The sequence below is a fragment of the Somniosus microcephalus genome, chromosome 8 (assembly GCF_052327205.1).
Source record: "Somniosus microcephalus isolate GS21.2 chromosome 8, FLI_Smic_1.0, whole genome shotgun sequence".
In the NCBI taxonomy this organism is placed as follows: Eukaryota; Metazoa; Chordata; class Chondrichthyes; order Squaliformes; family Somniosidae; genus Somniosus; species Somniosus microcephalus.
The window spans coordinates 68,913,044-68,982,669 of NC_140994.1; the positions used below are offsets into that span (position 1 = coordinate 68,913,044).

At 48.3% G+C, this 69,626-nt stretch overlaps 1 protein-coding gene and 1 pseudogene across 3 annotated transcripts; both read left to right on the top strand.

Moving 5' to 3' along the window:
- The first annotated feature begins 5,319 nt into the window (after positions 1-5,319).
- On the top strand, positions 5,320-54,367 carry LOC147113610 (interferon-induced protein with tetratricopeptide repeats 5-like). Of its 3 annotated transcripts, XR_015079242.1 has the most exons (3): positions 5,329-5,988; positions 44,292-44,437; positions 52,290-54,367. XR_015079242.1 is itself a non-coding variant. In XM_085994845.1 (2 exons), exons 1-2 carry the CDS (start codon positions 5,876-5,878, stop codon positions 14,790-14,792), a joined length of 1,566 nt encoding a protein of 521 aa, XP_085850971.1. In that variant the 5' UTR covers positions 5,366-5,875; the 3' UTR covers positions 14,793-15,675. The 3 variants fall into 3 exon arrangements, 1 of the variants encoding a protein (XP_085850971.1); XR_015079241.1 differs by lacking the exons at positions 44,292-44,437; positions 52,290-54,367 and adding an exon at positions 16,678-17,177 and having other exon boundaries at positions 5,320-5,988; XM_085994845.1 differs by lacking the exons at positions 44,292-44,437; positions 52,290-54,367 and adding an exon at positions 13,340-15,675 and having other exon boundaries at positions 5,366-5,988.
- Positions 54,368-56,530: 2,163 nt separating this feature from the next.
- On the top strand, positions 56,531-60,612 carry LOC147113611 (interferon-induced protein with tetratricopeptide repeats 5-like; annotated as a pseudogene).
- Positions 60,613-69,626: the final 9,014 nt, after the last annotated feature.

The window sequence follows — 69,626 nt, forward strand, 5'->3', positions numbered from 1 at the left end:
TCACATTGAATGTGTTAGATCTGTGATTCTGAGAGTATGATGTTTTTCAATAACCACACGGATGCTGTAACTTAACAATAAACAGGTATTTACTGGAGGAGGGTAGTCTCAAGACTGTGGGTACAGAGGCATGCGCAAGGCTTATATACAGGTGTGGTCACTGCCGGTACTACAGTATACAGGAGCTGTAAAAGTAGTTCTGTCTTAAAGGTACATACACTACAATTCCTCCCCTTTTAGATTAGTAGTACCCCTAATATTCAAATAACAATTAACACTTTAACATGTACATTAGACAACAATAGTCCATTTATAGATTCAGTCTTTGGGGCGGCTTCCTGACCCTTACAGGATAGCGCCTTTCCTGAGGTTCTCATTCTTGGTGCAGAGGCGATTCTGGCCCCTTTTCATCGGGTAGTTCATCGGTTTCCACTGCTACTGGTTCTGAGGTAGATGCTACCGATATGTCAGGTACATCCCCAGGTACTCAAGACATGGGGTTGACTCGTTCCTGTGATGCTAAGATCTGATCAACGTGGCGGCTCACAATGTTCTCCCCGACATCCACTGTGTACATTAATGGCCCCTGCCTTGTGCATATCGTTCCGGGTTGCCATTTCTCTGTTCGGTAGTCACGGGCCAAGACTGGTTGTCCTACATTGAAGCTCCTTGTCGGCTTCTCATTGATGTGCTGGAATTGTTTGTCATCAACATTTCTTCGCACATTTGCTCTGAGCAAGTCCAAACGAGATCTCAACCTTCGGTTAAAGAACATCATGGCCGGGGTCTGGTTGGTAACTGCATGTGTCGCGTTTCGGTAGGCTAATAAGAAATTGTCCACCTTATGCTATAGTGGAATTTCATCGTCGCACATGGCCTTTATCGCCTTCTTAAAGGTTTGTACGAACCTCTCAGCCAATCCATTTGTGGCTGGATGATATGGGACGGATGTGTAATGCCTTACCCCATACCTTCTCATAAATTTCCGAAACTCTTCGGACACAAACTGTGGTCCATTATCAGAGCAAATCTGCTCTGGCAAACCGTTTCTGGCAAACATGGTCCGTAGGACTGCAATCGTTTTCTCTATAGTGGTTGAGGACATTTTTATCACCTCAGGCCACTTCGAATGAGCATCCACTGCTATTAAGAACATTGAGTCCATGAATGGACCAGCAAAATCAATATGCACCTGTTGCCATGGAGAGGAGGGCCACTCCCATGAGTGTAGAGGGGCATGTGGTGGTGCATTTTGGACCTTCTGGCATCCTGAGCAGCTCTTAGTTAGGTCTTCGATTTGTTGATCGATTCCCGGCCACCACACATAAGCCCTAGCAAGGCTTTTCATTTTCACTCACCCCAGATGAACTTCATGTAGCTCATTTAGCACTCTCTCCCTTAACATGGGTGGAATCACCACTCTGGATCCACACATCACTGTCCCCTGGCATACTGACAGCTGTTCTCTTCTGGATGAGAATGCTGGCAACAGTGAGTCGCCATGTGTTGGCCATCCCCTCACCGTCAAATCATATACCCGAGACAGTGTCGGATCATTGCGGGTCTCCTTCTCTATATCCGCGTTCGTTACTGGCAATCGTTCAATTATTGATGAATAAAATATCTCGATAGGGTCCACTGCTGGTGCTTCCTCCACAGTAGGCAGTGGCAGGCGCGATAGCTCATCAGCGTTCCCATGTTGTTTCGTGCCTTTATATTCTATTTCATATTGATTCGCCCCTAGAAACAGGGACCATCTTTGTAACCGTTGTGCAGTCATCACTGGAACGCCCTTCTTATGATTAAAGATGGAGACAAGTGGTTGGTGGTCAGTCAGCAAGGTGAACTTCTGCCCATGGAGATAGTGGTTGAATTTTTTTACTCCCCATACTAGGCTGAGGGCCTCCCTGTCAATCTGGGCATAGTTGCGCTCGGCTGAGGTTAGTGACCGAGACGCAAAGGCTACTGGCCTCTCCAACCCGTCTGGGAATTTGTGCGACAGCACAGCTCCAATACCATAGGTTGATGCATCACATGCCAAACGAATTGGTAGTGCTGGGTTGAAATGGCCAACACCTCTTTTGCTTTGATCAATTATTTACACTTCTGGAAAGCTCATCTACGTTCATCATTCCACTTCCATGGTACCCCTGTTTGCAGTAGGGTGTTCAGTGGGTGTAATACCGTGGACAAATTTGGTAAGAACTTGTGGTAGTAGTTTACCAGCCCAAGGAACGACCTCAGTTGTGACACATTTTCCGGTGCTGGAGCCTTGACTACTGCCTCAATCTTTTCAGGGGACTTATGTAACCCCTCTTCATCGATGACATGGCCACAATACGAGATCTGTTTCTGGAAAAACTCGCACTTGTGGTGATTAGCTCGTAGCCCATACTCCTTTAATCTGGTGAGCACCTTCTCCAAGTTGGCGAGGTGATCACTGTCATTTTCGCCCGTGACCAGGATGTCGTCCAAATAACACTGGGTCCCTGGAATCCTTTGCAGGACTTGATCCATTGCCCTTTGCCAGATAGCCGGAGCCGAGGCTACCCCGAACACCAGCCGATTGTATTGATAGAGACCTTTATGAGTGTTAATCGTAAGGTATTGTTTCGACGCTTCTTCTACCTCCATTTGCAAGTACGCCTGGGCTAGATCAATTTTGGTGAAGCGCTTACCTCCAGATAGCGAGGCGAAAACATCCTCAATTCGTGGAAGCGGATATTGTACTGTGTGAAGGAGTGGGTTCACTGTCACCTTAAAATCCCCACAGATGCGGACCTTCTTTGGTTCCCCAGGCGTATTACTCAACGACCTCTTCATTACAGGAACGATGGGTGTAGCCCATTCCCTCCAGTCCACTTTGGACAGTACTCCTGAACGTTCCAACCCTTTCAGCTCTGCTTCGACAGCTGGTCTGATCGCATAAGGCACTGGTCTGGCCTTAAGAAACTTTGGGCTTGCATTTTCCTCTATTTTAATCGTTGCTGTTATGCCTTTTAGTGTTCCGAGTCCCTCCTGGAACACTTCTTTTGCATCAGTTAGCATTTTTGACAGTCATCCAGGTGTGACGTCGTCATCCTTTCTGGCCTCAACCTTCCGTGCGTGTATGGAATGCCAATCTAAATGTACCTTCCGGATCCATTCATGTCCTAGCAGTGGTGGTCCTCCATCTGGCAATACATATATATCCATTTTAGGTATTTCCTGGCCTTTATATATCACTTTCACCCTTATTTTTCCTTTGGGGTAGACTTTTTGCCCTGTATACGTCTTCAAGACAATCTCTGTAGCTTTCAAGGGTTTATGTGAAAATAGCCGTTTGTAGTCCCTTTGGTTTATGACTGTTAGGGCTGATCCTGTGTCCAATTCCATTTTCACTTGAACTCCGTCGATCTTGAGTGTAACACAGATAGTCTGGTGATCCTCCATTTCGGTTACCTTATGTAGTTTCAGACAACCCAGCTCCTTGCTTCCGGAGTCTGTGTCACTTTTCTGTTCGTCTGAACCACTGTCCATCACCTGGTGTACCTTTTTGTACTTCTCCTGTGGAGATTTCTTACTGTTGGTTTTCTTCCCAGACCTGCAGACTCTTGCTATGTGTCCTGCTTTTCCACACTGTCTGCACACTTGGTCCTTGAACCAACAATCCTTCTGGTCATGTGTTGTTCTGCCGCAGCTATAGCACTTCCCTGTTCCATAGGACATTTTATTGGTGCCATATTCTTGTGGTCTCCGTTGTATCTCTGCAGCGCCCCTTGCGGCTGCTTCGTGTGATACTGCCATACTGAAAGCCTTGTCCAGCGTAAGATCCTTTTCTGATAGAAGCCGTTTCTGGGTTCCTTCACTTTGTAGCCCACACACAAACTTGTCCCTTAACGTATCTGCTAGTCCCGCTCCAAACTGGCAGTGTTTCGATAGCTTGCGCAGTTCCGTTAGGTACTCAGCATTGCTTTCGTCTTTGTGTTGGTTCCTTTTATGGAACTTAAATCATTCTGCTATCAGCAGTGGTGTGGGGTTTAAGTGGTCCTGTAGGACTTCTACTATGCTTTCGAAATTCTAGTTCACCGGCTTCTCTGGGGTTATTAGATTTCGCAGTAACCCATAAGTTTTTCACCCATGGAATTTAACAAAACCAGTGCTTTCCTAGCATTTGGCACTTCATTCGCCCTGCAGTACACCTCAATACGTTCCACATATGTCGCCCAATCTTCGACTTCATTGTCGAACATAGAGATACTGCCACTCTTCGGCATCCCTGGGTGTGATTTAACTATCAAAAATGGCGTCTCCCGCGCTTCCCCTTCTTCTCTGCTGGCACAAAATGGCATCTCCCGCGCTTTCCTTCCTTCCCGCGCTCGCCCGTCTTCTCCGCTGCGGCTTCTAAAAATGGCATCTCCCGCGCTCTTCCTTCTTCTCCACGGCTCAATGGTGTCTCCCGCACTCTCCCTTCTTCTCTCCGCGGACACTGTTCAGCCCTTGAGCCCTGGCTGTGCTCTGCGCGTTCTTTTTTTTTTGTTCTCTCGACGCCGCTCGGTCCTGAACCCGGCTGTTGCTTTACCCTCTCTCTCTCCGGTTTGTTTATTTATTTTTTTTTCTCGACGCCGCTCGGTTTTCAACCCCCGGCAGCGTCCTGTGCGCTTCACCCTCTATCTTACCCCGTCGACGCTGCTCGGCTTTCTCTCCGCCGTCAGTCGTCTCCAGCCGCCGCTGTCCGGGAAGGGTCTGCGCTGGACCTGTCGTCAGTCTCTTGCTGATCGTCGTGGCTGGGGAACCAAGCCCGGCTCTCCACAGCCTCCCCTGCGATGATCACTCTCTGCCGGACGACTGGGCGGTTGCTCGTGGTCGACGCCCGTGTTTCTGGCCTCGACTTTCTTCCACCGCCCTCCCGGAGCGAATCCTCGAAGGGAAATGCAGAGTTGCAGGTAGATTCGAATCGACACTCCTCGCCACTGTTAGATCCGTGATTCTGAGAGTATGATGTTTTTCAATAACCACACGGATGCTGTAACTTAACAATGAACAGGTATTTACTGGAGGAGGGTATTCTCAAGACTGGGGGTACAGAGGCATGCGCAAGGCTTATATACAGGTGTGGTCACTGCCGGTACTACAGTATACAGGAGCTGTAAAAGTAGTTCTGTCTTAAAGGTACATACACTACAGAATGGGTACATGGTAATCCCCCACTGTCTCTGCCATCTGGCCCCAGACAGCCTACATCACCCTCTATGGGGCTTCCAGCCCTCAGTTTCCAACTATCTTCCTGTTCCGGCTACGACTTCACCAAGGATATATCCAAGAAGCTAGGAGCCCTTCCAGGCACTGACACCAATGTTCCCATTAAACTGTATGGTCGTGCAGCGGTCTGGAGGTCACATGCAGGCATCTCACCGGCTTTTAAATGGAAAGAAACGCGCATTAAAGAGGCCGCACACCTAAAATAAAAATTAGAGGGAACATTGACTGACATCCTCAACGCTGCCAATGCTTCAGCCATTCATCCAGCAAAGTAACTGGATGCAGCCTTACAAGGGTGAGAGAAATATGGAGCAAGTTATCCGGGAAATGCCATTGAAGCAAATAATATAAGAGGGTTCAACAGACAACTGGAGGTGACTGAGGGAGATGGTGAACAGGCAGAGTTGAGATCAACCTAATGCACTGGACCCTTTGGGCCAAGTGGTCTTTTTCCGTTGCTAAACTGGCCTCTGTTTATAATAGGCTCTGTGGAGTTCTGTGACAGCACACAATGTTACTGTGCTGGCAGCACTATTTCTTTGAAAAAACTTTGGTTCTCCGTTTCATTTCCTAGGTTTAGTTTCTATTTACATTCAGACAATGATTTATAGCACTAAATAACTGGACAGTATAAATGAGCAGGAAAAACAACACACCAAACACTCTTCTTGATCAACTCACCATTGGAAGTACAGTTGAAGCTGAAAAAGGAATTCAACACATTTTCCATCCGATCAGCATTATGAGGTAAAGATCATTGGAATTCCTCCTGTATTTAAATTTACATGTAGACTATTGATCAACGTGCTTGTTTTCACAAATAAAGTAGTACACAGTTGAAATGCATAGGCCTGAGATTATTTGTTCACAATGAGACATTCAGATAAGGGTATACTGCTGCACCAAGACTGGTGATATTCAGAAAACATGAGGCAAAAGGCAGATCTGTTTATAAAATTATATCAGGTAATAGTTAGTATCCACTCCGGCTTTGTTGAAAGTACAAAGTTAAACTTGAATTTTATACTGTTGTGGAAAGGCGTATTCTGTAAGAGCCCTCAGGCTATCTGCAGAGTTTGAAGAAAGAAAGTTTTACTTTGTGTTCCATGGGAATCTAGAAGGAATCTACTAATGTAAAATAGTGATTTTCAGCACTTTCATATATCCAAACTAAAGCAATCTGAACTATAAAGCAAAGGGAGAGTACAGCGTGAACTGGAATGGGGGATGAACCTAGCATGAAATGCAGGAGGAGAGTGCCAGCTTAAAGTGATAAGGGAAGGAAAAGTGCTTACTTAAATTGAGAATGGGGGGTGCGGGGGAGAACAGTGCTCACATGACTGGGGGAAAAGGACAGGTGTACCAGTTTGAACTGAGCAGCAAAGTGAGGAAAGCCACCATGAACTGGGGCAGGGGTAAGAATAACAGCTTGGATTGAGGGGGGAAGGGAGACGAGTGCCAACATGAACAAGAGGCAGGTCGAGTAGAGTGCAAAAATGAGCTGGGATAGCTGGGAGATGAAGTGTATCAACGTGAAGTGGAAGATGAACACAACGCCAGAGTTAGAGGTATGCAGAATTCTCGGTGGGTTTTACGGCTGAAGGAGGTTATGGAGATAGGGAGGGGTGAGGCCGTGAAGAGAATTGAACACCAGGATGAGAATTTTAAATTTGTGATATTGGTGGACCGGGCCCCAATGTAGGTCAGCGAACACAAGGATGGGTGAGCAGGACTTGGTGCAGCTAGCAGATTTTTAGATGAAATGAAGTTTATGAAGGGTAGAGGATGGGAAGCTGGCCAGGAAAGGATTGGAGTAGTCAAGACTGGTGGTGAAAAAAGCATGGATAAGGTTTCAGCAGCAGCTGGGCTGAGGCAGCGGTGAATCAGGCGGTGTTACAGAGGTGGATGTAGACGGTGTTTGCGATGGAGAGGATATATGCTCAGAAGCTCAGCACACAGCAAGTTCCCAAAAATAGCAACGAGATGAAAGACCACCCAATCTGTTTTTGGTGGTGTTGCTTGAGGGAAGAATGTTGGGAAGTACAACTCCCTGCCTTTCTTCAAATAGTGCGATAGAATCTTTAACATCCACCTGAACCACTGGAACAGGCAGATGCTGCCTTGGTTTAACACCTCACCTGGAGGTTGGCATGGTGGAAGGTTTTCAGCAGGATAAGAGTCAGTTCATGAAACATGGTCTTTCAGAATCCTGAGGATACCTTTGTGATGGGCCTTCTTTTCTGCTCTAAGGATAGGTTCTCCTTCTGCATGTTGGAATGGGGAATGATCTGGCTCACAGTCAGCAGGGTCCCTGTGGAGGACCAGGTTGGTGATCCTGTTCAGCAGAGAGTTACTTGGACTGCCAATATGAGAGGGAGAGCGTTTAAAATTAGCACTGGCCTTTTTAGTGAGGGGACTCCCATTTCAGAATGGAATACAAGAATGAGGTGGAGGTGTAATGGGTGAACCAAAAGTCAGACTGAGTACTTCAATCAATGATCCTGTTCATATCATTGGGGCTGGGGGTGGTTGAGGTGTTGCTGTGCATTGGCTGAGAAGATTAAATGGCCAGGAGCTGGTACATTGTAAGATTATCCCGGATTAATGGATTTTTTTAGAATACTTGTTTTAATATCTTATAATCATCAGTATTTTTAATCATCAGTAATGCATTCATAATCATGTGTAAGAATTAAATGTAGAATTTTGTAATCATCAATTGTATGCAATGATAACCTAAATTATATATGACCTGTAACCCTTTTACTTATAATTAAAAATCTGTGAGTGAGCTGTAACCAAACAGTCTGGGGTGAGAAAAAGGATTGCTCTGGTCAAATAGGAAGCTGTGGGTGAAAGTTGGATATTCGCCTACAGTATGGATATGACAGAGTACAACTAGTCTGGGAAACAAGGTCAGGTGTAGCTGCCACTGTGTGGAAAAGTTGTGATGTCTGCAGTTAATTAAAAACATAGACCTTTCACAGGAAAGATGCCATATCTCTACACTATGGAGACATTTGCTTTTGTATTACCATAACCACCACAGATATAAGTCTTGATGGTCAAAAACAGATGATGTAAGGGTGTCGTAAGAGCAGAACCTGCGTAGATAAAAGTGCTGTGGACGTGGCATCTTTATGATTGGAGATTGGGTTTTGGCTGTAAGCCAGTGATTGGTTCAGGAGGACTTCATAGGTTTTGAAACAGAGTAAGGGTATAGTAAGGGAATCTTAACAGCCACAATGGGTAGAAGATTTCAGAACGAGTAGAAGATTTCAGGAAGAATCAAGGAGACACCCAGGAGACGAAGAGAGATGAGAGACAAGAGACACAGGGTGCAGCTTACTCATGGTGCGGCTTCTACCTGCTCGGAGCAGCAGGGAGCAGCGAGGAGCAGCCCGGCTTAAAAACCGGCGGCAGTTGCGAGGCCCGACCACTCGGAGCAGCAGGGAGCAGCGAGGAGGAGCCCGGCTTAAAAACCGGCGGCAGTTGCGAGGCCCGACCACTCGGAGCAGCAGGGAGCAGCGAGGAGGAGCCCGGCTTAAAAACCAGCGGCAGTTGCGAGGCACACCAAATCAACAGCAGAGGAGACAGGTAAAAAGTCATCAGAGTGTGACGTCACCAGGGAGCAGGTAAGTGATTGGTTGGTGAGTATTTCTCTCTTTTCAATACAAGCTTGACTTCTGTGGTGTTAAATTTCTAGGGTCTCTGGTGTAGTGGGGACAGTTGGTAAATAAAGCACCCTAGAGTATACCTGTAACTGGGGTATTGAATAAATTTTTTAATTAATTAAAGGAGTAAGTCATGGCAGGAGAGTTCAGACCCGTGTTCTGCTCCTCTTGCTCCATGTGGGAAATCAGGGACGCTGCCAGTGTCCCTGACGACCATGTGTGTGGGAAATGCATCCAGCTGCAGCTACTTGTAGACCGCATTGCGGCGCTCGAGCTGCGGGTGGATGAATTTTGGAGCATGCACGATGCTGAGAGGGTCGTGGATAGCACGTTTAGCGAGTTGATCACGCCTCCGGGTAGGGCTGCACAGGGGGTGACCATCAGATGGAGCAACAGAGGCAGGCAGGAAGTGCAGGGAACCCCTGCGGACATCCCCCTTTCAAACAAGTATACCAAGTTGGATACTGTTGAGGGGGATGACTCACCAGGGGAAGGCAGCAGCAGCCAGCTTCCTGGCACCAGGGACGCTTCTGCTGCTCAGAAAGGGAGGAAAAAGAGTGGGAGAGCAATAGTGGTAGGGGATTCTATCGTAAGGGGAACAGATAGGCGTTTCTGTGGCCGCAAACGTGACTCCAGGATGGTTTGTTGCCTCCCTGGGGCCAGGGTCTGGGATGTCACTGAGCGGCTACAGGGCATTCTTAAGGGGGAGGGTGAGCAGGCAGAGGTCGTGGTCCACATTGGGACCAACGACATAGGAAGGAAGGGGGATGAGGTCCTGCATCAAGAATTTAGGGAGCTAGGTAACAGATTAAAGAGCAGGACCTCGAAGGTTGTAATCTCTGGGTTACTCCCAGTGCCACGTGCTAGTAAGTATAGGAATGGGAGGATAGAGCAGATGAATGCGTGGCTAAAGAGTTGGTGTAGGGGGGAGGGTTTTACTTTCCTGGATCACTGGGCCTGCTTCTGGGAAAGGTGGGACTTGTACAAGTCGGACGGGTTGCACCTGAACCAGAGCGGGACAAATATCCTTGCGGGGAGGTTTGCTAGCACTGTTGGGGGGGGTTTAAACTAACTTGGCAGGGGGATGGGATACAGAGGGGAGCTGAAATAGGGGGTGATGTGCTGCCAATTATAGAGAAAAAAACAAGTCAGCTTGGTAGACAGGGCAAATATATAAGGGCAAGGCTGGATGGCATCTATTTTAATGCAAGGAGTCTTGCAAATAAGGTGGATGAACTGAAGGTGTTGATAAACACATGGGAGTATGATATTGTTGCTATCACGGAGACATGGTTGAGGGAGGGGCAAGACTGGCAGCTCAATATTCCGGGGTACAGAATCTTCAGGCGAGACAGAGGGGGAGGTATAAGAGGAGGGGGTGTCGCAATATTAATTAAGGAGTCAATTACTGCAGTAAGGAGGGATGATATATTAGCAGGTTCCTCTAATGAGGCCATATGGGTGGAGCTTAAAAACAAAAAGGGGGCAAGCACTTTGCTGGGAGTGTACTATAGGCCTCCAAACATTCAGGGGGAGATAGAGGAACAGATATGTAGGCAAATCTCAGAGAAATGTGCAAATAATAGGGTAATAATAATGGGGGATTTCAACTTCCCCAATATTAACTGGGATAGTCAGAGTATGAAAGGCTCAGAGGGTGTAGAATTCTTAAAGTGCATCCAGGAGAGCTTTTTGAGCCAGCATGTAGAAAGTCCTACAAGAGAGGGGGCAGTACTGGACCTAATTCTAGGGAATGTGGCCGGCCAAGTGGAAAAAGTGCTAGTAGGTGAGCACTTTGGTGATAGTGACCATAATATGGTAAGATTTAAGGTGGTCATGGAAAAGGACAGGGATGGGCCGGAAATAAAGGTTCTAAATTGGGGGAAGGCCGATTTTAATAGGATAAGGCAGGATCTGGCCAAAATGGACTGGGATCAGCTACTTGTAGGAAAATCCGCATCGGAGCAATGGGAGGCTTTCAGAAGGGAGATTGAGATCATACAATGGCAACATGTTCCCGTAAAGGTCAAGAGTGGTTCCAAAAACCACAGGGAACCTTGGATGTCAGGGGATATACGAGAATGGATTAGGAAAAAAAGGAGGGCTTTTGGTAGATACAAAAGGCTAAAGACGGAGGAAGCCCTAGAGGAGTACAAAAAGTGCAGGGGGATACTTAAAAAAGAAATTAGGAGATCAAGGAGGGGCCATGTAATAACACTGGTGAGCAAAATAAAGGAAAATCCTAAGATGTTTTATAAGTATATTAAGGGTAAGAGGATAACCAGGGAAAAAATAGGGCCCATTAGGGACAAAAGTGGCAATCTGTGTGTGGAGCCGAAAGATGTAGGAGGGGTTCTAAATGAATTTTTTGCATCTGTCTTCACTATGGAGGAGGACGATGTAGACATAGAAATAGGGCGGGGGGACTGCAATATGCTCGAACATATTAACATCGAGAGGGAGGAGGTATTGGCGGTTTTAGCTGGCCAAAAAATGGATAAATCCCCAGGCCCGGATGAAATGTATCCCAGGCTGCTGTGTGAGGCAAAGGAAGAGATTGCGGGGGCTCTAACACATATATTCAGGACCTCTCTGGCCACAGGGGATGTGCCAGAGGACTGGAGAACCGCTAATGTAGTACCATTATTCAAGAAGGGTAGTAGGGAAAAACCGGGGAACTACAGGCCAGTGAGCCTAACATCAGTGGTAGGAAAATTATTGGAAAAAATTCTGAGGGACAAAATTTGTCTCCACTTGGAGAGGCAAGGATTAATCAGGGATAGTCAACATGGCTTTGTCAAGGGAAGATCATGTCTGACTAATTTGATTGAATTTTTTGAGGGGGTGACTAGGTGTGTGGATGAGGGTAACGCAGTGGATGTGGTATACATGGATTTCAGTAAGGCCTTCGATAAAGTCCCGCACAGGAGACTGGTCAAGAAGGTAAGAGCCCATGGAATCCAGGGTGCCTTGGCACATTGGATACAAAACTGGTTTAGTGGCAGAAGGCAGAGGGTGATGGTCGAAGGTTGTTTTTGTGACTGGAAGCCTGTGGCCAGTGGGGTACCACAGGGATCGGTGCTGGGTCCCTTGCTGTTTGTGGTCTACATTAATGACTTGGATATGAATGTAAAAGGTATGATCAGTAAGTTCGCGGATGATACAAAAATTGGTAGGGTGGTGAATAGCGAGGAGGGTAGCCTCAGGCTGCAGGACGATATAGATGGGTTGGTCAAATGGGCGGAACAGTGGCAAATGGAATTTAACCCGGAAAAGTGCGAGGTGATGCACTTTGGGGGGACTAACAAGGCAAGGGAATACACAATGAATGGAAAGACCCTAGGCAAGACGGAGGGTCAGAGGGATCTGGGTGTGCAAGTACACAGATCCCTGAAGGTGGCGGAACAGGTGGATAAGGTGGTAAAAAAGGTATATGGGATACTTGCCTTCATTAGCCGAGGCATTGAATATAAGAGCAAGGAGATTATGATGGAGCTGTATAAAACACTGGTTAGGCCACAGCTGGAATACTGTGTGCAGTTCTGGTCGCCACACTACAGGAAGGATGTGATCGCGTTAGAGAGGGTGCAGAGGAGGTTCACCAGGATGTTACCAGGGCTGGAGCGCTTCAGCTATGAAGAGAGACTGGGCAGATTGGGTTTGTTTTCCTTGGAGCAAAGGAGGCTGAGGGGGGACATGATTGAGGTGTACAAAATTATGAGGGGCATAGATAGGATGGATGCTGAGGAGCTTTTTCCCTTAGTAGAGGGGTCAATAACTAGGGGGCATAGATTCAAGGTAAAGGGCGGGAGGTTTAGAGGGGATTTGAGAAAGAACTTTTTCACCCAGAGGGTGGTTGGAGTCTGGAACTCACTGCCTGAAAGGGTTGTGGAGGCAGAAACCCTCACAACATTTAAGAAGCATTTGGATGAGCACTTGAAATGCCATAGCATACAAGGCTACGGACCAAATGCTGGAATATGGGATTAGATTAGACAGGGCTTGATGGCCGGTGCGGACACGATGGGCCGAAGGGCCTCTATCCGTGCTGTATTACTCTATGACTCTATGACTATAACGGGGTAATATAAGTCTCAATTATTTTCTTTAAACTGCAGCTCGAATACTGTAATATATTAAGTTTAGCTTGTGCTGAATAAAGTTAAATCACTGTCCCCAATACGGGTCAACCTCGAACCATTTGGAACCAGGGTCTCTCTGGGATCTAATAAAGTACAGCAAAGATTTAGCAGCCACACCCTTTGCTTTTGCAGTGGTTTTTGCAGAGGTCATCATTGTGTGAACAGAGTTTTCATGGTCAATGGGTCCAGGAGTCAGGAGAAGGCCTTAGTTAAAGAATCCGGAGGGGAGGGCAAGTCTCAGCTAGTCTGAGATGAATTTTGATGAACTTTGTTCTCTTGCAGCAACGCACAGAAGGATTTGTTGAAAGTGAAGCTCGATCAGCTTCAATGTCACTTCACGTGGGGCCCACAGAAAGAAAACATTGACTTGGACAATATGAAGCAAAGATTGCAAGATTCAATAGAGGCAGGTGTGAAATATCAAGCCATGTCTTACAACCATCTCGCTTTTGTAAACTGTCTGCAAGGCAACTGTGAAGAGGCAATTCAAAACTTAAAGGAAGCTGAAAAGATTCTGAGGGAGAATCATGAACATGAATTTGAAAGAAGAAGCATCATCACCTATGGAAACTATGCCTGGGTATATTATCACATGGGACAAGTGACAGAGGCCCAGTCCTACCTCGACAAGCTGGAAATGATCTGTAAACAATTTACTAATGGCTCTCGGTATACAGCACTGATACCTGAAGTATACGGGGAGAAGGGTTGGTCACTGTTGAGTTCTGCTAGTCAATACTATGAAGAGGCAACGGAATGTTTTCAAAAGTCTCTGGAGGAAGATCCTGATAACACTGAATGGAATGTTGGTTATGCGACTGCTCTGTTTCGTCTGGAAGGGTTTTCTGGTACACCAGAGAGCCGTGAACCCAGTCAATCAGTGAAGCAGTTGCGACGTGTGCTGGAGCTTGATCCAGATGACTCTGTAGCCATGGTGCTGTTGGCTCTAAAACTACAGGAGTTCAATCAAAAGGAGGAAGCTCTCACATTAGTTGAACAAGCATTGCAGAAGTCCCCTGACCTTCCATATGTAACACGGTATGCAGCAACATTTTTGAGAAGAGGAGGAGATGTGGAAAAAGCTGTGGGGCTGTTGAAGAAAGCATTAGAAACTACCCGAAACTCTACCTTCTTACACCACCAAATAGGTGTGTGCTACAGAAACAGACTATTTCAACTGAACAACAATCCTGACAGCAAAGACCCTCGCAATCCTGCTTTTCAACAGAAAGCTGAGTTGATCAATAAATGCAAGGACCATTTTGAAAAGGCATTTGCGTCCCGCCCATTGACATCGATTAGGCCACAACTGGATTTTGCAGGAATCTGTTCATTAAATGAAGAATACCCCAAAGCAGAGGAGATCTACAGCAATCTACTGAAATTAGAAGATATTCGTCCTGATAATAAGCAGGCAATTTGTTTACTGGCTGGGTTATTTGAACTGAATCACAAAAGATCTGAATCAAAGGCCATCACCCATTTTCTGGAAGGACTGAAAGTCAAATATGACTCAATAGAACGGAAAAAGTGTCGCAAAAACTTGGAGATGATAGCAGAAAGACGACTTCGCAGGAATCCAAGAGATAGTGAGGCCTTTGGTGTTCTTGGGTTCCTGCACCAGCTGGATGGGGAGAAGTGTAAAGCTATTGAGTGCTTTGAAAAGGCCTTGGAGTTTGATCGTGACAATGAAGAATATCTAAGTGCTCTTTGTGAATTGCGTCTTTCTGTCTAGGCAACGCTGACTTTCCCAGCTAAAACTAAGCATTTGTAGGATGCAGTAATACTCTCTGATCTATGAGTAGGTTTGGTCGGGTACTCGCTTCACTTATTATATTCTGCTGGTACTTTCTTTCGAATGAACATTTTATTCGTGTGTATAATTTTCAAACAATAATCTTATTGTAATTATTCTAAATCCCTGTGCTTCATTCAAGAATATTAACACCACTGGTGCATTAACCAAATACAATTTGTTTCTGTATCCTTAGAAATTTTGCTATGTGTGGAAAGAAACAAAGTAAGGTGGGTTTTGGGGAATTAGAATTATTTGAGTCAATGGGACAGAGCCACAATAATTGTTTATGAATTATAAGAACTTTTTTAAAACAATATTAAACATTACATGGGCCCAGTTTTAACTCCAGATGGGTTTTGGGTGGGTGAGTGGCGAGGGGATTGGGAAACTCACCCGTTGCTGCAGATATCGGGCCCGAGGGTATTTCAATCCTGAACCTCATTATCGTGCCGCCAGTCCACTTCCCGCCCGTACGGCGTTCAGGTAGGTGCGTTGAAGGAGGTTCTGGGAGGATCCCGGGGGATGGAAGTGGGGATGTGGGAAGTCCGGGGCAGGGGAGGCCTAAACTTTCATTTTGGGGCCGGGCGGGGCTTTCCCGCACAAAGGAAAGTAAAACACTTACCCGTTGACATCCTGGTTCTGTTCAGAGCTGCTTCGGTCTGTTGGAAAAGCTGCAGCGGCTTCCGCCGCTCAGGCCGGAGTTGACATCGCAGCCGAGGCCTGATGACATCACCAGATCCCGGTCCGCGTGTGTCAGTGAGAACCCCGCCCACTTTGGCCGAGCGGCTTAGCCCAGTTTCTGCCAAGTGGGTAGGTTTAAAATCACCAGGAAGTTCTTATATAATCTAGTAAACTGGGTAGATAGACGGACACTGATCTCCAAATATATATGAACAATGGCCTAGAAATTCGGTGGCTCCCCGTTTGGGGCGCCAGTCTCGCCAGGGCGCCGGAAGTACCGCCCCGGAAGGAGTCACGAACGCCTGCCAGAAATTCAGTTTCAGCACCCCAGACAGAAGCGCAGCGCTACTCGAGGCGCCCCGCATCCCTCTTGGGGCGCTGCAACTGAAAATCGCAGCGCAACGTGCCACAGCACCACACGCTGCGACACGGCGTGCTGTGGTACTGCAGGCCTTCCTCCCTTTCTTAAAGGGGAGGGGCCTGCTGCAGCAGAATCGGCAATTGCGAGTGCAGGCAAAAGAGCCCGGCACCGAGGAGAAGTGCCGGGCTCTTGGGAGACAGCCAGCACAATGTGGGGGTGGGGGGGGGTGCTCAGGAGGCCGGGGACGGCGGTGCGGAGAGGTGCTGGCAGGCTGCCAGCGAAAAAAATGGCCGCCCCGCACCTCCGCGCCTCTACCGCCACAGGTAGGCCCCCCTGAACCGGTAGCAAATTGTGACCAGCGTTACAGCGGGGGGTGCTACCAAATTTGGCGATCGGGGCGGTAGCGGGGCACTGCACACACAGATGACGTCACTGGTGGAGGCGCAGCGCTTCCGGCTAACGCCGCCATTAGCGTCCCCCTAGATTTCGCGGGAGGCGTGGCCAGTGGTGCTAAACCCACTAAGTGCCCTCTTTGGGTGCTAACTGGTGGCGCAGCCCACTGAATTTCTAGGCCAATGTGTTTTATTATGATCATCATCTGTTTAGGGTCTTTTAACAGCAATGAATGCTAAGCATTTTAGCTGGAGGTGCCATAAGCTTCAGTACATTCTGAGCATGTGATTTATACTCTTTTTATGGTAGTGACAGTGTAAAAAATGTCCAATCCAGCCCATAGATTGAGTAATAAAACCACTCTGCTGACCTATCTTTCACTTGCAGCCTATTCACAAAAAGTCCCCCATTGGATGAAAGGCTTTCCATCTGTGACAGCTGAGAAAGGGCCAACGACCACTGCAGGTTCTTCAAATAGATCATCAGCTTGATTCTGTTGTTCTGAAGCTTTGCTGACAGATGATTGGACTCCCATCCAGAGCGTTCATTCGGATCTCAGCCTCTGTCACTGGGAGTCTCCCTGCCCTGTAACTTGTCAACTGCACCAGCTCTTCATCAAACCTTCTGAGTCCCTCGTTGGACAACACAGAGCAGCTTGGACAATACCCGGGAAAGTCCATTTTCCAGAGACTGTCACCATCTCGGTGAAGGGAAACGCAGTAGAGGGAGGAAGGCTAAAGGATATGAAAATAGGTTAAAATGGGTTCAATAGAATAAAACACAATGGCTGCAGACACTGATTTTCCAAACAGAGATTTCAATTGTAATTATAATGTCAGGAATTGAATATTAAAATAACCAATAAAATGAAACTGGCGAAGATTTAATTTGTGTTGTTGATCTGTGTGAATGCGGACAGTTAGTGTGGTGCAGAACATGATGGGAGAAAACCTGCAAGATATTTTCTGGCAGTCAGTCATGTTTATGGCCACTTGCCACCATTTGGTGAACAGCAATTCATATATTTCATCTTGGTCAACACAAAGCAGCGTGGGCGAAAGCTGAGAAGAAGACCATTTCATGGAGACTGTCGTCATCTCGGCTAAAGGAAGGCGCAGTAGAGGGAGGAAAGCTAAGAGGTTAAAAGATGTTCAAAATAATTAAAACTTTATCATTACAGACACAGATTTTGCCAACAGAAGTCATACACGCCAATGAGACTTGCCTCCTGGAACCCAGACTGGAATGATCCTCTGCCAATGAGGATTGTTTCCAATCCATCATTTATCTATTCAGCAATTTTTTGAAGAAAAAGTAAAATTCATTGAAACTGTTACGTCCGTGTATAATGAGACACAGACTGCGGAGAACGGTACAATAGATGTTTACTCAACGTGGCTCAGACTGCAACTGATCTGTACAGATTACTACTCAGCGTTATATACAGGTGTGGTCACTGCCGGTACTGCAGTATACATGAGCTGTAAAAAGTAGTTCCCCCCTTAAAGGTACATACATTACAGAAACTTTTTTATTCCTCCTAGTAATAGAATCTTTGCTGCTGATGAGAAAAAGAAGTTTTAAAATGTAAAAATGTAATCAATTCCCAAAGGGAACTAGAGAGTAATTTGCAATAAAATTGAACAAAGGTTCCTTCCTCTTTCTTCCAAATATCGAAAGAAAATACAATGCCCGAGCTCATAGAATCCAAAATACTTGAAAATGCACCAAATTAGTTGTTAAAAAACATTTTGGAGTTTTCATCTTTCTTGGGGGCTGTGTCAGGTTCTTTGAAAGTTTTGGTCAGTTTTTACTAGTTCTCTAAGTTTGGAAAGTAGGGGAAATGCATATGGTTGGCTGTTGAAGGAAGACAGGATTGGACATTGGTGTGGTGTCCCACATAGTCAAATACCCTGCTACAGTCGATACTCTCCACATCAATAATGGACACCTGGGTGAGGCACTGGAGAGCGACCAGTGCCCATGGCACTGCACCCACTAGGGAGTCAACACCTTTAAGGAGAGGAGGGAAGGGGAAGAAATCGCAGAGAAAAGGGGTAAGAAACAAAAACCTTGTATTTTCTGGCACTGGACAGGCATCGTACCCACCTCTAACCCAGAGGTGACTGCTGGAATGTTCTGGAAAACTAACACATTCACACAAAAGTGCAGAGCAACAGTTGGAGTGAGAGCCACAATGTAATACGATTGTTGACTTCCTCAGTGCATTACCACTGGATCCTCCCTTCCTCCCTTCCTTCCTTCCCTTGGTGTGGAAGAAGTGCTTCCTGATTTCTCTCCTAATATGTGTAGCTAATTATAAGATCTGCTGCCTTGTTCAGGACTCCCCCCCACCAGAGGAAATAGTTTCTCTGCATCGACCCAATCGAATCTCATTATCATTTTAAACACCTCAATTAGCAGTGAGGCCATTGAGGGATTGAAAGCAAGGATGAGAATTTTAAAAGTGCGGCATCGCCAGACCTGGAGCCAATGCAAGTCAGCGAACACAGGGGTGATGGGTGAACGGGACTTGGTGCGAGTTAGGATACGGGCACAGAGTTTTGGATGAACTGAAGTTTACAGAGGGTGTAAGGTGGGAGGCCAGCCAGGACAGCATTGGCATAGTCGAGTCTAGAGGGAATTAAGATGTGGATGAGTGTTTCAGCAGCAGGTGAGCTGAGGCAGAGTTGGAGACGGGCGATGATATGATATTACAAACACCAAGCAATGCTGGTTCCTGTCCAGAGGGGATGCCCATTTTAAATTTCTCTCATTGAATTCAATTGAAATAAAAATCGGGAGAGATGCTTAACGAGCCGTTGACTCACTACTACCCGGTTTACACAATCGCTCAAAGTCAAGATCACTCCCACCGGTTTCTGGCGGGAGTCGGAGCTGAACCATTGAAATAAGGTCTGGGAGTTAAAATGGCCCAGGCCTCACACTGAGGAGTCTGTGGGGATTTCCCTCTCACCTCACATCCCAGGACCCGAGTTAAAATCGGGGCAATCGAATCCTGTTATCATGTGGAAATGAATATTCTGTAAGTGCCCTGAGCCTCTTTTCAGACTTTGAAGGGTTTATTCTGTGACCCATGGTAATCTAGCAGGAACTTACTAATGTCAACTAGTCAGTTTTAGCACGTGGTGATGAACAGACTAAAGCAATCACTACTGCAATTCCCATGGCAACGGGAAATAAACCAAACTATAAAATCCTGCCTAAGGTCCCATGGAATTTGACTGCACTTACTGTCGATTCACAAATACAACCAACCTCCAGATGGAAAGATATCAAATGTTGTTAGTTTGACTTTCCAGGTCCAGTTTCTGAGTTGTCAACTCTGGTTGGAGGCATTGCTGGAGGATTGATCATGTGACATTCTGACCACATGCCACCTGACCATGTGATCCCTGACCATATGGCATCTGAGCACATGATAGCTGATCATGTGATGCCAGATCATGGTATCTGAGCACATGACACCTGATCATGTGACACATGGTCACATGACTTCTACAAATGCTATTGTGTTTACCTTATAAAGGTCGGGTCCCCTGTAGTGAGTATTTTTGCTCGTGGTTTCACGTCAGCAGCTGTTGTGCGACAAGTTTCAAGAACCAGGAGGCAGCCCATGAGCAGACGAAGAGGAGAAACCAAGGGCGGGGAAGAGGGGGAAAGGGAGGGCGGGGAAGAGGGGGAAAGGGAGGGTGGGGAAGAGAGAAAACTGAAGGTGGGGAAGAGGGGAAACTGAAGGTGGGGAAGAGGGGGAAAGGGAGGGCGGGGAAGATGGGAAACTGAAGGCGGGGGAAAGGGTGGGCAGGGAAGAGGTAGAAAGGGAGGGCAGGGAAGAGAGGGAATCTGAGGGCAGGGAAGAGGGGCAAAGGGAGGGCGGGGAAGAGGGAAAAAGGGAGGGTGGGAAAGGGAGGGCGGGGAAGAGGGAGGGTGGGGAAGAGGGGAATCCGAGGGTGGGGAAAGGGAGGGTGGGTAAGAGGGGGAATCCGAGGGTGGGGAAAGGGAGGGTGGGGAAGAGGGGGAAGGGAGGGTGGGGGAAAGAGAGGGCAGGGAAGAGGGGGAAAGGGAGGGTGGGGGAAAGGAAGGGCAGGGAAGTGGGGGAATCTGAGGGCGGGGAAGTGTGAAAACTGACGGTGGGGAAAAGGAGAAACTGAAGATGGGGTACAGAGGAAACTGAGGGTGGGGGAGCAATTCACAGGGGAAACCAGAGGTCAAAAGAATTTTTTTCCAACAGTCACTAATGGTAACTCACTGAAATTGTAGTGATGACTAACAGTAATAGTGGTAGCACCCAGATTCCCCTCATAACCAACAGTAATATAATAACTGTCTCCAGCTGCAGCTACTCGAAATCTGCGTTTCGGAGTTGGAGCTGCAGCTGGAGTCACGGTGGAGCATCCACGAAGCTGAGATCTTCGTGGATAGCACGTTTAACAAGGTGGTCACACCGCAGGTAAAGAGTGCACAGGCAGACAGGGAATGTGTGACCGCCAGACAGAGTAAAAGAACTCAGAAGGTAGTGCAGAAGTCCCCTGGGTCCATCTCCCTCTCCGATAGATTTTCCATTTTGGATACTGATGGGGGAGATGGTTTCTCAGGGGAATGCAGCAAGAGCCAAGTCCGTGGCACTATGAGTGGCTCAGTTGCATAGGAGGGGAGGTAATAGAGTGGGAGAGCAATAGTGACAGGGGATTCTATCGTAAGGGGAACAGATAGACGGTTCCGTGGCCGCAGACCTGACTCCAGGATGGTATGTTGCCTCCCTAGTGCCAGTGTCAAGGATGTCACTGAATGGCTGCAGAACATTTTGAAGGGGGAGGGCAAACAGTTAGAGGTCGTGGGTCACATTGGTACCAACGACATGGGTAGAAAGAGGGATGAGGTCCTGCAACAAGAATTTAGGGTGCTAGGTAGCAGATTAAAAAGCAGGACCTCAAAGGTTGTAATCTCTGGATTACTCCCGGTGCCACGTGCTAGTGAGTATAGGAATAGGAGGATAGAGCAGATGAATGCGTGGCTAACGAGTTGGTGCAGGAGTGAGGGCTTTAGTTTCCTGGATCACTGGGTCTGCTTCTAGGGAAGGTGGGACCTGTACAAGTTGGACGGGTTGCACCTGAGCCGGAACGGGACCAACATCCTTGCGGGGAGGTTTGCTAGTACTGTTGGAGGGGGGGGGTTTAAACTAACTTGGCAGGGGGATGGAATATGGAGTGGAGCTATAGTAGGGGGTGATGCAAAGCCAAATATAAAAGAAAAAACAAGTCAGCCTGGAAGGCAGAGCAAATATGTAACGGCACAAGGGAGTATGGCAAGGCTGGATGGCATTTATTTTAATGCAAGGAGTCTTGCGAGTATGGTAGATGAATTGAAGGTGTTGATGAACACATGGGAGTATGATATTGTTGCTATCACAGAGACATGGCTGAGGGAGAGGCAGGACTGGCAGCTCAGTATTCCGGGGCATAGAATCTTCAGGTGAGACAGAGGGGGGTGTAAAAGAGGAGGGGGTGTCACAATATTAATCAAGGAGTCAATTACTGCTGTAAGGAGGGATGATATCTTAACAGGTTCCTCTAATGAGGCCATATGGGTAGAACTTAAAAACAAAAAGGGGGCAAGCACTTTGCTGGGAGTGTACTATAGGCCCCCAAACAGTCAGGGGGAGATAGAGGAACAGATATGTAGGCAAATCTCAGAGAACTGTAGAAATAATAGGGTAATAATAGTAGGGGATTTCAACTTCCTCAATATTAACTGGGATAGTCGGAGTGTGAAAGGCTTAGAGGGTGCGGAATTCTTAAAGTGCATCCAGGAGAGCTTTTTGAGACAGCATTTAGAAAGTCCTACAAGAGAGGGGGCAGTACTGGACCTAATTCTTGGCTGATTGCAGTGTCTTCGGTATTAGTACTGGTCGACGTTTTGATGGTAAACAAGTTTTTCCTAGAGTCAGCGCTGGATGATGGTTGATCTTTCAGTGACTCCAAGGCTTCTTGTTAGGTTTTCTTGTTGCGTTGCTGTAACCTCGTGTGGCAGGTTAGATGTTTCAAAGCCAGAGTCAAAGTGCCCAGACTCCAAGTGCTTTTCCAGCGTGTTCTCGGGTACGTTTCTTCTGCTCCGGTGTGCTACTGCTGCTGACCGCCGGCTCTCTCTCTCTTCAGCCCGTCTGTTGAGGTCTCTTTGCTACTAGCAAGCCCCCAGTTATACCTGAGAGGCTGCTTAAACTTTTGCCCCAAAACTCGGGTGCACAATTGATTTTAGATGACTCCCTTTTGTGCAATTTTGGCAGGCTGATCAACTCTGATGTGATCCCTTTGTGAGAATTTTGGTGGGCTGATTGAGCATTAGCATGATACAAGATTCCCAAAGGTGTTGATGGGGTTTTTGAATGGTGCTGTTAGAATGTAATCAGGTCTTGATACTGTCCATTGTGTGTTTTGCTGATGCCAGAGTTTTTCTGTGTAGCCGTTTTAAGAACTATTAAAATATGTATGTATCTGGGTCCCTGGTAAGTGGGCTTTTGTTAGACTGCTAATGTCTCCCTGGGGGCCTGCCTCCCAGGTGGGTTAGCAGCCCTATAAGGATCCCATTTCCCTGTGCAGACCGAGCACACAATTTAAAATGTCCAAACTCAATCCAATAGACCCTAGTTTAGTCCAAAGGCGCCTAATAGTGAGATATTTCTGTCCACATTTCTCCTCCAAAAGGTCCAACACAGTCCCTTTTTAAATTCCAGGCACATGTCCATTGAGTAGGGGGTCCCGGAATTTTCTGATTCCTACATTCCCGCCTTTGACACTATTCCCTTATAGTGTCACCGTTGGTGAACAAAATTCCTAATATCCCAGAGCTGAACCTTCCCTCAATTACCTAGTAATTGTAGAAAAAAAACCTCGAAACATTACATTTCCCTCACGAATACAGTACATCAAGTATGCCTTTTGTGTTACAAGTTCCATTGGCCGAGGGGATCCGACCCCCACCACCCCAGTTATACATTCAATATATAACACAGATTCTTCAAGGTACATTACAAACTTTCAGAGTAGACTCAAACATCACAAAATTTTACTTACATTCCCCTAGGCATACCTTACAGCCGGGAGGTCAGTTACGCATTAGCCAAACATTCAGGTTACACACCACTTCTATAAAAAATAAAAATACAGCACTCTCCCTTTTAACCCAAACCCCTGCGCTTGTACAGCAGGTGGTCTGGGACTTTAAATTTCATAAACCGACAGCCTTGCCTTTGAGAAAATGTTCTCTGGCTTGGCTACAAGGTAATCTTATTCAAATTTAAATTTGAAAGCTCTAAAATCCAAACCAAACTACCAACTTAAAACTCAAAACCCCTTTAACTTAGATACCAACTTAAACCAAAGCTATATACAGCACCACCCGTCTCCGGGTGGCCAGGTTACATCCTGGGTGTCCTGTGCCTTCTGCGGTACCTGGGCAGCATTTGTACCGGGGACCATGGCGTCCTAGGCCGTGAGACTCAGCTACTCCTTCTCACGGGGTCGGTACTCGGGGGGTTTTCCGAGTCCCATACCATAGGCGGGATGGCCCTTCCCTCTATGCAGTGAACCACGCCTAACCCTAAAGCTAGTGGGACTACTATCTCCCCTGTTGGTTCCCCATAGTTGGAACCTATGTCCGGTGGGGCTACTACTTCCCCCCACAGGCTTCCCATAATCAGTTTCAGTGCCTGGTGGGGCTGTTACCTCTGTTGTGGGCTCGTTCCCTTCAGAGGCTATGGCCGGTGGGGCTGCTGCCTTCCCTGCCGGTTCCCTATTGTCGGGCACTGCAGGTCTGGGACCTTTTGCCCGTAAGCGGTCTCCCGCCTTCCGCAGTCTTTGCTTCCTGGAGTCCCTCTCGGGACAGAGCAGTTTGTATCGTAGCATAGGGGACCATGGGAACCTGGGCTGCGGGGTACGGAAGGTCCTTCTAAGGCTTCCGAGTACCTGGGGCTCGTACGAGTCCCAAACTATAGGTGGGACAGCCCCTCCGGCAATGCAGCTCACGGCCCCTACTTGTACGGCCTGTGAGTCTGCCCCCACTACCCCTGCAGTTCCCCCACAGTTGGAGGCTGCCGGCTAGGGGCCCTTGTCCTGAGGACGGCTCACCCCTCCCGGCTGCCCTTTGTGCTTAGCTGACCCTGGGTTGTACAGCTTGCACTGGTTGATGTGGAACCATTTCGTGTGTCGGGGCAATTTGACAGCGTACACCATGGGGCTTGCTTTATCAACAATATTGTATGGCCCCATGTACAGTGCTTCAAAAACACCTGCCCACGCGAAGTTCCTCACCATCACCTGATCCCCTACCGCCCATTCGTGGCGTCTACGGGGTTCCAACAGCAATCGGTTCCTCCTGTGCTGCCTCCCCATGTTACCAGCAGCCTGCCAGTGAATCTGTTTGAGGTGCTCAAACAGATTCTTAGTGAAGCTGTCCCGGCTCACTTCCCTGAGTTGGCCCTCAGTAAGCACCGGGGCTAGCACATAGGTGGGAGTTCGCATGGTCCGGCCCGTCATAAGCTCGTGCGGGGAATACTCCGTGCTTTTTGATGGGCTGGCCCGGACCCCCATTAGGACCAAAGGCAAGACCTCCACCCATGCCTTGGGTGGGTCTCCCGTCTCCTTTCGCAGCCTCTCCTTGATAGTCCGATTCATCGCTCCACAGGGCCCGATGACTGCGGGTTATGGGTGACTTGCCATTTCCCCTCGATGCCGAGCTCCTTAAGCATAGCCTGCATCACCTTCCCGGTAAAATTACTTCCCTGGTCGGACTCCACATACTGTGGAAGTCCCCACCGGGAGAACACTTCCCTAACTAAAATTCTAGCTATGCCTAGTGCGGTCGCTGTGCGGCATGGGAAGGCTTCCACCCACTTCGAGAAAACATCTACCAAAGCCAGGTAGTATTCGTATCCTCCCTGGGCGGTGGGTAGGGGCCCGATGTCGTCAACCTAAATCGACTGCCATGGTCCCTCTACCCTTCTGATATGCCTCCTTTTCTGGGGGTCAGGGTTGTTGGATGCACACGCCAAACTCTCCGAGCAAAACTGCCGGACATCCTCCCTGAGTCCTGGCCGCCACCCTGCCTGTTCCACCCATTGGCAGGTAGTCTCAGGTCTGGGGTGTCCGGCTCCTGAACCCTCGTGGGCCAGTTGGAGGAATTAACTTTGGTGCTGCTGCGGAACAATCCACTGATCCCCATGGAACAACATGCCTTCCTTTACGGCCACTTTAGCCACGCCGTATGGACCCTCTACCTTCTCCCCCTTGGCGAGTAAACTCAAAACAGATCTCAGGGTGGAGTCCTGCGCCTGAACCATTTTCAGGTCCGGGGCCAATGCTACCCCTGCACTCCCTTGTGTCCTGTCTCTGCCCCTAATTGCTGCCACGGGTCCTAAATTGTACGGGTCCCAGAAACTGCCTGTACTAGCACCCTCTTTAGCTAGGGTGTCTGCCCGCTGGCTACCCTCCCCACAGGGTTCGGCCTTTGAGTGGGCCTTTACCTTATGTATATACAACTGCCCTTCACTGCCTATAGCCCGCATGATTCTCTCCAGCAACGGTTTGGTTGCTAGGGGTTTCCCGTCCGCAGATGTATACCCGCGACGGGACCATCTTGGCTAGGTATTCTGTACACGAATTGCAGGTAAACATGCTATCTGAACAAATCATGTACATGGTAGGGAACTCCTCGGGCTGGGTCACAATGTACACCACCGCCGACAGTTCAGCATGCTCGGCGCTCATGGTGCTCGGGAGCTTAATCGCCAGGGCAATGCCTGCCCGTGGGTCATAGATCCCGCAGCTCGTGAGCCGCTCGCCTGCCGACACTGTGCTGGAGCCGTCAACGTAGATTTTGCGGCCTGTGGGATGTATCCCGGCCCAAAATCCTACATCGACGTCCCCTACCCCTTCTATGGAACACCTATGGGCCACCCCTGAGTAGATCATGTTGGCCGCTAGATTGGGCTCACAAAGACCTTTCACCTTTAAGTCCATTTGCGAGAGAAGGAGGGTCCAGTGAGCAATGCGGGCACTGCTCACTGTCCCGTCTTTAATTCTCCCATCTAGGAGCATTTGGGTGGGCGTGTGATGGGTGAGGAGCGTACTTGGAGGCCCCCCCTGTAAAAATAAGGGATCTTTTTACCGCCCAATGAGTGGCAAGGAAGTGTCTCTCACAGTCGGAGTAGGCCTTCTCCACATCTGTGAGGATCCTGGAGGAGTAGACCACCGGTCTGAGCTGGCCATGTCGCTCCTGAAGCAGCACTGCGCTCAGGCTATCCCCACTGGCTGCTACTTCCAGGAAAAACTCCTCATCCCCATCAATAGCCCCTAAAGCTGGCGTGGCTTGCAGATTTTATTTTAATTGAGTGAACGCCTCCCCGCAGCTTTTATCCCAGTCCCACTCCACTCCTCTGTGAAGGCGTCGGAGTAGGGGGGCTGCTGTTGCTGCGTAGTCCTCAATGAAATCCCTGCAGTAACCGGTAAGCCCTAGGAAAGATCTTACTCCAGTAAAAGAACGAGGGGCTGGCAATTCCTGCACTGCTTCTCTCCTGGCCTTATCTATTGCCCTCTCGCCTGCGTGCACAGTCAGCCCCAGGAATTTTACTTCTAGCTGGCCGATCTGCGCCTTCTTTGGGTTGACTTTAAAACCCTCTTCCTTTAGCAGTTCCAGCAGTTCAGCCAGCAGTGGGCCGTGCTCCTCACCCTTGTCGGTGAATAGGAGCAGGTCATTAACATACTGTACCAACTGCTGGGACTTGCTGAAGTGTTTTAGACAATTGGCCATGCATTGGTGGAATATACTGGGGCTGTTATGAAACCCCTGGGGAAGGCAGTTCCACGTGTATTGCTGGCCCTTGAAGGTAAAAGCAAATTTGTACTGGTCCCCTCTGTTTAATGGGATGGACCAAAAACTGTTTGAGATATCCAGCACCGCGAAGGTGCATGTGGATGCCGGTATGCTTCCAATTAGGTCGGCAACTGCAGCAACCGTGGCGCGCAGGCTGGATATTGCAGTTGAGGACCCGGTAGTCCACAGTGGCTCTCCACAAATTGTCCAGTTTCCTATCCAGCCAAAGTGGTGAGTTCACGTGGGTGTCTATCGGCCTCAACACTCCCTGTGTGACTAGGGAACCCAGGCCAATCTCCAGGTCTGCCTCCGCCTCCCTAGGGAACTTATATACTGTTTTTGGGGCCTGTCCATAGGATCCCCGTCTACGCTAACCTCGACCCCTGTTACCCTTCCACAATCATGCTTGTGGGTGGCGAATGCACCGAGATTTGCCCACACAAATGCCCGATATTCTCTGGGGGTACTGCTTACCAGTAACTCGAGGTCATAGCCTTCTTTTGGTTTGACCGTGCAGAGGGTCCCTTTGCCTTGTATCCCCGGGATCACTACAACTTCTTTCTCTTCCCCCGTGCACACCGCTCCCCACAGAAACATAAAAGATAGGAGCAGGAGTAGGCCATTCAGCCCCTCAAGCCTGCTCCGCCATTCAATGCGATCATGGCTGATCATCCAATTTCAGTACCCGATCCCTGCTTTCTCCCCATATCCCTTGATACCTTTAGCCTTAAGAAATATATCCAACTCCTTCTTGAATATATTTAATGAATTGGCCTCTACTGCCTTCTGTGGTAGAGAATTCCACAGGTTCACCACTCTCTGGGTGAAGAAATTCCTCCTCATTTCTGTCCTAAATGGTCTACCCCTTATCCTTAGACTGTGACCCCTGGTTCTGGACTCCCCGACCATCGGGAACAACCTTCCTGCATCTAGTCTGTCCAGCCATGTCAGAATTGTATAAGTTTCAATGAGATCCCCTCTCATTCTTCTAAACTCCAGCGAGTACAAGCCCAATCATCCCAATCTCTCCTCATACGTCATTCCTGCCATCCAAGGTATCAGCCTGGTGAATCTTCGCTGAACTCCTTCCATGGCAAGAACATCCTTCCTCAGATAAGGCGACCAAAACTGCACACAATACTCAAGATGTGGTCTCACCAAGGCCCTGTACAACTGCAGCAAGACATCCTTGTTCCTGTACTCAAACCCTCTCACTACGAAGGCCAACATACCATTTGCCTTCTTAACTGCCTGCTGCACCTGCATGCTTACCTTCAGCGACGGGTGCACAAGGACACCCAGGTCTCGTTGCACTTCCCCTTCTCCCAATCTATTGCCATTCAGATAATAATCTGCCTTCCTGTTTTTGCCACCAAAGTGGATAACCTCACATTTATCCACATTATATTGCATCTGCCATGCTTTTTGCCCAATCACCCAACCTATCCAAATCATCCTGGAGTTTCTCGGCATCCTCCTCACAGCACACACGCCCACCCAGCTTAGTGTCGTCTGCAAATTTGGAGATGTTACGTCCAGTTCCCTTGTCTAGATCATTAATATATATTGTGAATAGCTGGGGTCCAAGGACCGATCCCTGCAGTACCCCACTAGTCACTGCCTGCCACTCGGAAAAAGAACCGTTTTTTCCAACTCTTTGCTTCCTGTGTGCCAACCAGTTCTCTATCCAAGTCAATACCTTGCCCCCAATCCCATGTGCCTTAACTTTACATGCTAATCTCTTATGCGGGACCTTATCAAAAGCCTTCTGAAAGTCCACATACACAACATCCACTGGTTCTCCCTTATCTATTTTACCAGTTACATCCTCAAAAAATTCCAGTAGATTAGTCAAGCACGATTTACCTTTTGTAAATCCATTTTGACTTTGTCCGATCCTGTCACTGCTTTCCAAGTGCTCTGCTCTAGCATTTTCCTCACTCAGGCTTACCGGTCTGTAATTCCCCATTTTCTCTCTACCACCTTTTTTGAATAGTGCGGTAACATTAGCTACCCTCCAATCCATGGGTACTGTTCCAGATTCCATCGAATGTTGGAAGATGATCAGCAATGCATCTACTATTTCTAGGGCCACTTCCTAAAGTACCCTAGGATGTAGATTATCAGGCCCTGGGGATTTATCGGCCTTCAATCCCATCAATTTCCCTAACACCATTTCCCTACAAATACTGATTTCTTTCAGTTCCTCCCTTTCATCAGGCCTTATTTCCCCCGACATCTCTGGGAGGTTATTTGTGTCCTCCTTTGTGAAGACAAAACCAAAGTATGTATTTAATTGGTCTGCCATTTCTTTGTTCCCCATTATAAATTCCCCTGATTCTGACTGCAAGGGACCTACGCTTGACTTCACCAATCTTTTTCTCTTCACATATCTATAAAAGCTTTTACAGTCAGTTTTTATGTTCCCTGCAAGCTTACTCTCATATTCAATTTTCCCCTTCTTAATTAATCCCTTTGTCCTCCTTTGTTGAATCTTAAACTGCTCCCAATCCTCAGGTTTACTGCTTTTTCTGGCCAATTTATATGTCCTCTCCTTGGATCTTATGCTATCCCTAATTTCCCTTGTTAGCCACGGTTGAGTCACCATAGACAATGATTTCTAAGGTCCACTAGGACCTTGTGGCCAATAATGAAATCTGCGCCTAGGATCCCTGTTCCCTCTTTCTCCCACTTCATTAGGACACACTTCCACTTGGTGTGGAGTGCTCCTTAGTCAATTGATAGTGGAATAGAGAACGAGCCAGCCTGCTCATTACCTGTGAACCCTACCAAGGAATACGGGACTCCGTTCGACAGAGGTGAGGTGGTTGGGTTATCTGCATAGACGATGGTGCTGGAACCACCAGTGTCTAGCAGATAGGTCCCTTTAACCCTCTCCACCTCCATCTTCACGCAAGGCCATTTCCACTCATCATAGTGTAAAGGGCACAGGTATACAGGCTGCGCTGACTCTAGTCATGGATCAGGATTAGGTGGGGCAGATGGGGTTGCGCCGGTGGATACAGCTACCTTCCTGAGCCAATTATCATAGTTCGGAGCACGGCCACGATCTGATCAAAACTACCAGAGGGATTGTGTGCCACAGGCCCGGCTCTTTGAGCCGGGGCTGTTAAACCTTTTGTGGCAGGGGAATCCTTTAAGGGTGAGGATTCCTTTTCTGCCCTATCTTTCCAAGGATTTCGGCAATTCTTCCGCCAGTGTCCACTTATTCCGCACCCATAGCACGTACTCTTTGAATCGGAAGGGCTCCCCCCTTCCTGGTGCCATTCTCTTCTAGAATGACTGGGCCAGATCTCGTGGACCTTTCCTTTTTGTGGGGCCTCAACTGCCCCTCTGCCGTTCCGGTAAGCCAGGGTTAACTGTCTAACCACTGACTCCTCGGTAGCGGTGGGGTCTCTGGGGTCGAACCACAGCTCGGCTTTAGCCTTTACTCGTGGCAGGCAGTTAGCCACTAGGCTGCGAAGCCAGCGAGCTGTTGGTCCCCGGTCCAGGTGTTCCCGGTCGAGATCTGCTCCACATGCTCTCTCGTAGAAGGGCCACAGCCTGTCTGCGAAAGCCTATGGGGTTTCACCTGCCTGTTGCAGGGTCTTCTCGACCCGGGAAAACGGACTTCCATCATTTAGCCCAGAACCTCTAACACCCCTTCCTGGATCGCAGCGTATGTGCCCTGGCCCCTCTTGCTATCTGCAGAGAGGCCTGGTATACCTTGCGATCCAAGGAGAAAAGCAGCATTTTAGCCTGTTCGGCCTCATTGCAGCCGTTTATACCGGCTGCCTGCTCTATGTCCATAAAATGGACCGAGGGGTCCCCTTGAGGGGTTAACTTTTCTAAATGAGCTACCATTGCCCGGAGTTGCTGGGTTCCATGGGGAATTACAAATTGGCTCGCCAGGGCCCCTTGTCCCTGACCATCGTTGCCGGCACCATACTTTTGTTGTCGGATCGGGCACATTGTAGGAATTATTAACGGGGATGGGGTTATTGTCTCTGGCCAGTCAGAAGCCTCTGAGCTGCTCCAGAGCCCCATGCGGTTTCGAAGCGCTCCCCTTTCCTGGTTCTGACCACCGGACTTATTCGGTAGTGATGTAGACAGAAACGAGACTCGTGTTTGGATGCAAAACAGACCAGTATTTATTGAAACAAAAAGAAAACAACTTAAAATAATGAATACAGCACACCTGTGCTCGATACAGCACTTTTACTTAACACAGTACACTTATTGTCCACTACAGCACTCTTTTGCTTAGTGCAACACTCTTTTACTTAAATACAGCACCTTTAATACAGTATACTCTTACTTAAATACAGCACTTTTAACTAGTGCAGCACTTCTCACGGTTTCCTAGAAGTAAAGGGAATTAAGGGTTACGGGGAGCGGGCAGGAATTTGGACATGAGTCTAGGTTCGGATCGGTCATGGCCCTGTGGGTAGCGGAGCGGGCCCAGGGGCCGTGTAGCCTGATCCTGCTCCTATTTCGTGTGTCTAATTCTGTTATAGTGGATTGGCAGTTAGGATCAGATCAGCCATGATCTTATTGAATGGCGGAGCAGGCTCGAGGGGCCGATTGGCCTACTCCTGCTCCTATTTCTTATGTTCTTATGTTCTTATGTAGTACACTTAGGCCTAGAGATTGGGTATAGCCCCGCTTGAGGCGTTAGAACTGGCGATGCGCAAAGTTTATAGCCAGATGAAACTTATCGCCGCCTGGCGCGATATTGGTTGCATCGCCCCCAAAGGGGATTGAGGCGCTAAATCAGTCGTTGCATGGTGCTCTTAAGGCGCAAAAGATCAGGCGCTCCTCAATATCGACGTGGATGGGCGCAGCGCAGGTGATCTCAATTACGGGAAAGCACGAGACCTCCAGGCGCCGGCCGGCTCTGAAAGGGGTGGGTCAGTCAGCCTGAGCTTCAACACCCAATGCCCTGTAGGCCTCAGATTTGGCGCTCGCCCTTGTCTGGCGGTACAAACTTGTTCATCATGGAGAAGGTTAGGCAGAGAGCAGAGCGCTTCAGCACTGAGGCTCTGGACCACTTGGTGGCTGCAGTTGAACACCGTCGAGAGGTCCTGTATCCGGATAATGGCAAGAGGCCGAATCAGAAGGCTTATCGACGATCTTGGAGGGAGGTTGCTGTGAGGGTGAACTCCAGCAGCATGGCAACCAGGACCCCTGTTCAGTGCAGGAAGAAATTCAACGACCTCACACGGATCGTTAGGGTAAGTGATGGTTTACCAAACTTGTGCTTCCCTCCATCTGCAGCTGACTTTGGGCACCCTGCTGCAATGATGCGCCAATGGCCATCTGTCAGTATGCACCCATGGCCCTTTCTGGGCATACACATGGACAGATGTCTCAAGGCCTCATGTAAGGGCTCTTGCACCATGGGGGGCATGCGATGAGGTCTCAACACATCGTGCAACAGAACCTCCCCTTCTTTCCCCTGCAGTCCAAGCTGGTGATGATTCGAAAGGAGCAGCGTCGAACTGGTGGCGGACCTGCACAAGTGGTCACTCTCACGGATCTGGAGGAGAGAGTGCACCAGATACTTGGAGGACGTCTGCCTGGTCCTGTGACCACTGCATCTGCCGACCCCATTACCGACAGCGAGGGTAAGACTCTCAGCTTTTTCACCTGTTTCCTTCCACTTGGTCCCCCCGCCAGCATGCATCCTCAGTGTGCAGCCATGTCAGAGCCTTGACGCAATCTGGCATGCCTTTCAGCAAAGCTGTCCTTTTGCTAAAGCCACTCCTCCACCTCCCACTTTCAGATGAAGCAGCACCAACTCGGGCTCAACGCGCTGAAGCTGCCAGTGCCAGTGCCACCGGAGACGAGGACCAGGAGGAATCCGGACCAGCCACTGCAGAATCCAGGGAGCTGAGACATCTGCAGACTGGGGATAGTAGTCCCCTGGAGGGGAGGGGGGTGGCTCTGAGGATGAACCAGTTGCCGGACCAAGCGGCATGCAGCAACGCACGGGGGGATAGGCAAGTTCGGCCACCGTCTCCCCGCAGGGCAAGGCAGGTCGTCATGACTGCTGCACAGAGTGCAGATGAGGTCCGTCGCCTGGCTGAGATGAGCAAACAGGCCCGGGTCAGACACACGGAGCTGATGGCTGCAGTGGAGAAGATGCCTGAGTCAATAGATTCATTGGCTAGGAGTATGTTGGACTTCGGGGCAACAATGGAGAGGACTCTGCAGGGCTTTGGGGCAACAATGGAGAGGACTCTCCAGGTGTTCGGGGAAACTATGGACAGGTCTATCCAGGGCTTCGGGGCCACAATGGACAGGACTATCCAGGGCTTCGGCCCAACAATGGAGAGGACTGTCCATGGCTTTGAGTCGGCAATGGAAAGGACTATTCAGGGCTTCGGACAATCCCTGGAAAGGCCTGTGCAGGGCTTGTCCGAGGCAATGGAGCGGTCGGCACCTGCCTTGTCTGAAGCCATGGGAAGAACTGTCCAGGCCTTCTCCGAAGCACTGGCACCTGGCACACAGGTCCTCACTGTTGCCACGCAGTCACTTGCTGAGCTCCTCCATAGCCAGATTGACGCAACGCGATCTCTCACTGCAGCCACCCTCTCTGCATCAGATAGGATCACCCCGGGCCCTTCCACTCCCGTACAAGGCCAGGAATCAGTGGAGCATGCGATTGTGGCGGATGAGCCGAGCTGCTCCCCTCAGATAGCCAGTGTGTCGTCCGACCATGGTGCAGGTGTCCTCTCTCGGCAGGAGGGCATTGCACATGCCAGCGCTGGGACGCCTGCATTGCAGCTGCCACCACCTGCAGGCCACACTGCTTCCAGCCATGGTCACAGCAAGCATCCTGCGTCCGCACCCTTCAAGCCCAGCGGTCGGCCAGGCCGCCCCTCAGGGGCTTCTGCACTTCCAGACAGTCAGGAGGCATCCCCCAGCCTTGAGCCCGCCACCGGGGCCAATTACGTAGGAGCAGCAGGGAGGGAAGGGGCCGGGCGCAGAAGAGAAGTCGATCTCCCTCAAGGGGCCAGTTGTAGAGGGAAGTGCTGAGGCGTTTGTTTGTCCAAATTCAAGGACACCCTCACCTGCTGTTATATTTGCTGAGGTTTGTTGAGTTTTGCGGCTTGGCCGAACAGTTAACAGTTATTTTGAAAGTTATGGTTTGTGCTCACATTACGTTGTTTAGCTGTAATGAAAGACTTTTGTGTCAATAAGCAGAAGTTTCAATGTTGCATGGTCCATGTGACTACTTTCAGTGATGCTGGCATTCAGAGGCCCTCAAACATCCAAAGTGCGCATGAGTTAAGACTCTCATCATTCCGCCACAGGGGTGTCGACACGAGTCCAGTGGAGCCTCTGACGTATGGACCTTCCACTTTCAGCAGCCCTTCCATCTTCCTCCTCCTCCTCCTCCTCCTCCGCCTGCTCTTCCTCCTCCTCCTCCTCCTCCTCATACTCCTCCTCCTCCGCCTGCTTGTGCAGGGTCCGAGGGAAGGTGATGAATTGAAGCGTTCGCCTATAAAGGGCATCTGTCACTTGCCGGATGCAACAGCGGACTGCAGCCTGAGCGACAGTCGCATTGTCCCCAATGGCTGACTGAAAGGATCCGTTGCCATAAAAATGGAGGCCATCAGTCAGTTTAGCCATAACGGACAGAGAGGTTCTGTAGCGTTCACGCGGCTGCAGATGCTGACCAAGCAGGTGGCACAAATCAGTAACAATGTCCCTCCAGATTCGGAGCCTTCACAAACACTGCTCCTCCGACATGTCAACGCTTGTCACCTGCTGCCTAAAGACCCTCGCAGCATCCCGTCGGATTGGCCGACCTCCATTGCCCCTCCTCATTCTGGCCAATCCCGGCCCTCTCTCCCGCCGTCTCTCTGCCCCTTCACAGTGTTGGGTGATGAGGCCGTCACCCTCCAAACATGCTCCCATTCCAATGCCAGTTGGTCAAAAGGCTTTTAGGTGTAGTGCTGCAAGTGCTTCAGACAGGGTTGAAGGTCCCAAGTACTGTAAAGCTAAATTCCCAGAACTCCGCTCCACATTAGCTCGCCAACTCTCTCGAGCAGCGATCGCAATGAGCAGGCCAACTGGCAGAAGATTCTGCACTAGAGCTGTCCCCTTTAAATAGCGCTGCCCTACTCCGAGAAGGGCCTGTTAGCCCTCCCTCGAACTGTTACTAATAGCGCTGGGCGCTAAGGCTCCGGTCGCCACCCAATATGCGCTCAGGCGCTCCTAAAATGCATTGCACACTGAAATGACGTCATGAGCTGCTTGCGCTCGCGGGCGCGCGCAAACACTTAGCGCAGGCGCTAAATGTATAGTCAATATCCGAGTTGGCGCTATCTTCATAGTGCTTGCCCCAACATAGGGCTTTGCCCCAATTCTAGGTCTCTTTAGGCGTTCAACGCCAGCGCTACCAACCCAATTTCTAGGCCTTAGTGTCCACTACAGCACTCTTTTGCTTAGTGCAACACTCTTTTACTTAAATACAGCACCTTTAATACAGTATACTCTTACTTAAATACAGTACTTTTAACTAGTGCAGCACTTTACTTCTCACAGTACACTTAGTGTCCACTACAGCACTCTTTTGCTTAGTGCAACACTGTTACTTAACAGGGGAGGAGAAAATGGACACAACGAGGGAAAATTGACTAAAATCACAATTTAACAAAAATCCCCCTTAATTCCCACCTGTAACTACCTATCTAAGTTGCCTTGTGATGGGCCAGAAAAGCTATGCTCACCAGTGAAATGCCTGCTCCGTGCCCCTGCGGTCTTAGGTTCTTCACCACCCTGAAATGGAGATATCCCAGTGTTTAAAAGTAACTGCTGGTATTCCACTCCCTTGGGCAGGCTCCTGAGTTGTAGATAGGGCACGGAGGCGAGGCTGCAGAGAGAGAGAGAGAGATGGCTTCCTGAGAAGCTATCTTATACCCCATTTGGAGCCGAAATCTTCCCGCCCAAATCCAGATGTATCTGGGCTATACAAAAGGGAATTGATCTGTCCCATTCGTTGTGATGGGTTTTGGATGAATTACCCATTTCCCTTGTGATGGGTTTTTGAATGTATCCCCATTCATTGTGATGGGTTGAATAAAGCTGTTTCCGTTTGAAGAATTGAAGAAAATATGTCTATTTCCTTAATTGCTGAGTAAGCAGCCCTTGGAGGTTAGTGTAAACAATCTGATTGTCCTGTGGTCACGCCCAACCGCAATTGATTGGCAGTCTCAAGTGCTTAATCTCTTAAGTCAATATTGTAAAGCGTTCGTGTAAACAAAGTTCCTTTGTTCATGCGGACAGTCTCAAGCACTTAATCTTTTGAGTCAATATTGTAGCAGTTTCTCAAACCACATTTGATTGATGGTTTAAATACCTTATTACTTCAGGGGCTGGGTTTTTTAAAAATCCTTTGTCAGCCATCTTTGATTTTCCTTTTCACAGCACACAGGCTGTGTTGTGTCTTCTGCCACGAGGTCGGACAGCCATCTTTGATTTTCCTTTTTCACAGACACACACAGGCTGCCTTTTCTTCTGCCACGAGGTCTGATGGCCATTTTTGATCCCTGGATTTTTAAAGGTGTATTCTACCCAGGAATTCTTTAATCAAAAATAAATCTTCGGAGCTGTAGAAAATTTTGAAATTATTGCAAAATCCTACAACATCGGCCTCGGTTCTGACACCCCTTGTATTTCCTCGGTGTCGCGCACTCTCTGTACTGCCAAGCTTAACCCCGGTAGGGCTACAGGTGGTGGTTGGACGTCCCTTTCTGCCACTCTATCCCCCTCTACTCCCCCTTGCTTCTGCACATCTCCCTTAAGAGCGCTTGTGCTTATCAGGCATACCATCCCCTTAGCATTAGATAGGGCCTGGGTTAAACCTTTTATCTTGGCCTCACAGGGCCCGTGATACTCCACCCCGAAGACTTTGCTACTGGCTACTTTATAGGCTGCCTGCACATCCCGTATCCTCTCCTCCTGTTCTCTTATTACTTTTGTTAGGCGGGCATTTTCACCCCGCAGCGCTAGCTCATTCCCCTTTGCCTCTGTTACTTGGCATTGGAAATAGTCCTGCTTATTCCTGTGGGTCTCTTCTAGCTGTAATCTGATATGCTTTTGTTTAGTTAATTCCTCAAACATTTTCTCCCCTGCCATAGCCCTTACGGCTGAGTGCTCTTCGGATTCCCGGAGCTCTGCTATCAATTTCTTGACCTTCCTATCCAGCAACTGGATCTGTCTTTGGTAGCAGACCAACCAAATAGCCTTCTCTATTGGCCTTTTATTGTCCTTGCTCTCGGTCCACTTAGCAGCTGCGTCCACTGGACGCTCAGCCCGTAACAGGCTTACGACCCACTTTTTGGTAATATTTACTTTCTTAAATACATATTCGGAGATTCTTTCCTCCATTTTTGTTCTTTCCACCAGAACCGAGTCTACAGCCTCACACCCTTTGTACCAAGCTCCTGCCTGACTCGCCATTATGTAGTGGGTGGTGGGTTTGTCGGCCTTTTAAATTGACTTTGACGATTTGAATCGTCCCACTCCCTGGTTCTGGGGCTTGGAATTTTTTAGGGGATGTGTTAGATGTAGGCAGACAACTGTTTGGTACAAGAACAAATATTTTATTTAGAAATCGCACACCACACGAATTAACTAAACAAAAACGTATACGCAATGGGTACAGAAGTTATGCTGTGAGAGAAAAAAAATAAAACCACCTCCCACCACTACACTAACTAAGTTAGGCTCTGAAATTACAGGGACTATGCTCACCAAAGGATTTCTCCACAGTTTAGACCAGTTGCACACTGCTTTCTCTCTCCTCAATCTTGTGGACTCCTTGGCTGGTTGCGGTGTCTTCGGTATTAGCACTGGTCAACGTTTGATGGTAAACAAGTTTTTCTTAGAGTCAGCACTGGATGATGGTTGATCTTTCAGTGACACTGAGCTTCTTGTTAGGTTTTCTTGTTGTGTTGCTGTAACCTCGTGTGGCAGGTTAGATGTTTCAAAGCCAGAGTCAAGGTGCCCAGACTCCAAGTGCCTTTCCAGCGTGTTCTCGGGTACGTTTCTTCTGCTCCGGTGTGCTGCTGCTGCTGCCCACCAGCACTCTCTCTCTTCAGCCCGTCTGTTGAGGTCACTTTAGCTACTAGCAAGTCCCCAGTTATACCTGAGAGGCTGCTTAAACTTTTGCCCCAAAACTCAGGTGCACAATTGATTTTAGATGATTCCCTTTTGTGCAATTTTGGCAGGCTGATCAACTCTGATGTGATCCCTTTGTGAGAATTTTGGTGGGCTGATTGAGCATTAGCATGATACAAGATTCCCAAAGGTGTTGATGGGGTTTTTGAATGGTGCTGTTAGAATGTAATCAGGTCTTGATACTGTCCATTGTGTGTTTTGCTGATGCCAGGGTTTTCTGTGTAGCCGTTTTAAGAACTATTAAAATATGTATGTATCTGGGTCCCTGGTAAGTAGGCTTTTGTTAGACTGCTAATGTCTCCCTGGCGGCCTGCCTCCGAGGTGGGTTAGCAGCCCTATAAGGATCTCATTTCCCTGTGCAGACCCAGCACACAATTTAAAATGTCCAAACTCAATCCAATAGGCCCTAGTTTAGTCCAAAGGCGCCTAATAGTGAGATATTTCTGCCCACATTTCTCCTCCAAAAGGTCCAACACAGTCTCTTTTTAAATTCCAGACACATATCCATTGAGTAGGGGATCCCAGAATTTTGTGAATCCTACAGAACCCTGGATGTCAAGGGATATACGAGAATGGATGAGGAAATAAGGGAGGCTTTTGGCAGATAAAAAGGATTAAAAACAGTGGAAGCCCGAGAGGAGTATAGAAAGGGTACTTAAAAAAGAAATTAGGAGAGCAAAGAGGGGGCATGAAAAAACACTGCCGGGCAAAATAAAGGAAAATCCTAAGGTGTTTTATAAGTATATTAAGGGCAAGAGGATAACCAGGGAAAGAGTAGGGCCTATTAGGGACCAAAGTGGCAAACTGTGTGTAGAGCCAGAAGATGTAGGTGAGGTTTTAAATGAATATTTTGCATCTGTGTTCCCTATGGAGAAGGACGATGTCAGCATAGAAATCAGGCAGGGGGATTGTGATATACTTGAACAAATTAGTATTGAGAGGGAGGAGGTACTAGCGGCTTTAACGCGCTTAAAAGTGGATAAATCCCCAGGCCCAGACGAGATGTATCCCAGGCTGCTGTGTGAGGCAAGGGAGGAGATTGCAGGGGTTCTGACACAAATTTTCAGAACCACTCTGTCCGCAGGGGCGGTGCCAGAGGACTGGAGAACAGCTAACGTAGTACCATTATTCCAGAAGGGTAGTAGGGATAAACCAGGGAATTACAGGCCAGTGAGCCTAACATCAGTGGCAGGGAAATTATTGGAAAAATTCTGAGGGACAGAATTAATCTCCACTTGGAGAGGCAAGGATTAATCAAGGATAGTCAGGATGGCTTTGTCAGGGGGAGATCATGTCTGACCAATTTGATTGAATTTTTCGAGGGGGTGACTAGGTGTGTGGATGAGGGTAGTGCAGTTGATATGGTCTACATGGACTTCAGTAAGGCTTTTGATAAAGACTCGCATGGGAGACTGGTCAAGAAGGTAAGAGCCCATGGGATCCAGGGCAACTTGGCATATTCGATCCAAAATTGGCTTAGTGACAGGAGGCAGAGGGTGATGTTCGAAGGTTGTTTTTGTGACTGCAAGCCCGTGTCCAGTGGTGTACCGCAGAGATCGGTGCTAGGTTTGTAGTGTACATTAATGATATATATATGAATGTGGGAGGTATGATCAGTAAGTTCGCAGATGACACGAAAATTAGTGGAGTGTTAAATAGCGAGGAGGGAAGCCTCAGGCCACAGGACGATATAGATGGGTTGGTGAGATGGGCAGAACAGTGGCAAATGGAATTTAACTCTGAAAAGTGTGAGGTGATGCATTTTGGGAGGACTAACAAGGCAAGGAATACACAATGAATGGTAGGACCCTAGGAAGTACAGAGGATCAGAGGGACCTTGGTGTGCATGTACATAGATCCCTGAAGGCAGCAGGACTGGTAGATAAGGTGGTTAAAAAGGCATATGGGATACTTGCCTTCATTAGCTGAGGCATAGAATATAAGAGAGTTGGGATAATGGGTTTGTTCTCCAATTGGCAGGATGTGATTAGTGGTGCCCTCAGAGATCTGTCCTGGGGCCTCAGCTTTTCACTGTGTTTATCAATGACTTAGATGAAGGAATGGAGAGTTGTATATCCAGGTTTGCTGCTGACGCTAAGTTAGGTGGCACAGTAAATAATGCAGATAGGATTAGACAGTTCCAAAGACACATTGACAGATTAAGCGAGTAGGAAAAACTGCAGCAGATGGACTTCAGTGTGGGGAAATGTGAGCTCATCCACTTTGGAGCTAAGAAAGATCAGGATATTTTCTCAATGGTGACAAGCTAGAAACTGTGGAGGAGCAAAGAGATTTAGGGGACCATGTACAGAAATCACTAAATCTAGTGGACAGGTACAGTAAATAATGAAAGAGGCTAATGGATTGATTGCGTTGATCTCAATGGGGCTGGAATACAAAGGGTAGGCGTTATGTTACAGTTGTATAAAGCTCTGGTTAAACCACATCTGGAGTAGTGTGTTCAGTTCTGGGCACCGCACCTCAGAAAGGATATATTGGTCTTGCAGCGGGTGCAGCGTTGATTCATTAGAATGATTCCTGGGCTAAAAGGGTTAAATTATGAAGACAGGTTACGTACACTAGGCTTGTATTGCCCTGGATATAGAAGATTAAGGGGTGACCTAATTGAGGTGTTTAAGATGATTAAAGGATTTGATAGGGTAGACAGAGATAAACTATTTCCTCTGGTGGGGGAGTCCAGAACAAGGGGGCATCAGCTTGAAATTAGAGCTAGGCCATTCAGGGGTGATGTCAGAAAGCACTTCTTCACACAAAGGTTGGTGGAAATCTGGAACTCTCTCCCCCAATAAGATGTTGAGGCTAGGCCAAATAAAAATTTCAAAACTGAGATTGATAGATTTTTGTTTGGCAAGGGTATTAAGGGTTACAGAACCAAGGTGGGTGGATGGAGTTGAGATACAGATCAGCCATGACCTAATTGAATGACGGAACATGTTCCTATGTTCCTACCTATGTTCCTATTAAGGGGCAATCGTGGATTTCTGCTGGCACTTATGTGCCAAATGTTCATTTTTTGTTGCTTCCAAGACCATTACGGGATTCCAATGGGTTTCCCCCTAACTGAGGGATGCCAGACAGTCAGGCTGCAATGCAGGTGTTCTGTGCCCACTTGCACTGTCCTGCACCCCTGTTCTGCTATTATGACTTTGCCAGCATTGCTACATTGATTATATATGAGCTAAAAATGTAAGTTAGATACACATAAGATGGGCTTTGATGATTCTGTTCTCTTACAGCAACACACTGAAGGATTGCTTGAAAGCAAAACTTGGCCAGCTTCAATGCCAATTCACGTGGGGCCCACAGAAAGACAGTATTGACTTGGACGACATGAAGTATAGATTACAAGATTTAATACAGGCTGATGTGAAATATCAGGCCATGCCTTACAATGAACATAAGAACATAAGAAGTAGGAGCAGGAGTAGGCCATACGGCTCCTCGGGCCTGCTCCGCCATTCAATAGGATCATGGCTGATCCGAACCTAGACTCACGTCCACTTCCCTGCCCGCTCCCCGTAACCCCTAATTCCCTTATCAGCTAGGAAACTGTCCATCTCCGTTTTAAATTTATTTAATGTCGCAGCTTCCACAGCTCTCTGAGGTAGCAAATTCCATAGATTTACCACCCTCTGAGTGAAGAAGTTTCTCCTCATCTCAGATTTTGAAGGGGCAGCCCCTTACTCTAAGATTATGCCCACTAGTTCTAGTCTCACCCATCAGTGGAAACATCCTCCCCGCATCCACCCGATCAAGCCCCCTCACAATCTTATATGTTTCGATAAGATCGCCTCTCATTCTTCTGAATTCCAATGAGTAGAGGCCCAACCTACTCAACCTTTCCTCATAAGTCAACTCCCTCATCTCCGGAATCAACCGAGTGAACCTTCTCTGAACTGCCTCGAGAGCAAATATATATTTTCTTAAATATGGAAACCAAAACTGTACGCAGTATTCCAGGTGTGGCCTCACCAGTACCCTATATAACTGAAGCAAGACTTCCCTGCTTTTATACTCCATCCCCCTTGCAATAAAAGCCAAGATTCCATTGGCCTTCCTGATCACCTGCTGTACCTGCATACTAACCTTCTGTGTTTCATGCACCAGGACCCCCAGATCACTTTGTACTGTAGCACTTTGCAGTTTCTCTCCATTTAGATAATAACTTGCTCTTTGATTTTTTCTGCCAAAGTGCATAACCTCACACTTTCCAACATTATATTGCATCTGCCAAATCTCTGCCCACTCACTTAGCCTGTCTATGTCCTTTTGCAGGTTTTTTATGTCCTCCTCACTCACTGCTTTCCCTCCCATCTTTGTATCGTCGGCAAACTTGGATACGTTGCACTTGGTCCCATCCTCCAAATCGTTAATATAGGTTTTAAAGAGTTGGGGTCCCAGCACTGACCCCTGCGGAACACCACTAGTTACTGATTGCCAACCCGAGAATGAACCATTTATCCCAACTCTCTGTTTTCTGTTAGATAGCCAATCTTCCACCCATGCCAGTATATTACCCCCAATCCCGTGATTTTTTTTATCTTGTGCTTTTGTAAACTTTCTGCAAGGCAACTGTGAAGAGGCAATTCAAAACTTAAAGGAAGCTGAAAAGATTCTGAGGGAGAATCACGAACATGAATTTGAAAGAAGGAGCTTCATCACCTATGGAAACTATGCCTGGGTATATTATCACATGGGACAAGTGACAGAGGCCTAGTCCTACCTCGACAAGCTGGAGATGATCTGTAAATGATTTATTAATGGCTCTCGGTATACAGCACTGATACCTGAAGTATGCGGAGAGAAGGGTTGGTCAGTGTTGAGTTCTGCTAGTCAGTACTATGAAGAGGCATAGGAATGTTTTGATAAACATGGAGGAAGATCCTGATAACACTGAATGGAATGCTGGTTATGCAACTGCTCTGTTTCGTCTGTGATGTATCCGTGTATAATAAGACACAGACTGCAGGAGAACGGTACAACAGGTGTTTACTCAACGTGGCTCACATTGGAACTGATCTGTACAGATTACTACTCAGTGCTATAGACAGGTGTGGTCACTGCCGGTACTGCAGTATACATGAGCTGTAAAAGATAGTTCCCCCCTTAAAGGTATATACATTACAATTCCTCCCCTTTTAGATTACCAGTACCATAACACTCATTTAACAATTAAATATCAAACTAATTACAATTAACACTGTTGGAGGAAATTTTGGTACTAAAGGACTTTGCAAAGCTCGTCGGGATACTTGACATTTGTTACAGGCTAAAACTGGACCTTGAGCTACCCTGGGATGAGTAGTGCCAGCTGCATCCTGTTTTGTACTTCGGTTATTTTGCAAGGACAGACAGTCTGCTATTGTTTTATTTGCTGCTTATCATATCTCACGGTGAAAGGTCCGAAGAAGTCTTAGTTCTGCTGAGCATTGTTTTTCTGCTGAGCCTTGTTTAAAATATTTTACTGCTACACTGTCATGAGGCATTTCTGTGATTAATCCGCTTAACCTTTCATTTGTGTATAAAGGTAAATGCATTTAGAGTGTTAAACGAGAAGCTTGGCGGTTGCACAGGGGTGCATAGCACTTCTCCCAGAGCGCTCTGCAAATAAAAGTGTACTCTCACATTTCAATTATACCACAGTCATCTGAGTCTTATTACTCTATTAAGCTGAGGTTGGGTATACGTCGACCTTGTATATCACTTGGTCCGTTCAGGCTCCAACTCAGCGGTAACAAATTGGTGCTGCGAGCAGGGTCACTGAGTGCTCAAACACCCTGATCAAGTGCTAACATGCTCGAGTGATCCAAAGAACAAAGTAAGTGGGCCATTGGAATGTAAGAAAACACTATGTGGTTCTAGACATTTGAACGTCTGCATTTATTAAGTTTTTGTCTCAGGAATACTTAGGTGAAGGCTTAGGTTGAGCTTGGGAATTTCGGCAAAGGAGTCCGGACAGACTTTGCCACGAGCACGTGACGACACCCATCGCTGAAGGTAAAACGGGGGTTTCGGAGACCGTGATTTAGGGAGCAACTGATGTCGGGTAAGAACCTTAAGAGGGGGCCTCCGGGCTCCCTCATTTACAGTTACATGACAGATAGATGTTCGTTAATTGAGAAAATGCAGAGGGACGGATGGGATGTATCACAGACATTAGAAGCACAAAGAAAGTGGCTAGATAAGCAAAAGAAAGAAAGGACCAAGAAGGTAGGGGTACTCTTGGTCCATCAACTGACTGGATTAATAGAACAGGTTGAGAAAGTGCAAGAATTAATCAAAGCTAAAAATCAGGAAAATGCAGAACTAAAAAAGAAGATAGAAATTTTGGAAAGCATTAATAAAGAACAAGAAAGGACATTAGCGTACCAAGGGGGATGGTCCAGACAATGGAATAATGAACCACTTCCCCCGTACGTCCCTCTAGGACCAAGTGCCCCTGGGATAGAGGAAAGGAACCTTAAAAAATGCTGGAATTTCAGTTTGTGTGAAAGTGTGTGTTAAAGTGTGACTGTTTTTCTGACTATGAATGTTTAAGAAGTTATAGTATTTTTGTTTGAAAAGTCTGTCTTTAAAAGAAAGATTCTGTTATGTATGTTTTAGCTCCACCCACTTCTCTGTGTTAAAAGTGCTTAAAAATGTTTGTCTTGTCTTGGATTTTGGAAGTTTTAAGAATGTGCGAATAAGATTGTGCCCCAAGAGAAAAAATCTTTGAACTACAATTTAAATTAAGCTGGTGTGTAAAAACTGAGAAGAACAACAAAAAGTTTGTTTAACAAAAGATTAAGTTTCAGCCTAAGATTTAACCTTGGAGTCGTGGTTGCTATGGTGAAATCTTCCAAAGCAGTTTGATTTGTTTAAATGTGAAAAACTAATTTTTCTCCAGTTATATTCAATGTTTTTACAGTGTTTTGGAAAGACATCTGAAGAAAGGACAATAAGAAAATTAATATGACGTAATTTACTGTTTTCTGCAAGAGTGTGCTATTTTGTTTTATTTGTCTGTTCATAGTTTTACAAAAGATGGGCTTCTGCCTTAAAGTTACAGTTGCCAATGTGCTTGGAAGAAAAAATTAATTTGAATGTTTACAAGATCTGGAATAAATTGGAGTTGTGAGGTTAATTAACCTATTAAGACCAGACTTTCATTGTGGCCACGGTGAAATTCTGGTTGGTGTGAATTTGTGTAGACCGAATTGAATAATACTTAGCTTGTGAATTTTGCTCAAATCCCGTCTTTGTCCATATTACCTCCGTGTTCATGTTTAGTTAAAGTGTGAAAACACAACTGTCTTTCGATAGGGAAAGTTCTTTTTGATTTACGTGAATTGACGCAGTTGCGTGCATTTGATAATGTGTTGCTCCACCTTCTTAGAATCCTGCAAAGGAGTTAACCCAACTTTAGTATGAAGTTTAAAGATATTTGGACGTTAAATAATTTAAGTTTCTTAATTTTAAGTTAATATTTCCCCAGTGACAGAAGGAATTTATGATTTGATAACTTAACCTTGGGCTCTAAGCAGAGTCACAATGGAGTCTCTTCTTTCTTTTTGTTATATGGAAGTTACCTTGTAAACTAATTGCAGCACTTCTGTCACTAATGTTAAAACACTGTGTAAGCTACCTAGCCTGAGAATTACTTGTTTCTGAAATTGGAAATGGAGGATAAATTGATAGAAATGAAATTGAACATTGATAAAACCTACTGGTACAATAATACTGCTGTTTGGATTTTGGGATAATTTTGAAATGACGAAATGGACTCAGGCAATATATATATTGGGTTACTTTTGGGAAAATAAAATATCCTCTAAAATAATGATAAATAAAAAGTGTTAATAACTTGGATCAAGTGAGAACGTTTGAGCTATGTTTTCTATCTTAAATATTGTACTGGACAGTAAAGTTTCTCCAGGACTCATGAATGAGATATGAATGATAATTAAAGGAAAGTGATTGAGAGTGTAAGATGTAGTTAAGAATAATAAAAAACCTGCCGAGTGTGTGCTCATTCATCTTCAGTGTACTGTCCCTTTAAAAGCCTGTGCTTCCCTCTTCGAGGTCACAGGCTGCGCGCTTTCTCTCTCTCTCTCTCTCTCTCGCGATCATGACTGCAGCTAGAAGTTGTGATTGAAGTTGCATGGTTCGTGTGTGTGTCAACTAATGTGCAATGAATTATGAAATGAGAATGTACCCGATGGCTGAGAAATCGGCTAAAGACGCGAAAGTAGCTGTGGATAAAGTAGAGCAGGATATGTTAATTACGAAACAAGCTTTTGAACAATTGCCATACGATGAAGCATCAGAGTATGATGAAATTATCACTCAAACGTTGGTGAGATTGGGGGAATTATTGGTTTCAGCTCAGTCTCGGCAACAGCGGTGGATTGTTAAATAGATACAAAATTCATTTTGAACCATTTGTCAAGGGAAGGGTATGTTGTATCAAAAGCAAAGATTCAATTTTGCAAAAAGTGTGTGATATACCTATCAATTCCTCCAATAAAAGGCGAAGAGTTACGAAGGTGACTAAAGGTTTTTATTGACTAAATAACAGAGCCCACTCTCGTGGGTGATCCGATCCAAGCAGGAGGAATACCAGCCAGTCGCTCACCTTTATACCTGGCCTGGTGGGTGGAGCCAAGGCGGAGTCGGCAGTGGTCATCCCAGGTATAGCAGTGTGGCAAGAGGCGACCTCGTACCGTGATACAATAGTGGTCAGTGATACAGTTATAACGAACAGTGGTGAACAGTGCTAACTACTAACAGTGATACGATAGTGAACGTGGTTTACCACATTCACCCCTTGTTTAGAATTAAGTCCGGCGGGGTGAAGTGTACTACCAATTCTGGTAGGTCAGTCTGTCCGGAGGCTTCGTAAGCCTCTCCGATCGCCGCAGCGGTGGTGTTGCCTTATCCGGTGCTGGTGCCTTATCCGGTGTTGATGCTGGTGTTTGCGTGGTCGGCGAGGGCTCGTGGGGTTCCGGCATGCCGTCTACCTGGACTGAGGTTGGGGGGGGTGGTGGCGGTGTTTCCGGATCGGCTGAGGGTGCGAGGTCTCGTAGGGAGACAGTGTCCTCCCGCCCGTCTGGGTACGCCACGTAGGCGTACTGGGGGTTGGCGTGCAGGAGGTTCACCCTCTCGACCAGGGGGTCCGTTTTATGGGTCCTCACGTGTTTCCGCAGCCAGACCGGCCCCGGGGCGGTCAGCCAGGTTGGTAGAGTGGTTCCCGTAGTCGACTTCCTGGGGAAAACGAACATTCGTTCATGGGGGGTGGTGTTAGTGGCCGTGCAAAGTAATGACCGGATGGAGTGCAGCGCTGTCGGGAGGACTTCTTGCCAGCGGGAGGTTGGGAGGCCCTTAGACTTTAAGGCTAAGAGGACGGCCTTCCATACCGTCGCGTTCTCTCTTTCCACCTGACCGTTACCTCTGGGGTTGTAGCTGGTGGTCCTGCTTGCTGCAATACCTCTCTCTAGGAGGAATTGCCGGAGTTCCTCGCTCATGAAGGAGGAGCCCCGGTCGCTGTGTATATAGTTCGGGAACCCGAACAAGGCGAAGAGGGCATTCAGGCACTTAATGACCGTGTTACTGGTCATGTCGGGGCAGGGGAAGGCAAAGGGGAAACGGGAGTACTCATCAACGATGTTGAGGAAGTACACATTACGGTCAGAGGATGGGAGGGGCCCCTTAAAGTCGATGCTCAGGCGCTCGAAGGGGCGGGTGGCCTTGATCAGGCTTGCTCGGTCCGGCCTATAGAAGTGCGGTTTGCACTCCGCACAGGTCTGGCAGTTCCTGGTCATGGTCCTGACCTCCTCGATGGAGTAGGTCAGGTTGCGGGCCTTAATGAAATGGTAGAGTCTGGTGACTCTGGGGTGGCAGAGCTGGTCGTGGAGGGTCTGAAGCCTATCGATATGCGCGCTGGCGCATGTCATTCGTGAAAGGGCATCAGGGGATTCGTTCAGCTTGCCTGGCCGGTACAAGATCTCATAATCGTAGGTGGAGAGCTCGATTCTCCATCTCAAAATCTTGTCATTCTTGATTTTGCCCTTCAGCTTGTTATTAAACATGAAAGCCACCGAACGCTGGTCGGTGAGGAGGGTAAATCGTTTGCCTGCCAGGTAGTGCCTCCAGCGCCGTACTGCCTCCACGATCGCCTGGGCCTCTTTCTCGACCGACGAATGTCGGATCTCGGGGCCCTGTAGGGTCCTTGAGAAGAAGGCCACTGGCCTCCCCTCCTGGTTTAGGGTGGCGGCTAAGGCAAAGTCGGATGCGTCGCTCTCCACCTGAAAGGGGATGGACTCGTCCACTGCGTGCATCGTGGCCTTGGCTATGTCTCCCTTAATGAGGGAGAAGGCCGCGCACGCCTCCTCCGTGAGGGGGAAGGAAGTGGCTTTCAGGAGGGGTCTGGCTTTGTCCGCGTAATTGGGTACCCATTGGGCATAGTAGGCGAAAAGCCCCAGGGTTCCCCTAAGTGCTTTAGGGCAGTGGGGGAGGGGTAGCTCCATGAGGGGGCGCATTCTTTCTGGGTCGGGGCCGATGATTCCGTTCTCCACTACGCAGCCGAGGATGGCAAGGCGCGTGGTGTTAAACACGCATTTCTCCTTATTGTAGGTGAGGTTCAGCCGTTGGGCCGTACGGAGGAATTTCTCCAGATTCGCGTCATGTTCCTGCCGGTCGCGGCCGCAGATAGTGACGTTATCTAGGTAGGGGAATGTAGCCTGCAGTTCGTTCTGGTCAACCATCTGGTCCATCTCCCTTTGGAAGACCGAGACCCCATTAGTGACACCGAAGGGGACCCTAAGGAAGTGGTATAGGCGCCCATTCGCCTCGAAGGCGGTATACTGGCGGTCCTCAGGGTGGATAGGGAGTTGGTGGTAGGCCGACTTCAGGTCGATGGTCGAGAATACTTTATACTGTGCAATCTGATTGACCATGTCAGATATGCGGGGGAGGGGGTATGCGTCCAGCTGGGTATATCTGTTTATGGTCTGGCTGTAGTCGATGACCAGGCGGTTTTTATCGCCGGTCTTTACGACTACGACCTGGGCACGCCAGGGGCTGCTGCTCCCCTCGATAATGCCCTCTTTCAGGAGGCGCCGCACCTCAGAGCTAATGAAGGCTCTGTCCCCGGCACTATACCGCCTGCTCTTGGTAGCGACGGGTTTGCAGTCAGGGGTAAGGTTAGCAAACAGAGAGGGTGGCGGGACCTTGAGGGTGGAGAGGCTGCAGGTGTTACGCGGTGGGCGGTTTAACGTTTGCTGGTTGTTGACTGTGAGTGGGGGGAGGGGTCCACCGTATGCTAGGGTTACGCTTTGGAGGTGGGATTGGAAGTCCAGCCCTAGTAGGACGGCAGCGCAGAGATGGGGGAGGATGAGGAGTTTAAAGTTTTTATACTCCGTGCCCTTAACCGACAGGGTCACGACACAGTAGCCGCTGATGTCCGTGGCGTGGGACCTCGATGCCATCGAGATTCGGCTGCGCGTTGGTAGGACAGAGAGGGAGTAGTGGCTCACCGTGTCTGGGTGGATGAAGCTCTCCGTGCTTCCGCTGTCGAACAGGCAGGTCGTGGCGTGGCCGTTCACTTTGATGTCCATCATTGACTTGGACAGATGGTGCGGGCGGGCTTGGTCCAGGGTGACGGAAGCTAGTGTGTAGCTGAGCGAGTCGTTGTCATCTGCGGGCGAGGCGGTCGGGCGTGGTGAGTAAAATGGCGTCTCCCACGAGGTAGGGCCCCATGAGGCACTATTGGGGTCGGTTGCCTTAATCAAAGATGGCCGCCCCCATGACTCATGTGTGGGGATGCTGGCCTCAGTTGCCCTAAACAAAGATGGCCACCCCCATGACTCATGTGTGGGGATGTTGGCCTCAGTTGCCCTAAACGAAGATGGCCGCCCCCATAGTTCGCATGCGGCACTGCTGGCCTCTGAGGATCCGCTCCTGCAGGCCTTGGAGAAGTGGCCTTTCTTCAGGCAGGTTTTACATATGGAGTTCTTGGCTGGGCAGCGCGACCTCGGGTGCTTCTCCTGGCCACAAAAAAAACAGCCGGCGGCCCGATCGCGGATGCCCGATGTCGGGGCCGGTGCCGGGGGTGGCGGGGCCGGTCGGGTCCGGGACGCCGACGCAGAGGTAGGTCCCGGGGGCGGCGCTGGGAAGGGTGCTGTGGTAGGGGTCGGGCCTGAGTCCCAGGGTCGCGAGCAGTACCTGGTGAATGCTTCCTGATCTTGGTGGGCCACTTCCAGGGAGATAGCGAGGGCTTCAGCTTTTTCCATGCTGAGGTCTTTAGCTTCCAGCAGTCTTTGCCGTGAGTACTCGGACCGTAGGCCTTTCAGGAATGCGTCGCGGATATTATCTTCAGTATTTTCGGCTGCCGACACCGATTTAAAGTCACAGTTCCTGGCGAGTGCATATAGCGCCTGTGAGAATTCGGCTACTGATTCTCCTGGCTGTTGCGGCCGTGATCTTAGGAGGTGCCTAGCGTACATGTAGTTTACCGGGGTCCGGTACTTCTGTTTCAGCAGGTTGATGGCGGTCTCGTAGGTAGTCATGTCCTCGATGAGAGTGTATACTCTCGGGCTCAGTTGTGCCTGCAGGACACTTAGTTTGGATGCCTGAGGGACGCTGGATTCTCTCAGGTATGATTCGAAGCAGACCAGCCAGTGTTTAAAGTCTGCGGCTGAGTTTGCTGCTCGTGGGTTCAGGTCCAGGTACGGCGGTCTGAGGGCTCGCAGCCAAGCTGGCTGGTGTGGCTGTGCTCCTGGGAGCTGCGCTGGTGGCTCCTCCGCCGGTTGTGACTCGTTGTCGGACATCATTAAATTTAGTCAATAAAATTGATATACCTATCAATTCCTCCAATAAAAGGCGAAGAGTTACGAAGGTGACTAAAGGTTTTTATTGACTAAATAACAGAGCCCACTCTCGTGGGTGATCCGATCCAAGCAGGAGGAATACCAGCCAGTCGCTCACCTTTATACCTGGCCTGGTGGGTGGAGCCAAGGCGGAGTCGGCAGTGGTCATCCCAGGTATAGCAGTGTGGCAAGAGGCGACCTCGTACCGTGATACAATAGTGGTCAGTGATACAGTTATAACGAACAGTGGTGAACAGTGCTAACTACTAACAGTGATACGATAGTGAACGTGGTTTACCACAGTGTGTCACGTATTAAGGGCACATTCTGACACCAGATGAAAAAGTCCTGCTCTCAGAAAGGATCCAAACAATATCCCAACATCCGGAACCTACCACTAAAAGAGGAATACGAGCATTTTTAGGATTAATAAATTTCTGCAGGACAGATGGATACCAGAAATCACTAAACTCCGAGCCACCAGAAACCGGACAACCGGTTTGACCCCTTATGAACTAATGACAGGACGAGCGATGCAATTACCTGAAGGCATCATAACAGGTGGGGCCGACGTAGGCCCATTAAAAGATAAATTAAGACGATACGTTTTGGAATTAGGCACTCAGTTAAAAGAGATGCGCAAAGAAGTCCGAGACCACCAAAGAGAGCGAGATGAGGAGTTACAGCTCAATATGCTCCCCGAGGTACCCCCAGCGGGAACAAAGGTCATGGTAAAGATGTTGCCTGCAAAACCAGGTTTCGCTCCAAAATGGAGCGGGCCGTATGAAGTTATAATTAGCGGAGACACCTGTGCCTGTCTGGACATAAGAGGGAAGGGGGTTTGGAAACATTGGACTCAACTGAAGGTTTACGAGAAAAGGGCGGGCTCAGTCGAGCCCAAACCATCAATACAGGAAGAAAATCCCGGGGATGGTAATACCAGTAGAGAACCTCAGCAAAGGGAAGATGAGTCTAGTGGGATACAATGAACAAAAGGAGGGTGTGTGTGTGTAGCAAATTACTAATGACACATCCTTTGTACTTGTCTTACAGATCAATAACGGCTGATTAATGTATGATTCTTTGATCTGTGTGCCTGTGTGGGCATTTGTTTTGTGGCTTATTGCATCATTTGTGCTTATGTGCTTTTACTTAAACGTGTTAATACAAGAGTGTTATCGGGAGGGCCAAAGAAAGATTAAAATAACACCAGAACAACAGTATTTAATAAAAGATGAGGAGGGAGACCGTAATATGTTTAGTTGCGATAATATGCATTGTTACGGTAGCCGGGGGGAAGACCGCTACGTAAGCGGGAATTACATGTAAATACTTATATATATATACTTATATATATATATGTCATATGAGTATGCTAAGGAAAAGGGACAGTCCAGCTGTTGGGTCTGTAGTCACATAGTAAAGGAGGAATTCCGTTGAGAGCCATCCCATTCAATGCCTCAGAGATGGCGGAATGGGTCATGCGCCAGAACGTCAGCGGCGACTATAAAGATTCATACAACCAGGAGGGTGACAGAGACAAATGGAAGTCGGCAGGTTATGACCTAACCATTTTCCAGGGGTGGTACCAGCCTAATTATAATCGGAATAGGCAGCCTCCATTCTTAATCATTACTAATACTTCAGGGGCTGGTAGGCCGGAGGGGCCAATATGTTTAACGAAGAATGTGTCCGGAGGCACAGAAGTAGGACGCAGTAACTGTTTCCAAGAAATTAATATAACAAAATGCAACCTCACCGAAGGCTGCGGCCAAGGTTTCTTCCAATTAAATCATATCGGAACCCCCAATAAAACAACTGGGGGACCATGGGAAGGGGAGGAAATCAGATGGAGGTGGAGGATTCGTAAGTCACTGGGCGACAATCTAACCGCATATAATAGGACCTATTTTATATGTGGTCACAGAGCCTACCCGTGGCTCCCCCGGTCTTGGACTGGATCTTGTGATTTGGGATATGTGCTACCATATGTTTACCATCTGTCCTCCCTAACTGACCACCGTCACTATCGAGCCAAACGCGACATTACAGAAACCGAACGGTTTTTCGCCATTTTATTCCCTCCTTATGGGACAGGCAGAGCCATAAAAGAAATCCAGCTTGTCGCGTCATTGTTAGAAAAGGTAGCTAATGACACCGAGGAGGCACTGGCATGAATAAGTGATGAGATGACGGCGATACGAACGGTTGCCTTACAGAACCGTATGGCATTAGACTACCTGTTAGCGGAGCAGGGGGGGTACATGTGCCTTGATAGGGCAGGAATGTTGTACCTATATCCCAGATAGCCCCGAGAATATCACAAACTTAGTAGCCCACATGAGGGATGAAGTGAAGAAACTCCATACCAATCCCGGGCAGGGATGGTTGGACTGGCTAGGACTAACGGGATGGGGCCCCTGGATAATGCATGTGCTGGTCATTATTGTCGTGATATGTGTTGCAATATGCTGTCTGTTAACCATCTTAAAAACTTGTTGCAAAATGGCAATGACACAGTTAATGCCAGTCAGTATGATAGACGAGCTATTGCCTGAAGAACAGCAAACGGAGGACAAAACTAATCCGGCCGACTCCCCCTTAAGTCAGTGGTTGTAAGATCGACACTGTGAAGAAAGAAAATTGGTGGTCGCCTGGAGCAAGAGGATCGTGCTCCAGGACCAAAAGGAGGGTTTGTTGGAGGAAATGTCGGTACTAAAGGACTTTGCAAAGCTCGTCGGGATACTTGACATTCGTTACAGGCTAAAACTGGACCTTGAGCTACCCTGGGATGAGTAGTGCCAGCTGCATCCTGTTTTGTACTTCGGTTATCTTGCAAGGACAGACAGTCTGCTATTGTTTTATTTTCTGCTTATCATATCTCACGGTGAAAGGTCCGAAGAAGTCTTAGTTCTGCTGAGCATTGTTTTTCTGCTGAACCTTGTTTAAAATATTTTACTGCTACACTGTCATGAGGCATTCCTGTGATTAATCCGCTTAACCTTTCATTTGTGTATAAAGGTAAACGCATTTAGAGTGTTAAACGAGAAGCTTGGCGGTTGCACAGGGGTGCATAGCACTTCTCCCAGAGCGCTCTGCAAATAAAAGTGTACCCTCACATTTCAATTATACCACAGTCGTCTGAGTCTTATTACTCTATTAAGCTGAGGTTGGGTATACGTCGACCTTGTATATCACTTGGTCAGTTCAGGCTCCAACTCAGCGGTAACAACACTTGTAACATGCAACATTAGCTGAAAATAGTCTATTTATATATTCAGTCTTTGGGGAGGCTTCCTGGTCATTTCTGGATAGCGCCTTTCCCGAGTGTCTTGCTCTTGGTGCGGAGGCGATTCTGGTCCCCTGTCATTGGTTGGTTCATCAGCTTCCGATGCTACTGTTTCTGGGGTAGATGCGACCTGTACGTTGGGTTCATCACCAGGTACATATGGGCGAGGCATGGGGTTGACTTGTTCCTGTGACTCTAGGATCTGGTCAGCATGGAGTCTCACGATGCTCTCCCCAACGTCCACTGTGTACATTAGTGGGCCCTGCCATGTGCATATCGTTCCTGGCTACAATTTTTCTGTTCAGTAGTCGCGGGCCAAGACTGGTTGCCCTACATTGAAGCTCCTTGTTGGCTTCTCATGGATGTGCTGGAATTGCTTACTCTCAACATCTCTTTGTACGTTTGGTCTGAGCAAATCCAGGTGAGATCTTAACCTTCGGTTAAAGAACATCATGGCTGGGACCTGGTTGGTGACTGCATGTGTCGCATTCTGGTAGGCAAACAGGAAATTGTCCACCTTGTGCTGCAGCGGAATGTTGTCATTGTACATAGCCTTTATTGCCTTCTTAAAGGTCTGAACAAACCTCTCAGCCAATCCATTTGTGGCTGGATGATACGGGGCGGATGTGTAATGCCTTACCCCATTCTTTTTCAAGAACCTCCGGAACTCTTCGGACACAAACTGTGGTCCGTTGTCGGGGCCAATCTGTTCTGGCAAGCCATTCCTGGCAAAAATGGTCCGTAGGACTGCAATAGTTTTCTCCGTGGTGGTGGAGGACATTTTGATGACCTCAGGCCATTTCGAGTGCGCATCCACGGCTATTAAAAACATTGAGTCCATGAATGGACCAGCAAAATCAATATGCACCCATTGCCATGGAGATGAGGGCCACTCCCATGGGTGTAGAGGGGCCTGTGGTGGTGCATTTTGGACTTTCTGGCATCCTGAGCAGCTCTTGGTCAGGTCCTCAATTTGTTTATCGATTCCCGGTCACCACACATAAGCCCTGGCTAGGCTTTTCATTTTTACCCCTCCCAGATGACACTCATGAAGCTCATTGAGCAGTCTATCCCTTAACTTGGGTGCAATTACCACTCGGGATCCACACATCAAGGCCCCCCGGCACACTGACAGCTGTTCTCTCCTTGTTGAGAATGCTGGCAACAGTGAGTCGCCATGTGCTGGCCATCCCTTCACCGTCAAATCATATACCCGAGACAGTGTCGGGTCATTTCGGGTTTCCTTTTCAATACAAGCGTTAGTTACTGGTAGGTATTCAACTATAGTCGAATGGAATATTTCGACAGGATCCACTGCTGGTGCTTCCTCTGCAGTAGGCAGTGGCAGGCGTGATAGCCCATCAGCATTTCCATGCTGTTTCGTGCCCTTATAGTCAATCTCATAGTGGTGCGCCCCTAGAAAATGTGACCATCTTTGTAGTCATTGCGCAGTCATCACCGGAACGCCCTTCTTCAGATTAAAAATGGAAACAAGAGGCTGGTGATCAGTCAGCAAGGTAAATTTCTGCCCGTGCAGATAGTGAATGAACTTTTTCACTCCCCACACTAGGCTGAGGGCCTCCCTGTCAATCTGGGCATAGTTACGCTCGGCTGAGGTTAGTGATCGTGACGCAACGGCTATTGGCCTCTCTGAGCCGTCCGAGAATTTGTGCGACAGCACCGCTCCAATGCCGTAGGGTGACGCATCACATGCCAACCGAATTGGTAATGCTGGGTTGTAATGGGCCAATACCTCTTTCAATGTGATTAGTGTTTTGCTCTTCTGGAAAGCTCGTCTACACTCGTCACTCCACTTTCATGGCACCCCAGTTTGCAGTAGGGTGTTCAGTGGGTGTAGTATTGTAGACAAATTTGGCAAGAACTTATGGTAGTAGATTATCAGGCTGAGGAACGACCTCAGTTGTGACACATTTTCCGGTGCTGGAGCCTTGACTACTGCCTCAATCTTCTCTGGGGACTTATGTAACCCCTCTTTATCGATAACATGGCCACAATATTAGATCAGTTTTCTGAAAAAAACTCGCATTTGGGGCGGTTAGCTTGGAGCCCATATTCCTGCAATCTAGTGAGCACCTGCTCCAGGTTGTCAAGGTGATCACTGTCATTTTAGCCCGTGACCAGGATGTCATCCAAATATCACTAGGTCCCTGGGATCCCTTGCAGGACTTGTTCCATTGCCCTCTGCCAAATAGCCGGAGCTGATGCTACCCCGAATACCAGCCGGTTGTATTGGTAGAGACCTTTATGGGTGTTGATTGTGAGGTATTTTTTTGATGCTTCTTCTACCTCCATTTGCAGATACGCCTGGGCCAGATCAATCTTAGTGAAGCGTTTCCCTCCAGATAGCGAGGCGAAAATATCTTCAATCCGCGGAAGTGGATATTGTACAGTGTGAAGGATCGGGTTCACTGTTACCTTAAAGTCCCCACAGATGCGAACCTTCCTTGGTACCCCAGGCGTGCTGCTCAACGACTTTTTCTTCACAAGGACGATGGGTGTAGCCCACTCGCTCCAGTCTACCTTGGACAGTATACCTGAATGTTCCAGACTCTCCAGCTCTGCTTCGACGGCTGGGCGGTTTGCATAAGGTCTGGCCTTAAAAAATTTTGGGCTTGCATTTTCTTCAATTTTAATTGTCGCTGTCATGCCTTTTAGTGTTCCAAGTCCTTGCTGGAACACTTCTTTCGCGTCAGTTAGGATCTTTGACAGTCGGCCAGGTGTGACGTCGTCATCCTTTTTGTCAGCCACAGTCAGCGCCTGTATGGAATGCCAATCCTGTTGTATTTTCCAGATCCATTCACGTCCCAGTAATGGTGGTCCTCCATCTTGCAATGCATACAGGTCTAGTTTTGGTGTTTCCTTACCGTTATATATAACGGTCACCCTTATTTTTCCTTTGGGGTAGACTTTTTGCCCCGTGTACATCTTCAAAATAATTTTTGTGTCTCTCAAGGGTATGTGTGAGAATAGCCGCTCATGGTCCCGTCGGTTTATGACTATTAGGGCTGATCCTGTGTCCAATTTCATCTTTACCTGGACTCCTGCTATTTGAGAGTGACCCAAATGGTTCGGTGATCCTCCGTTGTGATCACATTATGTAGTTTCAGACAACTCAGTTCCCTGCTTTCGGAGTCGTTATCACTCTTTTGTTCGTCTGAACTATTCTCCGTCATATTATGTACCTTCTTGTACTTTCCTTTGGTAGGTTTCTTATTGCTGGTTTTCTTTCCCGACCTGCAGACTCGTGCTATGTGTCCTACTTTTCCACACTGTCTGCACACTTTGTCTTTGAACCAGCAATCATTCTGGTCGTGTGTTGTTCTGCCGCAGCGATAGCTCTTCTCTGTTCCATATGACATTTCGTTTGTGCCATATTCTTGCCGTCTCTGTTGTATCTCTGCAGCGCTCTGTGCTGCTGCTTCCTATGATACCACAATGCTGAAAGCCTTTTCCAGCGTAAGGTCCTTATCAGATAAAAGCCGTTTCTGGGTTCCTTCACTTTGAAGCCCACACACAAACTTGTCCCTTAAGGTATCTGCCAGTCCCGCTCCAAACTGGCAGTGTTTCGATAGTTTGCACAGTTCTGTTAAATAATCAGCATTGCTTTCATCCTTATGCTGGTTCCGTTTGTGAAACTTGAATCATTCTGCTATCAGCAGTGGTGTGGGGTTTAAATGTTCCTGTAGTATCGTTACTATGTCTTCAAAACTTTTTTCCATTGGCTTCGTTGGGGTTACTAGATTTTGTAATAAACCATACGTTTTTGCCCCCATTAAATTTAACAATACCGACGCTTTCTTGTCATCTGACACCTCATTTGCCTTGCAGTATACCTCTATTCGTTCGACATATGTATTCCAATCTTCGACTTCATTGTCAAATGCGGTGATACTGCCACTCTTCAGCATTTTGGGTGTGGCTTAAAATGGCGTCTCCCAATGGCTTAAAATAGCATGTCCCGCGCTTTCCTTCCTCCCCCGCTGCTGCCAACGCCGCTCCTGGCGGTTCTCGTGGCAATGGCGGCGCTCCCTCTCCCTCTCTCCCTCTCTTCAATGCTGCTCGGCTCCTGAACACCGGCTGCGCCCTGTGCGCTCTGCCCTCTCTCTCTCTCCCCCGTCGATGCTGCTCGGCCCTTTGCTATGCCGCTCGGTCAGGCTCTAGCCCGCCGCTGTCCGGGAAGGGTCTGTGCACTGCCTGTTGCCAGCCCGTTTCGCTGGACCACCTCGACTGGAAAGCCAAGCCTGGCTCTCGATAGCCTCCCCCACAATTCTCGAGTCTCTGCTGGATGACTGGGCGGTTGCCCATGGTCGACGCCCGAGTCTCTGGCCTTGACCTCCAATCCACTGATCTCCAGGAACGAATCCCCGGGAGGTGATGCAGAGTTGCAGGTAGGTTCGAACTTGCCTTGTCGCCAATGTTGTGTCCGTGTATAATAAGACACAGACTGCAGGAGAACGGTACAACAGGTGTTTACTCAACGTGGCTCACACTGCAACTGATCTGTACAGATTACTACTCAGTGCTATATACAGGTGTGGTCACTGCCGGTACTGCAGTATACATGAGCTGTAAAAGATAGTTCCCCCCTTAAACGTATATACATTACAGTCTGGAAGGATATTCTTGTGCCCCAGAGAGCCGTGAACCCAGTCAATCAATGAAGCAGTTGCGACGTGTGCTGGAGCCTGATCCAGATGACTCTGTTGCCATGGTGATGTTAGCTCTAAAACTACAAGAGTTCAATCAAAAGGAGGAAGCTCTCACATTAGTTGAACAAGCATTGCAGAAGTCCCCTGACATTCCATATGTAACTCGTTATGCAGCAAAATTTTTGAGAAGAGGAGATGTGGAAAAAGCTGTGGAGCTGTTGAAGAAAGCATTAGAAATTAGCCCAAACTCTACCTTCTTACACCACCAAATAGGTCTGTGTTACAGAAACAAACTATTTCAACTGATCAACAATCCAGGCAGCAAAAACCTTCGCAATCCTGCTTTTCAACAGAGAGCCGAGTTGATCAAACTATGCAAGTACTATTTTGAAAAGGCATTTGAACAGAAGCCATCATTTGTTTTTGCACAACTGGATTTTGCAGGAATCTGTTCATTAAATGGAGAATATCTCAAAGCAGAGGAGATCTACAGCAATCTACTGCAATTAGAGGATAATCGCCCTGATAATAAGCAGGCAGTATATTTGCAGGCTGGGTTATTTGAATTGTGTCACAAAAGATCTGAATCAAAGGCCATCACACATTTTCTGGAAGGACTTAAAATCCAACATGGTTCAAAAGGTTAGGAATTGTGTCGCGAAAGCTTGAGAAACATTTCAACAAAACAAATTGACAGGAATCCCAGAGACAGCAAGGCCTTTGGTGTATTTGGGTTACTACACCAGCTGGGCAGGGAGAAGTGTGAAGCTATTGAGTGCTTTGAAAAGGCCTTGGATTTTGATCGTGACAATGAAGAATATCTAAGTGCTCTTTGTGAATTACGCCTTTCTATCTAGGTCAACGCTGACTTTCCCAGCTGAAACTACACACAGCGGGGTAGAGTTTCTGCTTCGGGCGCAATCGGTAACTTAGGCGCAAATTATGTTTGAAATTGCACTAGATAGGTTACAGTTGAAGTTTCCGCTAGAATGTATTTGCATAATCACAAACATAAAACCTTCAATGAACCAGTCCAATCGATCAGTGTAATAAAATGTAATCAGTTCCTTTTCTTTCAATTTAAAAATATTCATTGATGTATTTAAGAGTGATGACTTGGTGCAGTTTTATTAATACAGCTGAAAGTGGATTTACCACAAAAAAATAAGCATTTTTAATAGAAGTGTCCAGCATTTCACCGGTGAGAAACCTGATGTAAAATGACTGAAAATGACTTTAAAAAGTTGTACTGAACCATTTATTAGTTTCATTGTTGTCAGTTTGTAAGTAAATTAAAATATTTTATTTGTAATAAAGGAAACTCATTTAAACAGCACCTAAATATCCAGAATTCTCTATTAACCGGCAAAATTCATACTCCAAAAACAACACCTCAATAACCGCTAATGTTACCGAGTCCGAGTCCAAGTCTCCTGCGGTGACCGAGTTAGTCAGTGGGGGTAGTTTTCCAAACTGCCACTACTCGGCTTCTTCGCGCTGTCGGAAGTCTGAACACCTCAATAACAGGAGTCTGACTCTCCCGCGCTGCCGGTAGTCTCTTCCGATCTGCCATTTTTCTGTTTACTGTATAAGTTTTGTTTTACTGTTAAGTAATTTAAGAGTTATGGATTACCCTCAACTGGCAGTACTGTACTTAATCAAGCATCTTCCACTGTCCATTTAACACAACATGTGAGTACCCAATTACTGTATACTGCACATTTCTTGATTTTTTAAATTTTTGTTTGTTAAAAATAGCTTCGGTAGATAACCCTCTCCGTCATCCAGAATTTTTAATGAACCGGCACCATCCCGGTCCCGTCGGTGCCGGATGCCAAAGAGTTTCCTGTACTTTTAAATCATGCCCACTAGTGCCTGGGTGCCGAAGAAAACAAGCTCAATTTGAAAACCCTCCTCAAACAGCCACAAACAGAAGCAATCAGCGGAAACTCGCCATCCTCAGGATTCCGATCTGGGGGCGTGGCCAGTTTTGGAGGTGGGGCCGGCTTCGGTGGAATGATTTTTAAACCAGCGTTAAAGATCATGGAAAACTCGAGTTACACTTCACATAAATCATGTCCGAGTTTCCGTGATCTTTTGTGCTGGTTCGGCCGATTTCACCCGGATTGTACGGATAAAACTAACACAAATTAGCGAAAACTCTAACCCAGTATTTGAAAGATGCACTGATGCTCGCTGATCTATGGACAAGTTTGGCAGGATACTCATCTGACTTAACTTGTTTAATATAGACTGTTAGTACTTTCATTCCAAGCAGCCTTTACTTTGTAAACACATAAATATTTGTGAGTACAGTCCCCACCGATTTGCCCACTATGCGTGATGGCCATTAGCCTGAATAAGATTATTATCTCTCTTTCTCTCTGCAATGAACCACCCGGTTAATAATCAAGCTTTGTAGCTGCTGATACAGATTTTCCAATGAGAAATGTGTACGAAAGGCTGATATTTAGAGATATTTAGTAGGCGAGAATCATAAATGTATAAATTCAAGTGTAGCCATTGACCAACTAATATTATCCATAATTATTCCTGGGTAACTAAAATGCTAAAGCTCGTTCAAAATGTAGCTGCAAAGACAGTCTAAAGTAGTTTTGACTAAGCTTTGATAACAAACAGCCACAGGCTGCGAGTGAAGGTTAAATTGTTAAATGACATATCCTAACACTAAGTAGAAATTAGAGTTCGCTTAACAAAACTGATTGCAAACGATAATTAGTATAAGGACATAAACTGAGAGAGATCATGGGAGTTAAGGTATTTATCTGGTAGATTGAAGTAAGACAGTCTGGATACCGTCAAGCCTAGGGAGACAGTGCTGATATGGGCCCTTGGTAGAGAGAGGCCTTGTACCGCTTGTACCAGGAGAGGCAGAAATGAAAGAGATAAAGTGAATTCCAATGGGGTGAAACACGACAAACAAGATAACAAGACAGCAGGATAGGGTTGTGGAAAAGTACTGTAAAAGGGAGTGGCCAAGATGCTAGCCTTAGTCTGAGTGACAGTGGTATTTTGACCATTAGAACCAATTAAAGAAGGTGATTTTGTTAAAGACCATATATGGACACTGGCCAAACCAACTTATGATAAGAAATGGGTTAAAACCTTGATACTTGAAAAAAAACTTCACACAGACTTACTGCGAGATCAAAGGAACAGACTTAAGATGACGTCATCTATGTCCGAGAGGTTCCCGAGACCAAGGGCTGTGAACTACTCGTCAAAACTATCGCCTATTGTTAAGTATATTACATTGTAAGCTTAATAATTCTTGACCTATTGCTCAAATATGCTGGCTGCTGCCTATTGGTGTCTTGTCCAAGAACTCTGAGAGATCATTAAATCTTACAAATGTTAATTTGCTGTACTATCAGAGACTGAGTGTTAAAATAACCAATAAAAAGAAACTGTAGCTATGATTTTATTTGTGTCATTGATCTGTGCTAATGCTGACAGTGTCGCTCATAGTCCATAATTAGAGTTGGTGAACTGTACCAGTTATGTATGGAACATTGGGGGAGAAATTTGGTATCACCCCGTTTGGGGCGCTATTATCGGCCGGGCGCAAAGTTTAGCGCTCGTCGCTAATTATCGCTTCCGACTGCAAAATTGGCCCTGGAGGTGATTTGAGAGATAAATCAGACGCTACACACCTCTCTTAAGGTGCTAACGTCGAGAAGTGAGGCGCTACCTCAGAGCGCTGGCGAAGCTCAGGTGATGTCAGTTAGCAATGGAACACAGACAGACTGGCGCCGGCCAGTTCTTAAAGGCAAGGGTCCATGTTGCTGGCCAGCCACACTCTGCTCATTGCAGCCTTGAATCTTGGCCTGGAGAGACCTCTAAAGCAATTGTGCTGGAACCACTAATGGATAGGCCCAGGGAACGAGCTCAGCGCTTCAGCAACCAGGCCTTGTTGGCTCTGGTTGGCGCTGTGGAGCGGCGATGGGCACTGCTCTACCCACAGAGTGGCAGGAGGCCATTGCCAAGTGAATACAGAAGAGTCTGGAAGGAGGTGGCTCAGCACATCTCCTCGAGGAACCTGGTGCCGAGGACCCACACCCAAAGTCGTAAGAAGTTCAACGACCTAACTCGGGTGAGTGGCTGCTTTTCAATACCTCTACATCCCTCCATCTCAACTTCACTCCGTGCCCAGAGGGTTTAAAAACCTCAAATTCCCAGCACTCATCCAAGACCTATGGCCATCTCATAAAACACACACGCACATTCCAAACCTTGCATACATTAAGGGCTATTCAACTATAGGAGGCACATCAGGCAAGCACATGGCTGCATACATTAAGGGCTATTCAACTATGTGCGGGCACATCAGGCAATCACATGGCTGCATACATTAAGGGCTATTCAACTATGGGAGCCACATCAGGGATGCAAACTGCTGCATACATTAAGGGCTATTCAACTATGGGAGGCACATCAGGTAAGCACATGGCTGCATATTCACTCAGACGCCATCCTTTTTCTTGCAGGCCAAGCTCTCTCATAACTGGTGGCAGCAGCAATGCATGGGAGGAGGACCGGCTGACCTACACACCCTCATCAATTTGGAGGTGCACGTGCACAGGATCATTGCCAGCCAGGTCATAGGTGCCATGGCCGCTGGAGAGGTCGAGCTAAAGCCACTCTTGTACCTCCCTACTTTCAGAAAGTGAACCACCAGCTGACCAGCCTGTCTCTCAAACTACCAGTGGCAGCAACGCCCCAGGCGAGGAGGAAGAGGAAGCCGGAGCCTCACCATCTGCGCCTCGCGAGGGAGCCCATTCCGAAACTGGAACCACGCCTTCCCTGCAGAGGAGCAGGGGCATAGGGTCTGATGAGGGTAAAGCTCCTGGACCAAGCAGGCTGCAGCAACACCATGGGGGTAGGGAAGCTCGGGGGCCAGCTCCCCGGAGGTTGAGGAGGCAAGCGAGTCCTGCTGCACAGGACTCAGATGAGGACCGCGCCATAGCGGCCATGAATAGCCAGGCCTTGAGCATGCACACTGAGCTCATGGGTGCAATGGCAAGGGTGCCCAAAAGCATGGGTGGACTGGCTAGGAGTGTGGAGCTGTCCACTGCAGCACAGGCCGACACAACGCAATGGCTTAGTGCTGCAATTCAATCATTGGCTGGTGCCATCCAGTCTCAGACTGCCCTCATGCAGTCTCAGATTGATGTCACACAAGCACTGACTGCTGCCATCCTCGCTGGGTCGGCCACATTGCCCCAGGGCTCTAGTGGTGCCGCAGCAGGCCAGCAATCTGTGCTCGAGCAAATTGCTCTGGATGCTTGTGGTAAACCACTGTATTGTATATTGCCACCTCTGGGTGGCGCTGTGTATGGAGGCATGCCTCAGCTGACTCCACCCACCACTGTGTGGGTTTCGTTCAGACTTGTTCAGTCACTCACGAAGAAGCATGGTCTCTTCTTAGCTAATAAAAGCCTTATTCATCTCTTCTTTCGACTCATCATCTCTTCTTCGACTCATCACCTTTTATGAAGTAATTGATAAGCGTATCAATTTTATTAGCTAAAAGTTAAATGGCGACACCTGAGGAGCAACAACAGCAACGGATACAGCAGACATTGCTGAGAGCCCTCAGACCACCACGCCTGGACCTCGACCCTCAAGATGTGGGTGCATCAGCCAAGTTTGAACACTGGCTGAGCTGCTTTGAATCCTTCCTCGCAATCTCACAGGTTACAGAGGAGGATCACAAACTGAAAATTTTGACCGCCCAGGTGAGCCATCAAGTATATATGCTAATCCGGGACTCTAATACGTACGTGGCGGCCCTCGAGCTACTAAAAGGGCAATATACGCGCCCAGTGAACACAATTTACGCCCGACACCTCTTGGGATCCCGCAGGCAGCAACCGGGAGAATCGGTAGGGGCATTTGCACGGGCGCTACTGGCACTCTGCAGAGACTGCGATTGTAAAGCGGTAACGGCTGTGGAGCACGCGCAGGGACTCGCCTGTGATGCCTTCGTCAGGGGCCTCCAGTCAGACCACACCCGGCAGAGACTGCTAGAAAGCAAGGAACCCGACCTGAAGACGGCCATTGCCCTTGCGCTCTCGTTAGAGGAGGCCCACCGAAACCTCGAGGCATACCCCCGTAACGGCGCCGAGACATGGCAATCGAAACCGTGGGACACGGGACCGCCGCCCCCGGCACCAACCGCTGCAGCGACCCAACCGAGACAGCAGCCTCCGGTAAGAACTGCTTCGATGCCCAGTAACCAGGCCCAAAAATGCTATTTCTGTGGCCAGTTAAAACATCCCAGAGCGCACTGCCCAGCTAAGACAGCTACCTGCTCGGGCTGCGGGAAGAAAGGCCATTACGCTAACGCCTGCAAGGGGAAGCCAGCCAGCAGCGCAGCGTGCGGGCCGTGGGAGCAGCCATCTTATCCGCCATTTTGTGTACCCCCGGCCGCATGGCATCCGCCGCCATCGTATCCAACGCACTCAACCGCCATTTCGTCACCGGAACCGACCACCGTCTCGGCGGATGACTATAGTGACTCACTAAGCCACATACTGGCCTCCGTGACGCTGGATCAAGGCCACCCTCACCATCTATCCAGCTCCATGATGGATATCGCGGTAAACGGCCGCGCCACCAGTTGCCTGATCGACAGCGGGAGCACAGAGAGTTTCGTCCACCCCGACACGGTACGTAGCCACTCCCTCACGATTCTGCCAACGCACCATCGCATTTCTATGGCGTCCAAGTCCCAGTCAATGGACATCAGCGGCTACTGTGTGGTGACCCTGTCAGTAGGGGGCACTGAATATCAAAAATTTAAACTGCTAGTCCTGCCCCGTCTTTGCGCTGCCGTCCTGCTAGGGTTGGATTTTCAGTGCCACCTTAAGAGTGTCACACTAGCATACGGTGGACCCCTCCCCCCACTCACAGTCTGCAACCAACAACTTTTAAATCGCCCGCTGCAAACCACCTGCAGCCTTTCCACATTAAAAGTCCCCCCCCCTCCCCTGTTCGCTAACCTCACCGGCGACTGTAAACCCATCGCTACCAAAAGCAGGCGGTACAGTGCCGGGGACAGAGCTTTTATCAGCTCTGAGGTGGAGCGGCTCTTGAAGGAGGGCATTATCGAAGGTAGCACTAGCCCCTGGCGAGCCCAGGTTGTAGTCGTTAAAACCACTGCAAAACGCCGCATGGTAATCGACTACAGCCAAACCATAAACCGGTACACCCAGCTGGACGCGTACCCCCTCCCTCGCATATCTGATATGGTCAATCAGATTGCGCAATACAAAGTATTCTCCACCATCGACCTTAAGTCAGCGTACCACCAGCTGCCCATCCGCCATGAGGACCGCCAGTATACTGCCTTCGAGGCAAACGGCCGCCTCTACCACTTCCTTAGGGTCCCCTTCGGCGTCACCAACGGGGTTTCGGTCTTCCAAAGGGAGATGGACCGAATGGTTGACCAGAACGCGCTGCGGGCAACCTTCCCCTATTTGGATAACGTCACCATCTGCGGCCACGACCAGCAGGACCACGACGTTAATCTAGCAAATTTCCTCCGTACGGCCCAACGGCTGAACCTAACGTACAATAAGGAAAAATGTATGTTTCACACCAAGCGCCTGGCCATCCTCGGCTGCGTGGTGGAGAACGGAGTCATCGGGCCCGACCCCGACAGAATGCGCCCCCTAATGGAGCTACCCCTTCCCCACTGCCAAAAAGCACTGAAGAGATGCCTGGGGTTTTTCTCCTACTACGCCCAGTGGGTGCCCCTCTATGCAGACAAAGCCAGGCCCCTCATCAAAGCCACCTCCTTCCCCCTGACACCAGAGGCGTGTGCAGCCTTCACTCTTATCAAGAACGATATCGCGAAGGCCGCAATGCACGCGGTGGATGAGTCCATCCCCTTCCAAGTGGAGAGCGATGCCTCCGACTTCGCCCTAGCCGCGACCCTTAACCAGGCGGGCAGACCCGTGGCCTTTTTCTCAAGGACCCTCCAGGGCCCCGAGACGAGACACTCCTCCGTCGAAAAGGAGGCCCAGGCTATTGTAGAAGCGGTGCGTCACTGGAGGCATTACCTGGCCGGGAAACGATTTACCCTGCTCACTGACCAGCGTTCAGTAGCTTTTATGTTTAATAATAAGCAGAGGGGTAAAATCAAGAACGACAAGATCTTGAGGTGGAGAATCGAACTCTCCACCTACAATTATGATATCTTGTATCGGCCAGGGAAACTCAATGAGCCCCCAGATGCCCTATCACGTGGTACATGCGCCAACGCGCAGAGTGATAGGCTGCAGTCCCTCCACAATGACCTCTGCCACCCGGGGGTCACCAGGTTTTTCCATTTTATCAAATCCCGTAACCTGCCCTACTCCATCGAGGAGGTCAGGACCATGACCAAGAGCTGCCAAATCTGCGCCGAGTGCAAACCGCACTTCTATAGGCCGGACAGAGCAAGCCTGATCAAGGCCACCCGCCCCTTCGAACGCCTGAGCGTCGATTTTAAAGGGCCCCTCCCCTCCGCTGACCGCAATGTGTACTTCCTCAACATAGTTGATGAGTACTCCCGTTTCCCCTTTGCCATCCCTTGCCCAGACATGACCAGTACCACGGTCATCAAGTGTCTGAATGACATCTTCGCTCTGTTCGGGTTCCCCAGCTATATACATAGCGACAGGGGCTCATCGTTCATGAGCGACGAACTTCGGCAGTACCTGCTAACAAGAGGTATCGCCACGAGCAGGACCACCAGTTACAACCCCCGGGGGAACGGCCAGGTGGAAAGGGAGAACGCGACGGTTTGGAAGGCAGTCCTCTTAGCACTAAAATCTAAGGGCCTTCCGACCTCCCGCTGGCAGGAGGTCCTCCCTGCAGCGCTTCACTCCATTCGGTCACTGCTTTGTACTGCCACTAATGCGACCCCTCATGAGAAAATGTTCGTTTTCCCCCGGAAGTCTACATCGGGAACCTCGCTACCGGCATGGTTGACTTCTCCTGGGCCCGTCCTACTGCGGAGGCACGTGAGGACGCATAAAACGGACCCCCTGGTCGAGCGGGTGCACCTCCTACACGCCAACCCCCAGTATGCCTGGGTGACATACCCAGACGGGCGGGAGGACACGGTCTCCATACGAGATCTCGCACCCTCGGGTACCCCTGAATTACCACCGTTATCCCCCTTACCACCGTTATCCCCCTTACCACTGTTATCCCCCACCACCCCTCCCAACCCAACCCCTGCAGACGGCATGCCAAAGCCCCAGGAATCTTCGCCAACCACCCAGACACCAGACCCGACGTCGGATGCTGCAACACCACCGCCGCCACCACGACGATCAGGACGTCAGACAAGGCCTCCTGATAGACTTAACTTGTAGTACCCTTCACCCCGCCGGACTTCACATTAAACAAGGGGTGAATGTGGTAAACCACTGTATTGTATATTGCCACCTCTGGGTGGCGCTGTGTATGGAGGCATGCCTCAGCTGACTCCACCCACCACTGTGTGGGTTTCGTTCAGACTTGTTCAGTCACTCACGAAGAAGCATGGTCTCTTCTTAGCTAATAAAAGCCTTATTCATCTCTTCTTTCGACTCATCATCTCTTCTTCGACTCATCACCTTTTATGAAGTAATTGATAAGCGTATCAATGCTGAAGTACTGCCCAGTGGGAGTGCCAGTGTGGCAGTCGAGCAGGAAGGTGCTGTCCTCTCTCAGGATGACAGCATTCCTGCTCCCACCACTGCCACGTCCCCATTGCACTTGCCATGGCCTGCAACACAGCCAACCCAGACTGTTGCCATCCATGCAGAGTTGGTGTTGTCTGCAGCCGGGCCCTCCAGGCCCAGGGCTGGTTGAGGGCATCCTTCAAGGGCATCTGCAGTCTCTGGAACTGACATTCAGCAGTTTTCCACCAGCCTTGCTGCAGCCACTGGGGCCCCATTACGGAGGATCAGTAGGGTGGGAAGGGGGGAGGTGCACAGGGGATGGAGATCACCCTCGAAGGGCAAACAGTAGGAGGCCTAAAGAAATGGTGAGAATGTTTATGGTAAAGGTCGAGGTTCGTGTGATTACATTTGTTTACTGTTTTGCCGTTTTTCTCCATCTTGTGAGAGTGAGTTCTGTTAGTTCATGATTTGTTGTGTTGGTTCTAATTGTTTGTCCTAAATAAATGACACACACACAGTTTGTTAAATAAAAAAGTTTTTGTATTCAAAATTTACATTTTTGGTCTTTGGAATCATTCCAGCTTTGGCCAGCAGGTTGCTTTCCATGATGTTGTTCTTCATGCCAGAAGCCATCTTTTGAGTAGGGGCCTAGAAGCGGCTTCTTATCAGCCGTTCATGGACGGCCCTTGCACTGACAACATTGTGCGCCTCCCTCCCACATTGGTGCTGCTTCTGATCCTCATCCTCATCC

Coding starts and splice junctions, on each gene's coding strand:
- LOC147113610 (XM_085994845.1), top strand. CDS start 5,876: ATGAGCAGGAAAAACAACACACCAAACACTCTTCTTGATCAACTCACC. Junction 5,989..13,339: donor CATCCGATCAGCATTATGAG/GTAAAGATCATT, acceptor GTTCTCTTGCAG/CAACGCACAGAAGGATTTGT.